Below are 61,496 nucleotides of genomic sequence, written 5' to 3'. Positions count from 1 at the left end.
TTTTTGAGTTCTCCATCACAAGTCTTGTCTCTCCTCCCTCTTGTAGCTTTTGCTTGATTTTTATTTGACTAATATTTTGTTATTTTGGAAGTGATAATTTGAATTTATATCAAAATGAAATCTTTGTTGTGTATTTAAATGTGCCTGTCAACTATTTGAGTAAAATAAAGTGTAATTTTGTGATGCATTTTGATAATATATTTGAAACTTAAAGAGTTTAGTTGTACTGGAAACATAATGAAAATATAACGCACCATAACATAATTTAGAAAAATATGGACCACCTCAAAAAGGAATAATATCAATTAAACACATCCAAAATAATAAAATACCATATTTGCAAAGAAAAATAGATGGAAAATAATTTTAGAATTTGTTTAAGTTTATGGAGAACAGATTATCTTCCACAAAATTTAAAGAACAAAACATATATTATATTTAAATTACAAAATAATTAACATAAATAATAATAAAACATAAACATAACCACCATAATAATAACGACAAAAACTCAACATTTTACTCTCTCATCACTCTATTTGCTTATACGAATGTTTTTTATTTTTTTATTTTTTATTTTTTGTATTGTAATTAAAAAAGTAAGGTCAAGTTTTTTTAACTCAATGGATGGTCTCTATTTTGAAACATACACATCCAATTACAACCCAATTTTCATTATATGATTATGAATATCATAATTTGTATAAGTAACTTCTGAACATGCTTTTAAAAAATTTGTAGCAAAGAGGTACTTGCATAATTGAGGTCTTAGTGTAAAAAAAATTTCATAAAAATCATTTAGCTTGTTCAAAGGATTAATTTTTTTTTATTTTTATAATTGATGTAGTGATCATCAGCCCATTAATTGTTTTAACTTTGTCATGGTTTTACATTTCTCTAACAAAGTAAGGATAGAGTTGTATGGTCTCTTTAGGGGATCAAGTAAGGAGATATTACATGACAAGAATGGAAATTTGGAAGGTATTTGGGGTATATTACATAACAAGACTGTATTTAACCAATAAGTATAAAATAACTTTATACTTTGCTAGTCCTAAAGAAAGCTTCAATGGACATTGAACAACTTTTTGAGAAAAGGACCTTGAACAACTTTATTCTTTGCTTGGGATTAGAATTATGTAAACCCCATTTAAAAAAGAGCAAGGTTGAATAAGCGATTTTCTAGGAAACATTATGGATTCTATCTCAAACAAAATACTAATATACAAAACACACTCAAAATTAGCACTCACTACTATCTTTATATCAATACTATCATTAATCAAGCCGTGCATGCTCAAGTTCAAACTCAGGCACAATCCAATACAAGTATATTATAAAGCCTATTTAATAATTGAATGACTTAGTAAGATATGAGTTTGTTTTTTAAGCTTACTAGTTGCTAACCGGTGCGATGCACGGGAAAACTATTGATTATGAAAAAAAAATCCAATAATGAATGAAGAATTTAAGCTATTACTTAAAAAAAAAAATTAAAAAAAAAAAAAACAATGAATGAAGAGTTTAAGCTATCACCTATGCAATTTTTTTTTTGTGCATTTCAATTAGACTTTAGACAATAATAATATGGTTATTACTTCTACTATTTTTGGGCTGAAATAAGTTTTTTTTTTTTTCTTGAATTGAAATAAAGTTATTTGTTTACTATTTTTTTTTTGTCGGAATTTATTTACTGTTATAGTTAAGCTAAAATATTTAAAAATGATTATCTGATTATTTATTTAAAAGAAATATTTTTATAAAATGATGTAATGGCAGTTTTGTGAATAAAAAGGCATGTGATGGCATTGTAAAGGAAGTACCTTCCTAGAAACTTCTTTTCTACCCCTCCCAAGTGTCATAAATGTCATCTCATTTTTTTTTTTTTTTTTAAACTCTTTTCATCCCTCTTCTCAAACTACTCAAGCATCTGCAAATCTATATAACACTCTTCCTTCATCTCATCTTCTTCACTCAACTTTTTTTTGTTTTTGTTTTTGTTGTTGTTGTTGTTTTTTTTTTTTTTAAAATCGGTTTTCTTTTCTAACATCCGCACCATCAAATCCAAAAGAAGCTACTCAGTGAAAACACATTCTTCATTTAGATCAAAAATTCATATTCTGTTTGGAATGACAAAATTTCAACTTGAATGCCGGTACAGGCCGAATTTTGGAACGTAATAGAATAGTGGGGTTACCTATACCATGGTTTTGAAACTCATACCGTTCAAAGAACTGGAGAAGGAAAAGGTTCAAGATTTTCGAGGTCAGACTGAGGTTGAACCATTATGATATCATAATTAATTTAATAGTTATTTAAAATATAGATAAATATAATAAATTAACATAAATAGAAAAACTAACCAAAATAATTTAAATAAATATAAAGACAATCATTCAAATGTATTTCCTATATCATAACTTTCATTATGATATATCAAAAATCAATGGATTATTATTATTAATTGTTAAAAAAATATAATAATAATAATAAAATTATTAGTTTACATTATACTATCATGATAAAATAGATTTATATTATAAACAAAATGAATGTCTATAACGTTATATATTGAACACTTTTGTTTATAAATTTATGTAATATTATACCGATTTAATCTATAATATAAATTATAATTTACAATAACAGTACATGAGTGGTTGTTGAGAAGACCACTACATGAACTTAATATGCGAATATGTGGGTTTGTAGTACCAATAAATAATGCAATTAAATATTTGAATGTCTTATATAAAATGCAATTAAATGAAAAAAAGTTTAAAAAAATTTAAAAGCAAATGAATGGTTGAAGCGTGGCCACATGCCCAACTTTTTCATGGGGAAGGGGTAGCATCTGCCATATTGGTAGACAACTTTATTGGAAAAGAAAAAATCTAAGACTTTTGATTTCTTTTTGGTTTTGGGCACCAGTGACAGAAGAAGAAAGGAAACGCCAAAGAAGCAAAAGAAGAATTAATGCAGAAGAACGGAGAAGAAGGAAAAATTGGAAAAGAGAAAGAGTTGATCGGGTTTTTATAAGGAAGGGGAGGGAGTATCGGGGAGAAATAATTATTAAAATCAGAATTTTTGTTTTATAATGTTAATGTTTTAAAAATAATGATGACGTGAAAAATTGTGGGAGTTTCAAAAGTTTTGGTTATATATATATATATATATATATATAGATTACTAAGCCCATAAACCAACCTAAGCCAGTTTGTTTTAGGCTTATATAAGGTCCATTAGGTTAGTCATTTTGGAAGCTTAAAAGTTAAAAGAGCATTTTTAAAACTCAAAATTCTGTTTTACAATTACAACTCATCATAATTTTTTTACAATCGCTTATTATAAATTCAAAATACCATTTTCTAACCGTTTATACAAACGCACCAATAGAGTTGCAATGCTCTCACATTAAAATTGAGTAATATCATCTTTTATAATTATCGGTAATAAGTATTTTACCTCTTGTTGTTAGAATTTCTATTAATGAAAAAATTCAAATTTTATTACATACCTGTTTTTAAAAACTTTGATATTTTTATCCCAAAAAAAAAAAAAGAAAAAAAAAGAAAAAGAAAAAAGAAAAGTGGTCTGTTTGGGAATATTTGTAAACAAACATTTGGGACACTTTAACAAAAGTTTGTGGCTGTCCCGCCCCACCTCCTTTTGGCAAATTACCAAAACTACCCCTGTTCTGTCCCTTGTCTCTCTCTCTCTCTCTCTCTCTCACACACACCGATAGACTCAAAAGAATCACACACTTGACTCTCACTCTCTCATTTGTGACTTGTGAGCGAGTCATGACTCGGTTGGCTTAAATGGCGAGTACATGGGAGACTCGGCTCGACTCGGCTTGACTCGCAGCGATGTCCACGGAGGTTAACTTGAGTAGTGGAACTCACCACCTTCCCTTGGTAAAACGCCGTCGTTCCCATATCTTTATATCTCAATGTAAATTTATCTTTCACTCTCTTCAATCTTTATTCATTTAACATTTTGCAATTACTTGTGAATCTTGGTTAAACTTATTGGGTTTTGTAAGTTATGTGTTGGGTTGGGTAGGAAGAATGCATTTCGGCTTCACAAATCAAAATTTTCAACCCTGCTCATCACAATTTTTACCCTATATGCCATTAATTTTACAGGGTTGGATTCTAATGATGGTTGTAATTGCATAAGTTTGGTCTTGATATTTCATTGAAATTCATGAAATTTTCACGTAAATCTCACCAATAGAAATAAAAAAGAAGTAAATAATTGGTTACACTTATTTAGGCTTGTTATTTATGTTTGGTTTCCTGCAAAATGTGAAATGTAAAGCCTTTGCATATTGCAGTACAATTAGAAAATAGATGATATTAAGAAATTTTGAATGAGGTTCATTAGTTGTTCAATACATAGACTGTCAAGCATGAAGTTGAATGTCCTGTGTACTATTCTGCCGTTTGCTGTGTGTGTTGAGCATGGGATATAGCTGTTTTAGTTACCATATAAACATTTACTTTGGAGTTAGCTGCTTTAGCTGTGTTTTGGCAACTTTGGGGGAGAACAATTATAGATATTGCTGATTCTGGTTTTTTACAACTTTTCAGAGTAAGCTGTTGACAAGTTTATTAATATGAAATATGTTCTTGAAATATGTGCTGGGTGTCTTGGTGACAAAAATGGACCAAGGCACTGGGTGAACTGCTGGAGGTAAGTTTGGAGATTAGATGTGAGCACGGATGGACTTACTAGTTAGGATTTTTTAAGGGATACAAAATCTTGTTAACTAAGTTTGACCTGGTAGGACAACATATATACATAAAATATACAGTGGATTCATTAAATATATATAATGTTTTATCCTTCAAAGTTCCAAGCATTTTTCTATTTCTTAGATCCTAATATGAGTGGATATCAGCTTCAAGACAGTTTTCCATTTCTAATTTAGATGCTTGTAATTGTCAGTGTATCTCTTGCATACTCCCCTTGTACATGGGTTGCACCTCTGCTCTTTAATGAATTATTTACTCATAAAGAAAAGGGTTTTGAAAGGGAAAGTCACAGGATGCCTAAACTTCTATATGCATCCTCCCATAATAAAGGAAAGGAAATTCCATGGACATTCACTTCTTATTGTGTCTTTTACATTTAACAGTATGTTTTCGTCCTATTGTAACCTATCCATATATTCTCTTGCTAGTTGAATGAACCATATATTTATAGAATATATCAAAGAAAAATAATTCTGTTTCTAAGTACTTGACATTTGTACAATTACAGGGAAAGGAACACTGGCATATGGGATGAGGTGTGTCTGTATCAATAACTGAGGTGAGCTATATTGCAGAACTTCCTTCCATGACAATAGATGTGTGATAAACTATCATGTTAATGATATTTGGAACTCCTAGAATGAAAACACTAGTAGTATCCTCATAAGCTGTAGATATGCATGGTTATGAAACATGTAGTGTAGATTTCTTCTGCTGTTCCTTATTAACTTTTATTTTTTTCTGAATTAGAATTTCAATATTTAAGGGGCATTTGTTCCGTCGGGAGAATTGTGCTTTTCTTATTGTAATCAGATAATTCAAATAGGATGCTTTATTATTTGATGCAGCCAGTGAGAATAATCGATCCCCACATGGTTTCATCATTTTTTTACAATTGCAAGACGGTATATATGCATGCTACAACACAGTTAGAAAATAGAAGTGCCTGGGTTGCTGAGTGTTCTTTGAATATCCAAGTAACAACGGGAGTTGTGGGAAACATTTGTTTAGTAGAGCATCTTCAGAGTCAACACTTGTCAATCCCTGCTGGATTGCAATATACACCCATTGGATTGCCCCTCATGGAACATCAAAAAACAAGGTTAGACAGGCTTGGAGTTAACATTTAGGAAGTAGGCTATGTGAGCTATCTACATCCTTCCTCCCAATTGAGGTGAAGAAGACTTGTCGACTTATATCTTATGCAACTAGCAATACTTATCATGGAAGTCTGTTTATTAAACAAAAGATTAGGTCCAACCACACTGAATCATTCTCCCTTTAAACACTATGATACAGACAATTAAAAACCCCAAACTCTTCTAGTACACGCAGTTGAGCCAAAAAGTTGCTGCTGGAGATGTCGTGCTGCGAAGCATCCAGTGATGCCACCAGTGACTGTAAAAGACGTCGGTGTCAAAACTCAAAAATGCCTCTACATCCACCTTGAAGTTGAAGATATTTCACAAGAACCTAAAGACATTTTGTGAAGGAAACTACTAGATATTTATTGCTGTAACCATTGCTAAACACCTTTTCTTTGGATTCCATCAATTTTATACCCATTAAAGGTGTCAACAAAGTGGAAAATATGAACTCAAATTAATAGAACATCTATATTAGCTGGAGTTTTGAACACCCATAGTGTTGATAGTAGTGGGGGCTGGAGTCACCATGTCTTCTTTGGCTTCTCTCTGTCACTGGCAGAATCTCCAGCAACTTCTTCATTTTAAATGGTTCTGGGTTTTGCATGGCTGGGTTTTAATTTTCTTATTAATCAGTATTTGTTTTAGTTCTTGAGAATGTTGAGGTAGTGATCGAGTGTGGTAGTACTTAACCTTTTATTTGCAAATGTCTGATGTGGCTTACTGTTGTTGGACTCAGAAGGTGTAAAACTAACCTTTTACACCACATTCTTATTGAATTCAGTCTCTTATTAATAACCCTGGCTCTTTTGGTGTTAATACATTTCTCCTCATACTTAACACTTGGGACACCCTCTCTTTTTTACTCTAGTTCCCGTTTTTCTTTTGTCAACTAAAGGATTGCTTTTATTTGTCTATTTGAGGTATAGAATTTACTGTAGTGATACTGGTTCACCTTGTTATATATATATATATATATATGTAGAATGTATGAGTATCAAAGACAGAGACATAGACTAACATGGAAAACTACAGAGGCCAACAATGGTTAAGCCGCACGATTCTTACTAGAGCACATCCTAAAGCTTAACCATTGTTGGCCTCTGCTGTTTTCCATGTTAGTCTGTGTGTTTGTCTTCGATACTCATACCTTCTGCTTATGATTTGGTAAAATGGAATTTGATTTTTCATCCTTTTATTTTTCTTGTCAATATCTTACAAAATCATAGCATGATTTTGTAAATTTAGGCAATGAACTTCCTTCTCGATTCATTTCATTGATATTGTACATTACCATTGAAGAGATGTGAAAGCATGAAAGAAACCCACCTCCTCCAAGTTAAAAAAATTGCATACTGTGGTTGAATAATGGAAGGGATATAGCCTTCATTACTTATCCTTGCCTTGAATTATTGTAATTTTTTTCGACTCTAAGCATTTGGACCATCCGATTATTATGGATTCAAATATGTTGCATTTTTATCTAGTTTAAGGCTCTTGATACTTTTGTTGTACGTTATAATGATATGCATTTGTAGCTTTTCTTCTACAAGACTGACTTACGGTGGCCGAACGGTATGGAAAAACAATCATTGTACAGTGTTTGTATTACTATTGATGTAAAGGATATGGAGAGTCTGATGCTTAGAGCCATATATTTTGGCTTCTGAAAAATTGAGAGCCATATTGATAACGCCACAGGGGGAAGGTATTGCTTTATATGCCTTCTAGGACATTTTACATAGGTTTTTCTTTCGAAATTAGGATATGTAGTCTATAAATTTTTGCTTTACAAGTTGTTCAAGGTCAATGGACAGCCTATTTTTATCCATGGTGGTGATTGGATATTGTGAGATGGATTACTATGTCTTTCAAAGTAATGTTATGAAAAAAACATTAAATTTCATGCTGATATGAATTTTAATGTGATCTGCTGTTGGGGTGGTGGACTGGTTGAGGCCAGAATTTTATGATTATTGTGATATTTATGGAATTCTGGTGATCTGTGTGTGTGTGTGTGTGTTATGTGTGTGATCCATTATGGAGGATGTATGCAAAATAGAAATAGAAAATTAAAAAAAAAAAAAAAAAAAAAACCCACATGAGGAACATCGAGATTTACATAGTTTAGCTTTAGACATACGTCCACTAGTGGCATTGAGAAGAAGATTTCACTAAAAAAGGTAACTACAATAGTGGCACAAAACATTCAGAAAACCCAATCCCAAATATACCCAAAGAGCTCTTTCAACAAAAAACACAGATTGCGGCTACAAAGTCGGTTTGGTGACTTCTTGTGGAGACTAGCCAACTCGAACACAACAAGAAGAGGGATACCAAACCAAATCAAAGTCAGCAACTGTTCTTAGTGCCTCTGTGAGGGTTGAGTGTTGAGTTCCACATTGAGAGAAAAAGTAAAGAAATAAAGAACTCCTTGCTAGTTAGCTTAGTGGTCTTTGCTTACATGTTTAAAAACTGTCTTAATCAAATTTTCTATATATTTTCCTCAAAGCTACATCTTGAATTTAGTGAATGCATTCATTCAGTATTCTATTTTTTATTGCCATTATCAATGATTTAACAGGGGAGTAGGGGACATTGACTCTAAATAGAGCTGAATGGAAATATTGGATCAATGTAGCCAACTAAGTTACTTTGGCTAATGGCTTTGTTAAGTTCTGTTGTATTTTCTAATTTCCATTTAGCCTATCTCAGCATCTTCTCTCAAAAAAGTTATTATTTGACATTGTCTGCTGTTTGGTATATTGCAATCGGATCCTTGGGTAGTTTTTATTTTAGGATACTTGGTTATTTAGTAATTGAAGCTTTAAAATGTTCCTACTGGAGTGAATTCTGCAGTGCCTTACTTTGAACAATTTATCCTCCTGAGACCCAAGACTGTCTACAGGGTTAACTAAGGCTCGATGCTAACCAAACCTAAGGATTACAATGTCCTGCTTTGGATTTGATATTCTAAGCTGTTGCACTATTAAATTACTCTAGTATAACTTGATCCATGTGGGTGATTTGATTTTTGTAGGTGTGGCAAGATTTTTGGATTACTAAAAATGTTGACGGGTGAGGTGAACTGGTATCAAATCCAAATGGTCCCCTGGATCATAATCCAAATCAGTAAGAGTAATTTCAAAAGTTAAATTTTGAGTAAATTCTAGCTCAAAAGTTATCATTGTTTTTTTTTTTTTTTGAGAAAGAAAATAGCAAATGCGAACTCTGCAAAGAATCTCGTTTTGAATACACTTATCTGTGTTACCGTTGCGACTTCAACCTTCACATCACATGCGCTTCTTTAGCACCTACCATGGATGCTGAATTCCACCACCACCCATTGACTCCCGTTTGGAAGTGGATCACCTTCACTTGTGACCTTTGCGGCAAAGAAGACAAAGGTACACCCTATCTATGTCATCTATGTGATTTCTGGATTCATGGAAGATGTTCTATTTACCTACAAAGAGTCAAAATTAGGCGTCACAAGCACCTCCTCCACCTCACCCATTCTTCTCTTGAATTCCATCAATCCAACTCCCAGTTTTGTCAAATCTGTGTTGAAAAATTGGACACACACTTTGGGCTTTATTATTGCTCCAGATGCGATTATGTTGCCCACCTCGATTGTAGTATGAGGTGGGACATAAATTTGCCGGAATTTAGAGATGAGGATGAAGTTCCAGAGCTTAATGAATCGATTGACTCAGCAGCTTACCAGGTCAAAAAATCCAAGGTGGGGGTGGACAAAACTCAAATAGACACAGAAATCAAACACTTCAGTCATAAGCATGACTTAAAGCTTACTAATGAGGTTTTAACTGACCAAAAATGCAATGGGTGCGCACGAGCCCTTCTTGGTCCATTTTATAGTTGTTTCCAGTGTGGCTTCTTTCTTCATAAATCTTGTGGCAAATATACCCAAAACAATGCAACTTCAATTACTTCTAGACTCACTCACCCTTATCCCAACGAAACCAGGTGAGACTTTTCAGTGTCTTTTCTGTGAACGGGGTTGCAGTGGCTTGTCCTATTATTATGAAGAAATCATGCTTAATCTCGATGTTCAATGTGCTTTGACTTTGGCATTAGACATCCTTACCCACAAAGGACATGAGCACCAACTTATCCTCTCCACTACAGAATGTGAACAAACTTGCACTAGTTGTAATTCTGAAACGAGAATAATATTTCGTTGCACCATTTGTGAATTTGCTCTAGACGTCAATTGCGCTACACTACCATATACCACAAGGTATAAATAACACGAGCATCCCTTCACTCTCTGTTATACTATTGAAGATGATTCTAATGAATTTTATTGTTACATCTGTGAAGAAGAGTGTGACCCAAAGCATTGGTTCTATTATTGTGAAAATTGCACTTATCTTGCTCATCCCAATTGTATTCTTGGGAAATACACAAATATTTGGTTTGGAGATACTTACACATTTGATTGTCATCCACACCCACATACTTTCATTGAGGAAACTAAGGATAGCCCTGAATGTCATGATTGTGGTGATCCTTGCAAAGAGTTTATCTTACAATGTGTCCAGTGTGATTTCTACATCCATGATAAATGTGTGTGGAGCGAGGAAGAGTGGTTTTAATTTTTGTATATGTATTTTTCTTTTGGATTAAACCTTTTTTTTTTATATTGTTAAATCTAATGTATTATTACAGCTCTAAAAAATGGGTCTTACCCACCTTTTATATCATTAAGTTGAGACTGTTAGTGAGTATATTTGTTTGCATTAAAACAAGTCATCTTTGCATCTTATTCTTGATATTACTTACCACAATAACTTTATTAAAAAAATAAAATTTACATCTTAGAGTCTTTTTAAAAACTGACTTTAAATTTACAACAATATCTCATCAAATCTAGAATTTGACTGATTGATCATATGTTTTTGCAAACACCTGTAGTCTACAGCTCTAGTGGTAAGAAAAATGCAGCATTTAAGCTATATAAAGTCATTCAATACTGCATTTTAAACCTCCCTATTATATTTGATCCTCTATATATTAATGTTTTATATTACACATGATTCTTTGAGTAGTGCCTCCTTGTCTGCTTTTATATTGTATCTCTTTAAAAGATCCTATATATATTCTAATGCTTCTCTTACGATGTATCTTTTTCATGTTTTATTGATAAAGGTCATAATTTGACTAAGTCTTGTTCCAAGTGATTTTTGATTTGGAGTTGTTTGTTGTTGCACCATTGAAGAGATTAGTTGGTTTTAGTAGCTGTACTTGTAAATTGAACCATTTCATTGTGTGGACAATATGTTAGGGTTGAGAACTATTTATTGGCGGCATTGGCATTTCTCCTCAAGATAATATGTATTTTTAATTTGATTCCATGTTATGGGAGTTTTTTGGCACGCACTTAGTATGTTGTGTTTGGTAATCCTCATCATGTATGGCTTGATATGGTACTAATAAAGGGGTCTTTTTAATTGGATGTCCTTTTAGAATTCTATGCCTCAGTCATTCCCTTGTGGCTCTAATATAATCTGAACTTAAATCTTTGACTAAAAATTACTTTCAAGTCCTGACCAACTCTAGTAGCCCTGGGCATATGCATTGAATGTTCTTTGGACATTTGGATTACCAATTTCTGTCATTAAGTTCCTAGACCCATGGATTCTACTGCACTAACATCCGTCTTGGCATGCCTTTGCTTGCCAACAGCTGTATACATAAAAGTGTATTGTTATCATATGGATATCTGCTTTCAAATAGCATGCTAAATCACTTGAATTATAGAAATAGTATTTATTTTTGTGATTTATTATATTGGTTGTCAAAATCATGCTTCATTTTTGTGTAACCATAATTATTAGTTATACCTAAATTAAAAATTCTTTGAAGGAATATGAAATTTATTAGAAGTAATTGTATGTAAAAATGTAAAGCTGGGCTTTTCTTCTAAAAGGTGTTTACTATTTTCCTTAATCCCAATATACCAAAAATGGAATATGAAGAAATCTTCTTGATTGAAGTGTAAACTTGTAATGACCAAAATAGCCAATGAGGGCAAGCATGCCATCTTAAAGAAGATAAGTTTCAAGAAAAGCAAGTTGTGAAACCACCAAAAATAGAAACTTTGGTTTTCCTTTGAATTGATCAATTCATTGACCTGCTTTAATTTTTTTCCCCAATGTGATTCATTTTAGAAAGAAGTGTGCATCTTTTGAGTTTGGTAGTGGACTCGTTGGAACATTGGAGATATAATGCCACCATCCAAGTAGAAATAGCTTCTTCACTCATCTGTTGAGTTGAGTAGCATTGTAAGAGTTTATAATCAAAGTAAAAGCATGTACTATATTAGTCATTTGAATTGCATATAGTTTTTATGACAAGAATGTGAAAGCAGCTATGTTCTTTAACCTGAGATGGGGGAAAAAAAGTTATGATCAATTCTGTAATGGTGAAATTTCTTCATTACTTTTAATAATGGTTTGTTATTTATCTTGCTTAGCATTTCTTTTATTGTTGCAAACGATGATAGCATGTATTTGTGTAATCTTCTAGTTCTCCCCTTCATAAGTGTTGAGCTCTGAAGATGCAAAAGCTGATTAAAGTTGAAATAATAGTACAGCTCAAGGATTCATTTTATGACTCTGTTATGTGTAACAATCAAGGTTGAATTTTGAGAGTTCTTCAATCAACAATTCTGGTTTTCAAGTTGGATGTTTGTGGATAAGGATAACAAATTTTGATAGTAACCCACAGCTATTTGTTTTACCTGTTGAGGATCCCATTCCAAGGAGACTGCAACATACACTTCTGCATAACATAAAATTTCAATTTACTATACTCAACTTTTTATGCCAAATTCCCCTATATTTTTATATTTTTACTCCTCAATACCGCTTCACAGCCTTTGGCTTAATACAACCTAAACATAGGGACCCCATAAAGATCCATACTCCAAGACTCTATGCTTTCTTAATCCAACTTAAGAATTCTTCAATCTTGAATTGCAGCATCAGCAGTTGGGCGGCAAAATTCATTGTACTATTCTCCTTGGGTCCACCTAGTGCTGAAGGCCATCCAATGTTAAGCCCTTTCTTGCCTGGTCTAAATAAGTACGCAACTCAATGAGAAATTTCTTTGCCTATTCAATTTCTATTGGATCAAGATAACCTTTTTATTTTTTTGGGCTAACAAAGAATATTTCTGAGCTTTCAGTTGCTTGATTGAAAATTATTTTGGGTATAAACATATTATATTCACTATTGATCTTAGAATGCGATTTCTTCTTCTATCAATTTAACATGCATCTCTATGGCTAAGAAAGAAAGATTTGAGGGCTAAAGAAGAATAAATAAGGACTGAACGGTTCGATTGGTGTTACAAAGGTTTCAGTTCCATAGTGAATGCATTTTCCCTTCTTACTCGCTGGTGCAAAGATAGAGTTAAACTAAACTTTGATTCTGTTGTTTCATTGAACTTGATTTGAAGGATAAGTTCTCTTTAAAATTTAAGAGTAGTGGAGATAGTATGCCATTTTAGGTTTCCGTACATTATGTTGTATTATTGTTGAAAGCTCAATAGTATAACGACTAGAGCTTGTTTAGACCCCCAATTTTAAAGTACGTCTTAATTGCTTTTAATCTACTCAACTAAGTGCAGAATAAGAGTAAACCAAAACACAATTAACTGGGATTACTACCTAGTGCATGGAGATATATAATTAAAAATTAAATGTAAAGCACAAGGAATAAGGGAAGGGAGATGTAACCTTATAATTCATCGGCCAAGGCAGAATTGCTTTATTCTCTTATAGTTAAAGCCATGTTTGAGAACATTTGGTATCAAAAGCCGAAGAAGCAACCTAGAACTTCAACCCAACATGTTGATTGGTCTAAACATTTGGATGGCTTCAAACTCATGTGGCCAATCACACCCAGATCATTGGAGAAAATGGAAGCTGATACTGCTTATATATGCCTCCAATCATCTATGTGAATACTGAATGTTGGTGATGTCAATTTAACTCATCATTGATCTGACTTGCTGCTTGGAGGTGCCTTCTTGTAAAGTGCATGTACATTGAAAAACAATCCTGGAAAATAATTAATCAACCCCCCCCCCCCCCCCATTGGAAGTTTACATTTCATTTTTGTTATTGTTACAGAATCTACCATAATTTTTGAAAGGAAGTTCAGTAAATACTAAAAATTGCTATGATATCAATTGATTATGCTCTTATGCTCCATGAAATAGTTCTTTGCTTGCTAAACCTACCTTAATTACAAGCTTCTAGTTGTTCAGCTCCTAATCTGCTACAAGAAGGGTAGCACTAATTTGTTTCTGAGTGAAATTCTTGTGGTTCCACCACCAAATTCAGCACCATGGCATGCCATTTAGTGAATAAAAGCAGATGAGAAAGATCATATGGTTCTCCACAATCCCCACTTTTTCTTCAGATGTGGTTACAGCATATGAGAGCCAAACAAACCTAGGAACTGTAATATGATGTCTAAAGCCATGATGCTAAGCCTTCTTGTAGATTAGTATCCAAGCAACTGAGACCATACCAAATGGTCGTGTATTGTGTGTCTGCAAGTGCAAGTTTGCATGTGTGGTGGTTCAACATCTGCTCAAACCAATAATTAAAGACAAAATATTTGTCCCAAGCCACATTTGATACATCGTTACTCAATGGAGAGTTGGGAGAAAATGTATATAAACATCATTACTCAATACAGGATTATAGGCTGAGGGAAAAAAATGAAGGGATGGGAGAGAGATATAGAGAAAGAGGAACACTGATTGTGGTTTAATTTTGTGCATCTTGCAGCATTTCCTGCTTTATCACTGAAGAACAGACACTATTTACACCCCACACCCCCCCCCCCCCCCCCCCCCAAAAAAAAAAAGAGACATTGAACAACAGACACTTGATTGAGATTGTGTAATTTGGACAGGGGAAGAAGTCCTGTCAAATAGATATTTTTTTTCTTTGGACCATCTTTGATTGTATTACAATATATAAGAACCACTACTATAAATAAGATTTATAGTACTCCACCCTTGATCGTGAAATTTTCTGTAACTCATTCTTTTGCACGATCAATGGAGGCTGACTCTTTGCAGGGAATGGAGAGGACAGGGTTCATGTTCTTTATTTAGATTCTCTTTTTGCCTACATGTATGCTTATCTAGGTTTGTCTGTCTAATTCATGTCTGAGTAGCTTATAGTTGGCGATGACATGATGTCTTGGTTTGGTTTGCTTGTATTCGAAGTTATGAGATTAATTCCTATTTATTTTATTTTTATTTTTCTTGCTATCCTAGACAAGTTTGGTATGGGCAGTTGTTCAGGAATGTGGTGCACATTTAATCGTTATCAGGTATGGGATCATCACTTATTTGTATGTTCTTTGCTTTAGATTTTGAAGACTCTGATCTTTGTGTGATGCTGAAGCCTTTGTTCCCTTAAAGGTTTATAGTTTCATGTCCTCCAGAATTTTTATTTGTTTCATCATTTTATGATAGATTTTATTCGTGGGTGTGTTCTGCAGTCCACACTCTGTTCATAGAGCACATGCTGGAGAAATTGAGAAAGTTTTGCAGGAAGCATTTTCAAAGGCATCATCCCATGCAATGTTGGGCAAGCCATCAGTTATCTTTATCGATGAAATAGATGCACTCTGTCCTCGTCATGATTTTAGGTATGTAGATGAGAACATTGATGTATTCGTTACCTCACCATTTGATGTATGGACTTTTGAACTGCACTTTCTATTAATATGCGTGGCAAAAAAAATAATAGTATAAGGAAATTGAATACTTGAAGGTGTTATAAGGAGAGGAGAGTGAGAGGAAAATTCTTTTTTTTTTCCTCTGTAAGTTGGGGCTTATGATGTAAGTGGGTTGAGGTAGGTATATGCTTATTGAAAAATATGGTATTAGGTAGTGTTGCAAATCGAGACTTTGTTAGGTTGGCTTTGTTTGAGTTTCTGGCCCTTTGGAATTGGAATTATTGTAGTTTCATTAGGCTTTAGTCAAGGGGGGTGGTATTGTGAGTATCATATCCTTGGTAATTGAACTGTGGATGATGTTGATCATGAGCAATGAGATAAAATTTCTATTGTCTTGTTGATTAAATTTCTAGTGGCCAAAAACTCAAACTTTTCTGATCTCTATCTGCTCTTGGACACCTATCTTTTTAACTGTTCTGTGCATGCACATGTGTGTTGACATTTGAGGCACACTGCAGATATAATGCCATTTGCTTTTTTCATTATTTGCCTATAAGATGATGTGGAACATGGCATATAACTGAACTGTGTCCCTGTGACACTGATTGGAATAGCTTCACTAAGTGATGTTTCATATGCAGAAGGGAGCAAGATGTTCGTGTAGCCTCTCAACTCTTTACACTAATGGACTCCAGTAAACCTTCCTCAAATTCTGCACCACAAGTTGTCATAGTTGCCTCCACTAACAGGTTATTGTCTCTCTCAGATCTATAGAGTTAGAGTTTCTGCTGCTCTATTTTCCTACAAACTTGATTATTGTACATCTATAAGAGTTTCTTAAGAAATTTGCTTTGTCAAAATATTTTTCATTACTGGTTATTGACTTATAGAATATATTTGGAGTTGCTACAAATATATGATTTCAGGTTGCCTTAGCGTATTTTTCTGTAGCTTTCCTGCTGTAATTTTGTGATTTTTTTATTGTATCTTGATTATAGCAATTTCTTAAATTGAATTGTGTGGAACTTTTATAATTGTTTATACCATTCGTTCTATGTCAAAGCTTTATTTCAATAGACTTATTGTGGGCAATGAGCTGTTGTTTCGTAGTGATTTAAACTTTCGAGTCTACCTGATCTTCTACAGAACTTAAGGCAATTGAATTATACTGTGAGTTCAATATCATATAATTTCCAGTTCCAGTTCCATTTCCTTTGTTTTGTATTTTGTACTGTTTGTATAAACCTTTAAATGTATTTTTAATATCTGATTTCTGTGTACGAAGAGTGGATGCAATTGATCCTGCACTAAGAAGATCAGGGCGCTTTGATGCTGAAGTTGAAGTTACTACACCTACTGAGGAGGAACGCCTTCAAATTCTCAAGGTTAGCATGAGTCTCTTAAATTTATGAGCCATCCTTGGGTCCATTATCCTATGACACTCATCAGTCTCCCAAAATGCTGCCAGTAGTGCTTCAAACTAATTTTAAATCTTTTAGCTAGTTTGATAGGAGGTTGGATAGTTAAGTACACTATTATTGGCTGAAGGTTGACATTAGTTGTGTTAATTAATTTTCAGCTCTACACAAAGAAGGTTCCTTTAGATCCCAATGTTGATTTAAGGACCATAGCTGCATCTTGCAATGGCTATGTTGGGGCTGACTTGGAAGCTTTATGTCGTGAGTCTACCATATTTGCGGTCAAAAGGTCTTCTGATGGAAATGCCAGTGTGCTCAGCGTAACAATTGAAGACTGGGAACATGCAAAAACCATAGTTGGGCCCAGCATTACAAGAGCTGTTACTGTGGAAATCCCAAAGGTGACTTGGGAAGATATTGGAGGACTAAAAGATTTGAAGGTTTGTAATATAAACTTCTCATTTTGCATTGAAAGCCTCGTGGAACTCCTGAGGACACCTTTTTTTTATTCTTGGACAGAAAAAGCTCCGGCAAGCTGTTGAGTGGCCTATTAAACATTCTGCTGCATTTTCAAGGCTGGGAATATCTCCTGTACAAGGAATTCTTCTTCATGGGCCTCCAGGATGCTGAAAAACGACTCTTGCTAAAGCTGCAGCTCATGCCGCCCAAGCTTCTTTTTTTTCCCTGAGGTTCGAACTTTTTGATTGTCCCAACAACTGATATGTAGCTCATGTTGCATTTGTTGGATGTTATTATATGCTTAGCGTTGAAATCCACCTGTTTTATGAATCACCTGCTATACGCACATCGAGATTACTCATCAGAAAATTAAAAAGAAGCATTTGAGACTGAAAGCTTCAAATTTAACCATCTGGTTTCTCAATCAAAGTGGTAGACATAATAAATGTTAACCATCACAAAACAATCTTGAGATTAGCAAATGGGCTAGTCAATGAGCTGTACCCTCTGGAGAGATTTCGGGTAGTAAACAGTGGCCAAGGAGACTGAACCAATAATGAACTAAGAGGTTAAAACAATCCATTAATCCCTCCAAATCAAGCGTAGCACTTAATATTAAAATCCATGCAGAATTAGCTAATCTAGTGACTTGCCATAAGAAGAGACCAACAAAGAAAAAAAATGAAGAATTTTCCTTATCTAATTTGAATAGTTCCTAAAGAACTAACAAGCTATTGGATGAGGTTTTTTTTCTCCCTCAATTTAACAAAATGATATTTCCAATGGCAAAATGTTCTCTTTGGCTCTCCCAAAATGGCTATCCCAAAATGGCTATTTTTGTTATCTTCAAAAGAGCCCTTCCTGACATTTGATCCCTTAACAGATTATGATTAGGTTTATGTCTGGCTTTGGCTTATGGTTATGAAAATCTTTATGTTCAACCTTTTAGATTTTTATGCCTTGGAAATTCATAAAGTATGAATCAGTGGTCCAGAATTGTATTCGATGAATGTTGGAGAGGGAGAAGCTTTATTGCGGAACACATTTCAGAGAGCTCGCCTTACAGCACCAAGCATAATATTCTTTGATGAGGTAGACGTTGCTGCTAAACGGTTAGTTTGCTTGTGTCGTGTTGTTAATACATGCTAACTATGACTACCCTCCATGTGTTTTGACATTAGCATAAAACTATGTGGTGCATGCAAAGATATGTTTAAGCACTAACCTCCACAAGCATGCGTAGATAAAACTTTGTGGTACGTGCAAAGATATGTTTGCACAACTTAAGAATACATAATGTGAACTCATGATTGTGGGGATGCGATACATGGAAGGATTGTGATGTAAGTGTTCACTTGCTGTTGGTTTCCACAGGATATCATGCTTGTCAATTTTTTTGTTTCAATTCTAGTCGTAAAAATTTATATTGGATAATTTGGATATTTTTACAAAGGAAGTGGAAAATGGAATAATTTTTCTTTGCTAATTTTTTTTTATAAATGAGTTCATTTTGTTTTTCATAATACTTAAAATAAGACCATCTATATTTCATCCTTTTATATGAGGTTTTTTTTATTTTTTATTTTATTTTTATTTTAATATTAATCACTTACAGTAGGAAATTTCTGTCAAATTTTCTAAAACCTTTTATTCTAAGGATTGATCTGTTCACTTTCAAATGATAACAGCATGAAATCACTTTGATTGTGTGTCTCCCTACAAACTCCTATGATTCAAGAAGTACAGCACATGTTAAATCCTTTCTAGTATGTATGTGTTTTGCTGTTCTGGAAACTCAAAATGGTTGCTTGGTGATACAAGCCTGAACAATTAGGTGGTTGAACTGTGTCAGTCCACAGAATTCCAACAACCAGATTTTCTATAGAGAACCATGAACTATTTATTGCCATGCAGGATTAAGTATGATATCAGCTAGTGATCGTGTGATATATAAGTTCTGTTAAGATTTTTAATTAATGACTTAACCCGGTTTTTGGTGGTTTTTGCACTGAGAGCTAGGTTATGTCCTGGCTTTCAATGGAAGGTGTTAGGATGGGATCCAAACACAATTAATAAACTTGTAGTTTTTTTTTTCTTCCTCTATATGATTATTATTACTATTATTTAAAATGGCAGAGGTGGAAGTTCAAGCAGCAACATTACAGTTGGAGAGTGGCTTCTATCTACTTTACTAACTGAAATGGATGGTTTAGAAGAGGCTAAAGTAAGCATTCGTTGGCAATAATTTTTGTATTTTTCAGTTTTCTTAAAATTTTCTGTAGGATAAAATGGAAAGAGCTTCTAGTTTCTTTTCCTCTAATTCATGTTTATGCTCATTTTCTTTTTAAGGGAATTCTTGTTTTGGCTGCTACAAATCGTCCTCATGCAATTGATGCTGCACTTATGCGCCCTGGACGCTTTGATCTGGTAAGAAAGTTTGTTCACTGTGTCCTTCATGTTCATAGTGAGTATTATACTTGTAAAGTAGGTCTCTCTCTAGTTAGTGCAAAGTTTGAGATTATGAACTTCAAAATAGCGAGTTAGTGAATCCATTTGCATCCCTGTCATCTTGCATGAGATAACACTATATTACTTCAGATTCCTGAACTTTTTGTGGTACTCTTTTATGTAAGATATACTGTTCCAATTAAAGTTATAGTCTAGTGTGGGAAACAAGTATTGGTCTTTTTGTGGTTTTCCCTTGTAATTTTTCTGGTTTGCTTTGTGCTCTTTTTGCTTAAGCAGTTTTTTTCAATATACATCTTTCTTACTTATCAAAAAAAAAAAAGGTATTGGCTTGTTAGTGTCCTGTTGTTAGTATTTAGTTTTTTGGGTCTTAGGCAAGTCTTTTTGGACTTGTCTTTGTTTTATTAATGAAATTGTAGGTTCTATATGTAGCACTACCCGATCTAGAAGGTTGGTACGAGATACTTCCTGAACATACACGTAGTATGAAAATAGGACTGGATGTTGATCTCAGAAGAATAGCAGGAGATACCGAACTTTTCACAGGAGCTGAACTGGAGGATCTGTGTAGCGAAGCTGGAATTGTTGCTTTGAGGGAAGACATTACTGCTACTGTTGTGTGTGATCAGCATTTCCAGATTGTTAAGGATTCTTTGAAACCCACATTAACAAGGGCAGAAATTGATTCCTATGCATTGTTTATGAAAAAGCCTTCTGTGAAACGCTCTGGCGAGTTTGTATCTAGTGTCAAGAATGATAGCAAGCACAAAAAAGAAACATTTGGTCCATTATTTACTCTAAAAGTCGGTGTTGTAAGCTTTATCTTACTTGCTGCTGCTGCTGCTGCCAAATATTTTCTCACTAGTACAGATCAAACCCTACTTGAACTAGCTACTACCTGAAGAATTTGCTGGAGACGTATGCTATTTTTTTGTTATAATTAGCCTTTTCCCCTCCACAATTCCATAGTTTAATGTCATTACAAATTTATAAATTTAAATGTATATCTCCAAAGATTTTAAAGAGGTCTTAACTAAAAGTGACCTTTTTATGTATTTTGGCTTCCCAGTGTGATGTTGAGGGTTATCTTAAAAATTAAATATACAAAAATTCATATGGCTTGTACAAAGTTTTAAATCTTTTTTTGGGGGGCTTAGATACTATACACCCTCGAAGTTTGAGATTGCATCTTCAACTATGAAAATTAATAATTTACACGTTCGAGTATTACAATAATATTAATGTGGTCTATCAACATTTGTTAGAATTTTGTTTTTAACTCATACACATGATGTTGCTTTGGACAAAAAAAGGCATTGTTTTAGTCAGGCTAGACTGTAACAAAAGTTGCACATTAAATTAACATCGTTGTAATAATTGGGGCATATTAGAGCAACTAGACTGATTTAGATTTGACTCCAAACTTGAAAACTGTAAAGTGTATTTTAAGCATTTAGCCATGTTTTTTTCATTTGCATTGGTTTACATTTTAAGTTCCAAAAGATGGTCATTCATTTTGATCTTCGGATGAGTGTTCTCATAGAAGCAGTTAGTATCAATGTTAGCAAAAAAAGAAGTTAATATCCGTGTTGTTTGTTAGCTCATCTACTAAGTTCAATAACCTACTGGTATATATTAATATACACGTAATTGGACAAATAACAATCTAGCTGACTTGGAGTTGAGTTGATTGATTTGCTAATTGCTATCCATGCCAATATTTTGTAGGTTTGGGCTATCCTCAGAGTCAAAACGTTTGCTGCTGGGAATACATATTAGTACATTGTATCTTTGACAAACCAGGATGGAATTGCCAACCCTTTTTTTTTTTTTTTTTTTAAGAAATTTTCAACCTATAACATCTGCTCCTGATAATAGCTCTTTATCATCATACCAAAATACCAATCGGTTTTTAGTGTAGGTGGAAATTGAACCATCAAATCTCTTATTGTAGGTGATGTCTCCTTTTCACCACATTTATAATTATATATATACATACACACATGCACACAAGAATTCTCATTTTTAGATTGGACTTTTATGTGATTTAAAAATATCCTTAAACCTTATGTTTAATTGGAAATAAACTTGAGGATAACCCAATAAAAATATATTTCAAACTCCACTTCAAATGCTTACAAAATAGGATACTCTCCTACTAATCCATGTTTTCAAAATAAACTTATCCAAAACTTGAAAGAAATAAATAAATAAATGAAAATTAGGACACTAGACCAAAAAAAAAAAAAAAAAAAACGTTTTACATGATGTAACCACCCTCTACCTCTAAGCCAGCCAACCAACCCCCCTTACTCTTAGGACAGACAAACAGCCACTCTCTACACACCAAACAACCAATCACTATTTCTGACCTCTTGGGGCAGCCAACTAGCCCCTTATTTTGACTTCTTAGATCTGCCATTTATCCTCATTAATTTTAGTTTTGACTTATGTTTTGATAGTCTGCCTAGATGTAACTATTAGCTAGCTTATTTTCTAGTAGTTAAAGATTATAAATAGGCTTTTTATGTAAGAGTAGAATCAGTTTTTTTATTTAACTTTAACTTATTTTAGACTTGGACAGAAACTTTGTTTCCAGTCTTTCTCTATAATTCCAACTTTGATTCTTATTTTAATGCAATTCTATTTTAGTTTTTCAATCATTTGATCTTGATTTCCATCATTACACCCTCTTTTACACCTTCCAATTTTAACATGTTACATCATTATATCACATATTAAAAAATTGACATAACCACGCATAATCAATTCTAATACCTATCTGAAAATCCAACCCAATCGAGAGTTTTTTTAGATGCTATTAGGTATGGTAGGATATATTGAATTTTGAGTAAAAAAATTGATGTGTCGATCTCTTATTGAATGGTGTAAAACATGAGTTTTACACCCCATTTTTACTAAATTCGAACACACGCACACACACAAAATTTGAAATATAATATTTATTATTGCTACACTTCTATTGAGATACATCTGCAGCCAGAGATGGAACTAGTAAGGGGCAGAGGGGGGCCGTTGCCCCCCACCCGCCTACGGTCCCCAAAATTATTTATTTATTTATTTTATTTTAAAAATAGTAATAGTATACACATTTAATGAATAGTTTAACAATTGAGCCCAAAATAATTATTTTTAGCCCCCCTCCTCCCAATAAGTTACAAATTGGCCCATGAAAATGATAAAACCCAACTAGCAAACAACTATACTACAACATTTGTGTTATTGTGTTGGTTGTTTCTTACTCTTTCTTCTTAAATCCAAGCTATTTTTTTTTATGAGTGTTAAGATTGACTATTTGAATTTTTGTGAAAAAGATATGACTATTTTTGCTGAAAAGAAAAAAAAAATGTGCAAAGAAAAAGAAGAAGAAAGATAGATGAATACAAATTGCAAACCAAGTTAATGTACTTGTAGTGAGTGAGAGTGGGGTGCGTGGGTGGCCATAAATCAATGTGTGGGGTGAGATGGCAGGTGTGTTTGGCTATTAATTTTTAACTTAAAATATTTATTTTTATTTTTTTTAACTTACTACTTACTAGTTGGTTGTTTATTAGTAAATTAGTTTAATTTTATGTGGGGTATTATAGAATTGAATAGTTGCGTTAATAACTTGGTGCTAATGTGTAGTGTACAGTCATTAGTATTACAAATTTTATTATATAAATTTTATAAATTCATGTATCATTAATCAAAAGAAATTAGGATTGAAAGGGAGATTGTTGCAAAGTTTAGTACAAAATCAAATATAGATGATTTTTGTTATTTAAAAAAATGTTGAATTCTATTTTTAAATTATTAATTTAAAATGTATTAATAAACGGTTATTTTGTTTCTCCTCTCTTTTGTTGATATTTTCTTAACATTAAATATATGCTAATTTGTATTTTAAAGAATTTTTTTTATTGAGGTTTTGGCCCCCCCTAAATTTTGATCCTAGTTCCGTCCCTGTCTGCAGCCACATCATCCACATATTCCAACCATTTCTCCCTTATTTTTTATTCTTCTTCTTTATTAATTTGTGCCTTACTATTGCATTTCCTCTAACCGTTTCCCCTCCTTTTCATTTCTTCACTACTCTCAACCTTAATGTCATTCGTCCTCAATCCCTTCCTCTTCCTTTTATTTTGGCTCCTCTTATCCCCAACCTCATACTATAAATTTGATAGTCTCACTTGCACTCTATACATATTTTCCCTACACAAAAAAGTTTATTACTCTCTTTCTCCTTTTTTTTTTTTTTTGGTGGATTTTTTTTTCTTTTTTTTGTATCTCTACTTTAAGTTGACAAATTTTTGTATTCTTTAGAAATCTACTTTGGATTGATGCAATTTGGTTTGTGTTTTTGTGTTGTTATCTTTTTTTTTTTTTTTCTTTTATTATTAAATATTATCCTATTGCATTATAAAGATTGTATAGGAATATAATGTTATTCAATTACATAGCATGACTTTGATAATTCAGTGTTTATGAGTCATGACTATATCTTTTATTTTGACTCTTCTTTTTCTCATATTATTTTCTATAAATTTGCTATTCCCTCTCATATTCTCTCCTGAAAAAATGTAATTACTCTCTCTCTCTCTCTCTCTCTCTCTCTCTTGCAACTCTACTTTAGATTGATGAATTATTGTATCTTTTATAACACTATTTTGGGTTAATACAATTGGTGGTGAGTTTTTTTGAGTTCTCCATCACAAGTCTTGTCTCTCCCTCTTGTAGCTTTTGTTTGATTTTTATTTGACTAATATTTAGTTATTTTGGAAGTGAGAATTTGAATTTATATCAAAATAAAATCTTTGTTGTGAATTTAAATGTGCTTATCAACTATTTGAGTAATATAAAGTGTAATTTTGTGATGCATTTTGATAATATATTTGAAACTTAAAGAGTTTAGTTGTACTGGAAACATAATGAAAATATAATGCACCATAACATAATTTAAAAAAACATGGACCACCTCAAAAAGGAATAATATCAATTAAACACATCCAACATAATAAAATACCATATTTGCAAAGACAAATAGATGGAAAATAATTTTAGAATTTGTTTAAGTTTATGGAGAACAAATTATCTTCCACAAAATTTAGAGAACAAAACATATATTATATTTAAATTACAAAATAATTAACATAAATAATAATAAAACATAAACATAACCACCACAATAATAAGGGCAAAAACTCAACATTTTTCTCTCTCATCACTCTATTTGCTTATACAAATGTTATTTATTTATTTTTGTATTGTAATTAAAAAAGTAAGGTCAAGTTTTTTTACTCAATGGATGGTCTCTATTTTGAGACATACACATCCAATTACAACCCAATTTTCATTATATGATTATGGATATCCATAATTTGTATAAGTAACTTCTGAACATGCTTTTAAAAAATTTGTATCAAAGAGGTACTTGCATAATTGAGGTCTTAGTGTAAAGAAAATTTCACAAAAATCATTTAGCCTGTTCAAAGGATTAATTTTTTTTCTTTTTTCTTTTTTTATAATTGATGTAGTGATCATCAGCCCATTAATTGTTTCAACTTTGTCATGGTTTTACATTTCTCTAACAAAGTAAGGATAGAGTTGTATGGTCTCTTCAAGGGATCAAGTAAGGAAATATTACATGACAAGAATGGAAATTTGGAAGGTATTTGGGGTATATTACATAACAAGACTGGATATAACCACTAAGTATAAAACAACTTTATACTTTGCTAGTCCTAAAGAAAGCTTCGATGGACATTGAACAACTTTTTCTTCTTCTTCTTCTTTTTTTTGGTGGCGAAAAGGACCTTGAACAACTTTATTCTTTGCTTGGGATTAGAATTATGTAAACCCCATTTGAAAAAGAGAAAGATTGGATAAGTGATTTTCTAGGAAACATTATGGATTCTATATCAAACAAAATACTAATATACAAAAAATACTCAAAATTAGCACTCACTACTATCTTTATGTCAATATTTCTCTAAAAATTGACACTGCTATTGCACATTAAGGGGAAAAAAAGTATAGGACTTTAGGCAATAAATAATCTATGCAATTCATCAAATTGATGCTATTCTTATGATGTAAATAAACGTGGAGAAATTGGTCGGAAATTTAGGATTGTAAACTAGCCGAGCCTAATTCAAACTCAACTCAACAACAAATATTAAATGTTCAAACTTGGCTTAAGCTTGAACTAAGCTTACAAACTATGTTTGAGTTTGAGCTCGTAAAAAAGTCAAAAAAACTTAAGCTTAGTTTGACTTGGCTTGATTCATTAATCAAGCCGTGCGTGCTCAAGTTCAAACTCAAGCACAATCCAATACAAGTATATTATAAAGTCCATTTAATAATTTGGGAGACTTTAACAGAATATTTTTTCCATTTAACTTTATTATTAGAAGAATTTTCTTAATTGATCAGCCGGGAAAGAAAGTGGAAAACTAGCATCTCAAGTTTTTAAAACTCGAGTACAATAGCAAATCGAGTGCAATTACTTGTGAATTTTGGTTAAACTTATTGGGTTTTGTAAGTTATGTGTTGGGTTGGGTTGGGTTAATGCATTTCGGCTTCACAAATCAAAATTTTCAACAATACATTTTGGTTTCTACCTTGCTCATCACAATTTTTACCATATATGCCATTAATTTTACAGGGTTGGATTCTAATGATGGTTGTAATTGCATAAGTTTGGTCTTGATATTTCATTGAAATTCATTAAATTTTCATGTAAATCTCGCCAATAGAAATAAAAAAGAAGTAAATAATTGGTTACAGTGTAATTTCTACATCCAAAATAAATGCGTGCGGGGCAAGGAAAACTGGTTTTAATTTTTGTATTTATATTTTTCTTTTGGGTTAAACCATTTTTTTTTTTTTTTTAATATTGTTGAATCTAATGTGTTATTACAGCTCTAAAAAAATGGGTCTTGCCCATCTTTTATAACATTAAGTTGAGACTGTTAGTGAGTATTTCTGTTTGCATTAAAACAAGTCATATTTGCATCTTATTCTTGATATTACTTACCACAATAACTTTATTAAGAAAATAAAACTTAGATCTTAGAGTCTTTTTAAAAAGTGAGTTTAAATTTACTACAATATCTCATCAAATCTAGAATTTGACTAATTGATCATATGTTTTTGCAAACACCTGTAGTCTGCAGCTCTAGTAGTAAGAAAAATGCAGCATTCAAGCTATATAAAGTCATTCAATACTGCATTTTAAACCTCCCTATTATATTTGATCCTCTATATATTAATGTTCTATATTACACATGATTCTTTGAGTGGTACCTCCTTGTCTACTTTGATATTGTATCTCTTTAAAAGATCCTATATATATTCTAAAGCTTCTCTTACTATGTATCTTTTTCATGTTTTATTGATAAAGGTCATAATTTGACTAAGTATTGTTCCAAGTGATTGTTTGATTTGGAGCTGTTTGTTGTTGCACCGTAGAAGAGATTAGTTGGTTTTAGTAGCTGTACTTGTAAATTGAACTCTTTCATTGTGTGGACAATATGTTAGGGTTGAGAACTATTTATTGGCGGCATTGGCATATCTCCTCAAGATAATATGTATTTTAATTTGATTCCATTTTATGGGAGTTTTCTGGCACGCACTTAGTATGTTGTGTTTGGTAATCCTCATCATGTATGGCCTGATATGGTACTAATAAAGGGGTCTTGTTAATTGGATGTCCTTTTAGAATGCTTGTGATGGCACAACTCTATATAGTATATTGTAAATGGCACAGCTCTTTCTTAATTCTATGCCTCAGTCATTCCCTTGTGGCTCTAATATAATCTGAACTTAAATCTTTGACTAAAAATTACTTCAAGTCTTGACCAACTCTAGTAGCCCTAGGCATATGCATTGAATGTTCTTTGGACATTTGGATTACCAATTTCTGTCATTAAGTTCCTAGACCCATGGATTCTGCTGCACCAACATCCGTCTTGGCATGCCTTTGCTTGCTAACAGCTGTATACATAAAAGTGTATTGTTATCATATGGATATCTACTTTCAAATAGCATGCTAAATCACCTGAATTATTGAAATAGTATTTATTTTTGTGATTTATTATATTGGTTGTCAAAATCATGCTTCATTTTTGTGTAACCATAATTATTAGTTATACCTAAATTAAAAATTCATTGAAGGAATATGAAATTTATTCGAAGTAATTGCATGTAAAAATGTAAAGCTGGACTTTTCTTCTAAAAGGTGTTTACTATTTTCCTTAATCCCAATATACCAAAAATGGAAACTTTGGTTGTGTTTGGTTCATATAAAATATTTTCCGGAAAATAAATATTTTTCGGAAATGCTATTTTCGGAAAAGGAAAATATTTTCAAGTGTTTGGTTGCATTTCAAAAAATGTTTTGAAAAATATTTTCTGGTGTTTGGTTGTGTTCTTGAAAATACCATAGAAAACACAAAAGAAACAAAACCCAGGAAAAAAAATTCATCAAATCCGGTTGGTTTTGTTGCTCACATATCATTCCTCAATACAGAAACACAAAAGAAACAAAACCTAGAAAAAAAATTCATCAAATTTGGTCAAATTGAGAGAAGAAGGAAGAGAGAGAGGCAACTGGGTTCAATCTAGAGGCGAGATCACACAGCAGAGGCGAAGGTGAGATCGTGAGGCGGAGGCGAGATTGAGCGGTGTTGGAGTCGATCTTTGCTTGATCGGCGCGGTGCGATCGGTGATTGGCGCTAGTGTGGGTCGTCAGACTTAAGAGTCGATCGGCGCTGTGCAATCGGCGTTGGAGTCGATCTTTGCTTGATCGGCGCTGGTGTGGCACGGCACTGGGCTCTCTCTTCTTCCTCTCTCTCTCTCTCTCTCTCTCTCTCTCTCTCTTTGCGCATGAGTCCGGAAATGATTTGAAGTGAAAATTTTGACTGAAACCAATTTTCAGGTCAAACCAACTAAAACACACGGTTAACTGAAAATAACTTCAAGAAAATTTATTTTCCATGCGTAACCAAACACCCGCATTTACGGAAAAGCATTTCTGGAAGTGATTTGAAGCCACATTTGATACATCATTACTCAATGGAGAGTTGGGAGAAAATGAATATAAACATCATTACTCAATACAGGATTATAGGCTGAGGGAAAAAATGAAGGGATGGGAGAGAGATATAGAGAAAGAGGAACACTGATTGCGCTTTAATTTTGTGCAACTTGCAGCATTTCCTGCTTTATCATTGAAGAACAGACACTATTGAAATATACTGGTTATGAAAAAATGCAAAGGGCCTTGCTCTATACAGAAGAAAGGAATATTTTGAAATGGTCTTCATGAAGCGATTTAATGAAGAGAAGTTACCCCCTGCACTATCAATGAAGGAGGGACCTTGCCCTGACTTCTCCTCTACATCTCCAAATATTATCTGCATTGATAAGAAAAAAATATTTTAACTTACATTTTTTTAACAATCCACTCACACAGGATTTAACAATTCAAATAATAATAATAATAATAATATGAATCCATTGCCATACATAGTGTTAATTAATGTAAAGGTACTTTTTTTTGTTTTTTTTGTTTTTTTTTTTGTTTAACACTTGTTAAACCTGTTCAAATGAAAATTTTCATAAATTTAGTTGCAACCTACTAGAAGTTCCTCAGCATCGGGACAACTTATGAGTTCTTTAGCAAGAAGGTATCTGTTTGGCCTATCCTTATCATCGTAGAACACCTTCCATAATCTTGTAAATGATCAGAAAATAGATTCAGAAGTTGAGTTATTAAACATACCCAGCAACATGGGAAATGGGACTAAAAATAAAACTCTTGAGAAGGCCAGCCAGATTGACTTTAGCCCCAGTTGAAGGTAGGACTAGAAAAATTAAGAACTTGGGCTCTGTTTAAAGACTTATTAATGCTTAATTTGGTCAACCATTTGACTTTAAATTTATTTTGTGGCCTTCATCTTCTATCATTTTATAATCACATGAATGAGTCACAGAGGAATACATGAATCACAGCATATGGTTATTTATAGAGGATCAGATAAAAAACACAATTTAAACTGTAATTCAGATCATATCAATTTTACCCTTTCTGAAATATCACCAAAATTTAAATTTTGGTAAATTTTGTTACAAGGATTTCTCATTTATCGAAATGGAAAATGTACAAGCTCTGCCTTTATAGTGTTAACCACCTTGACCAAGGAAAAAAGAATAACCAGTTGATGAATGACACCTGTACAAAGAAATTTAAATACAAACAGAACACTAAAACAAAACGCTGTCGTGCTATGCTTCCTCAGTTAATGAAACGCTGCGTTTTGTGTTGGGTTTTGTAGTAAGTGAAACGCTGCGTTTAGTCGCTCTGTTACAGATAGTCAGACACAGAGTAGCAATAGGAATACCGTAAATACATAGTATTTTACAAATACAGAGTAGTAATAAGAGTTGTAATTTATGAGTTTGGATTGAATTTTTAAATTCAATGAATATATTTTGGGTTTCTTAAACCAAACAATATTTCAGAAGGGAGAACATATGAAAGAGTACCAAAGGGTCCACTTAAAGTTTCTTTCTTTCTTTTTTTTTTTTTTTTTTTTTTTTTTTTTTTGGGTTAAAAAGCGATTCATTAAACGAAAACTAAGAAACAAGTTAAGGGTCCACTTAAAGTTTCTCCAATGAGAGAACCTTCCAAATTTCTGCCAATGTTATCTACTTCTTCTTAGGTGAAATACCTTCCAATTTATAATATATGGTGTTAAGTGTTAACTCCATGTGTAAATAATTTGCAGATATGGACCTTTTTATCATTTGCTTGCTTTTTATGTGTGTTTTCTCAATACATTATGTCATTATATGTCTTGATTAAGGGAGTGATGGAATGAAAGAAAGATATAGAGAGGAAGGGTGTTTATTCAATTGAAAGTCAAAACTATACAAATAAGAAGCTGCCTCGTTGCATTTCACGGATTAAATTGGATTGGCTTTGTACTGAGCTTCCCTGCCTGTATTGGCTTTCAGCTGGAGGTTTTGTTGGATTGAATTTGTTGTTTTGAGTTGCATTTGCTTACCAAGGTTAAGTGAGAAAAGTGCATTAAGAATTAAAACCAGCAAACACTAAAGCAAGCTTAGCTGCACTCTTTACTTGATATCAACTTGTGTTTTTATGTGTAAAATGAAACTTGAACTTCAATAGGAATCTCAGTTTCTTGTTTTATTAGTAAAATGATTGAATAGATTGTACACAAAGAAATAAAGAAGTGTACTTCTTTAAAGTATCTTTATCTTAATATTTTAATCTTATTTTCTTGGTTATTAGAAAAGAATCTAAAGGGACAGTAACAAATATTGATGTTGTGGCATATTTTCTTAGTTATTAGAAAAGAATTTCAAGGGATGGTAAGAATAATTTATGCTGTTTCTTATTTTCTCTTTTTTGGTTATTAGGAAAGAATCTAAAAGATGGTAAGAATTATTATAGACCTAGATTTCATTTTTTTTTTCTTTCCTTTATCTAATGTTTCTGAATAAAGGAATGATAGTCTTATTATAATTTTATGAAAGAGTATCATGATATTTAATCACATTCCTTTTCTTTTCTAAGTCAATCTAATACTTGTAATTTTGGAAAAGAAAGAAAATGGAAGAGGAAACAAAAGACAAAAAAGGGAAAACAAGCTTAAGTAGTATTTGTTCTGCCTTTAAAAACGAAGCCCAATTGGGTTAAAACTAAATTCTTAAATGTACTAATATGTTCAAGTGGCCAATTAACTATAGTTACCAATATACTTTCTAAAAGAAACTAGTGTTTTTTTTTTTTTTTTTTGAGAAAGTAAAAGAAACTAGTTAAATTAACTAATAATAAACATCTTTATCGACCTTTATAAATTAATATCATAAAAAGATGATAAAAGAAAGTCAAGCAATTATGAATATCTCTTAAGTAATCACAATAGAATCACACAAAATAATTTAATATAACCTTTTGAATATAAGATATAATTAGCATTTGACTGTCTTATTACAAGTTTTATGTTAAGATGTCATTGACTCATTGGTGTACTAAACTTATTGGGAGCAAAACAATTTCTTTAGAGGAAATGCAAGTTATCTTGCACAAAAGGCACAACATAATTAAAACCAACGAAAATTATGCTATGTTCTATTGCATCATATGCTAATACCAAAAAAAAAAAAAAAAGTTTAAAAATTAATATATTTTTGTCAAGATTTGGTGGCTTAATGCAAATGGGAGGTCGGCAAAACATGATAAAAAAATTAAAAATAAAAGTTTACAATAAATAACCTTTACAAGCTTGAATTTATGACTCACATAGAAAGAGAAAAAAATACTACAACAATAGGGATCTTTCTTGATGATGACTCCTAACTAATGAAAATGATCTTCCAACAATTTAGGTCAAATGTTTTGAGGATGGACCTTTTCAAGTCTAATGTAAAATAGTTAGGCAAATTCATATACGAACACAATTGTTAATAGATTCTATAATAGAAAATATTATATATATATATATATAATTTGAACTTGAAAGTTATTTTTTGTGTGACCCAATCCATTCAAGAATCATCTATATGCATACATTAAATAAGGTACTAGATTTTTTTTTTTTTTTTTAATGTATGCATATAGATGATTCTTGAATGGATTGGGTCACACGAAAAATAACTTTCAAGTTTAGAATATATATATATTAAGGAAAGATTGAAAAAAATTATTAATTCACTTAACTTCTTAATGTCATTTATTATTTTCTTCCAAATCAAGAAAGAATTACAAAATATGCAAAGAAATACTTTCAAAATATAAACAATAAGGTAATAAGAATAAAGAAAAAGAAAAGGTAATGGGATGAGTGAAAGATGCGCATATAAATTTAATTTGTTTAGCAAGCCAAAGCATAATTTGAAATCAAAAGTATAAAACTCTTCCCATAAAAAAAGTATAAAATTCTATAGAATTTTTAAATTGTCCTTTCTCGTTAAATTATGAATAAATTTCAGCTCAAAATTCATCATTTAAATGTAACACAAGAGATAAAATTTCATTTGTGTATGACCTAGATAGAGATGCATATATAAATCTTATAAATGAATGAGAAAATTAAATGTTAGTATGGACATGTTTGGAAACACAAAAGGAAAAGAAAAAAAAAAATGTTACTATGAAGTATTTAAGTCTAAGTTGGCAAGCAAGCATATGCCTTGCCTACTTGCCTACTTCTTCCTTTATTCTTTCTTTCTTTCTTTTGTTTTCTTTGTTTCCTTTATTCTTTGTTTCTTTTTCTTTTTCTTTTTTTGTTTTCTTTGTAGATAAAATTTCATTTGTGTATGACCTAGATAGAGATGCATATATAAATCTTATAAATGAATGAGAAAATTAAATGTTAGTATGGACATGTTTGGAAACACAAAAGGAAAAGAAAAAAAAAATGTTACTATGAAGTATTTAAGTCTAAGTTGGTAAGCAAGCATATGCCTTGCCTACTTGCCTACTTCTCCTTTATTCTTTCTTTCTTTCTTTTGTTTTCTTTGTTTCCTTTATTCTTTGTTTCTTTTTCTTTTTCTTTTTTTGTTTTCTTTGTTTTGGGGCAAATATTTATTCGACACAATGGCATGAAATCCTATATATAGTAGATGTTACATAGGGATTTCATATGAAGTTAGACTTAAAGAAAGTTGAAACTAAGGATAATTTGGAAGCTTTCTTAAGTGTATTTTGAAGCCAAAATTGGATTCTTCTTGATGTAAGTATTGATAGTTGCCTTTGTAAATTTGTTTACATGTATAAGTGTTTTTCTATTGGAATTTATAAACAATAGATTACTTTGCTTACTTAAAATTTGTCATATTGATGTTAAATGTAATAAGATTTTATTGCACTTGACACTATATTTTTGTGAGATTTATTTATTTTTTTATACAAGATAGAATTTCTACTCTAGCCTAATCTAAGTGTATATGTGTGTAAAGCTCCCTCTTGGAAACTTGAACCCTGACCCTTGCCCCCCAAACCCCATAAACACTTATACTTGTGGAGTGACCATCGCACCAAGGGTGTGCGGTGGTGTGAGATTTATTACTATTACATGGTTTGGTTTATGTTACATTTAATGCAATTTGGATAAATGGTATATCACTCAATTATAGGTTAATCACACGAAAATTTTCAAAATAATTAGTTGCCATTTATTCTTAAATTTATAAAGTTTTTCATTTATTGTATTTAAGTATACAAAAAAATAAAATATAATCACTCTTCATAGATTAGTGACTTTTTGATATTCGGAAAGAATAATAGATCGCCTTAATATTTAATTAGCATGATAGTTGGAGGGAAGAAATTTAGTTCAATACTAGGATTACAAACTATTATTATGAAAGAATGGTAATGAGGAATATAACTTCTATAGAAGTTAATTATCCCAAAAAAAAAAATAAATAAATAATTAAGAGTAAGATAGTTTACATTCATTCTCAAACATTACCAAATCTTCGTTTTTTTTTCTTCTTTTTTATCACATGTGGGGAAGAGAGAATTTCAACCTAAATAAATAAAAAATTTAAGGGATCGATAGACTCAACATTAAAAAATAAAATGTTTTTATTAATAAAAAAAATTTCCTTATTGCATTTCACATTGTAAAAATGGATTAAAATTGAACTGAGTTTGCTTGAGTTTATGTGAAACTCTAAAAGACTTTGCTCATTCATTTTTGAATTTCCAAACTATAATTACTACTAAACTTTCTTATAATGGTGTTGTTGGATTAGTTTTGTTGTTTTGACTTTTGAGTTGTATTGGCTAAATTGGGGTAAGGAAAAACTTACATAAAGAATTAATTATATCAATATGAAGGCATACTTAGTTGCTCTCTTTACTTATGTATTGAATAAAGGTAAACTTAGATCTATGTTAAATGATTTTAAATAAATGATAACGCTTGGCATAAACAAAAGAAAAAAAAAAAGCTAAAAAAAAATTATAATTTTCTATTAACAAGAATGGAGTATCAATTAAAACCATAGTTTGAATTTTTGTTGTGCAAGCATTCTTATTATTTATTCCTAACTTTGTAGATGCATTCTGTTTTTTTTTTTTTTTAAATCACTTTTATTTTTAATGAAATCAAGTAAAATAATTCCTATATATACAATAAATTTATGCTTTCCCCCAAAAGAAAATCATTTTTATTTTTAATGAAAATCAATTAAAAGAATTCCAATCTATTCAATGATTATTACTTTTTATGCCTTTCACTGTTCGCATTAAAAAATTAAAAATACCTACAGGCCACACCCAAGCCCAAGCCCAAGCCCAAGCCCTTTAAACATTCACGATCTAGGAATAGGAGATTCTGGCCCTTTAACCTTAATTTTTAAAAAAATTGGCAATATACCTCTGTTTGCAAACTATATAGGAGCGTGCCCCTGTTTTGATACTCGATTATCCTAAAATCGAGTTCAATTAAATACTCGATTTGTAGAAAATCGAGTTATGACCAATCAAACTTAAAAAAAAAAAAAAAAAAAAAAAAAAAAAAAAAATTGTATGGAACTCGAGTTTCAGGAAATCGAGTTCCATGCGAAAAAAAATTTTATAAGTGTAATCACCCCATATTCAGGGAGCCCTATAGTCGCGTTTTTAATCCCTATAGTGATGTTTTAAAGTCCTATAGCAGCGTTTTCCTGCAAATTTTTTTAAGTGTGATTGGCCCATATTCAGGGTGCCCTATAGTGGCGTTTTTAAGCCCTGTAGTGACGTTTTAAAGTCCTATAGCGGCGTTTTCCTGCGAAAAATTTTGTAAGTGTAATCGCTCTGTTCTGGGAGCCCTATAGTGGCGTTTTTTTAAGCCCTATAGTGACGTTTTAGGGCCCTATAGCGGCGTTTTCCTGCAAAATTTTTTTATAAGTCCCCACACCAGGTTCAAGGGGCCCTATAGTAGCATTTTTAAGCCCTATAGTGACGTTTTGGAACTCGACTTCCCTAAAATCGAGTTCCATGCTTTTTTTTTTTTAATCGAGTATCGAAACAGGGACATATCCCTATATAGTTTCGAAACAAGGGCATATTGCTAAATTTTTTAAAAATTAAAGGCAAAAGGCTAGAATCTCCTCTAAGAATATTCTCATTCAACTCCAACCTCAATCTCAGTCCCTACCAAAACCACGCTTCCAAATCACTCTTTTTACTTTTACAATCAAATTCACCGATAAAACATAGTTGCTATTCAACTCAAAACCACCAATTTCTCTTACGCTCTCTCTTTCTCCGTTTCTTTTGCATTTTGTATTTGGATTCACCCAGCCCTTTGTACGTATTCTGTTTATGCCCTTTTTCTTTTTTCTCTAAACAAATTAGATGATGTCTGTGACTGTCACTGTGAATGTGCATGTGTTAGAAGAAGATGGAGCAGCAGCAGCAGCTTCAACATTTTTCCCATCCGGCGCATCCCTTGGTCTTCAATCAAGATGACAGAAGCGGTGATACTTGTCGGGGGTGCCGAGAAAGAGTTTATGGTCCTAGCTACAGTTGTGAAGAATGCGGGCATTGGGAGACCGTGCATCATAAATCATGTGCGGAACTACCCCTTGGGTTGCACCATCCCTTGCACCCAATCCATCCTCTTATTCTCTTTTCTCCACGGAGATGGGCAGATTTCGGCGGCGACGAACAATTTTACAAATGCGAACTCTGCAAAGATTATAAAGATGTATACACTTATCGGTGTTCCCGTTGTGACTTCAACCTTGCGCTTCTTTAGTGCCTACCATGGATGCTGGTTTCCACCCCCACCCATTGACCCTCTTTTGGAAGTGGATCACCTTCACTTGTGACCTTTGCGGCAAAGAAGACAAAGGTACACCCTATCTGTGTCATCTATGTGATTTCTGGATTCATGGAAGATGTTCTATTTACCCACAAAGAGTCAAAATTACGCATCACGAGCACATCCTCCACCTCACCCATTCTTCTCTTAAATTCCATCAATCCAACTCCCGGTTTTGTCAAATCTGTGTTGAAAAATTGGACACACACTTTGGGCTTTATTATTGCTCCAGATGCGATTATGTTGCCCACCTCGATTGTGGTATGACGTTGATTGACTCAGCAGCAGCTTACGAAGTCAAAAATATCGAGGTGGGGGTGGACGGAACCGAAATAGCCACAGAAATCAAACACTTCAGTCATGAGCATGACTTAAAGCTTACTGATGAGGTTCTAAATGACCAAAAATGCAATGGGTGCGCACGACCCCTTCTTGTTCCATTTTACAGTTGTTCCCAGTGTGCCTTCTTTCTTCATAAATCTTGTGCAAATTTACCCAAAACAATGCGAAATCGATTAATTCTAGACCCACTCATCCTTATCCCAACAAAACCAGGTGAGATTTTTCAGTGTGCTGCCTGTAAACGGGGTTGCAATGGCTTCTCCTATCATTGGGAAGAATTGGACCTTAATCTCGATGTTCAATGTACTTTGACTTTGGCATCAGACATCCTTAACCACAAAGGACATGAGCACCGACTTATCCTCTCCACTACAGGATATGAACAAACTTGCACTAGTTGTAATTCTGAATCGCTATTCATGTTTCGTTGCACCATTTGTGAATTTGCTCTAGACGTCAAATGCGCTACACTACCATATACCACAAGATACAAACAACACGAGCATCCCTTCACTCTCTGTTATACTGTTGAAGATGATTCTAATGAATATTACTGTGACATCTGTGAAGAAGAACGTGACCCAAAGCATTGGTTCTATTACTGTAAAAATTGCACTTATCCTGCTCATCCCAATTGTATTCTTGGGAAATACACAAATATTTGGTTTGGAGATACTTACAAATTTGACTGTCATCCACACAAACTTACTTTCATTGAGGAAACTAAGGACAGCCCTAAATGTCACGATTGTGGTGATCCTTGCAAAGAGTTTATCTTACAATGTGTCCAGTGTGATTTCTACATCCATGATAAATGTGTGCGGAGCAAGGAAGAGTGGTTTTAATTTTTGTATATGTATTTTTCTTTTGGATTAAACCTTTTTTTTATAATTGTTAAATCAAATGTGTAATTTCAGCTCTAAAAAATGCGTCTTGCCCATCTTTTATATCATTAAGTTGAGACTGTTAGTGAGTATATTTGTTTGCATTAAAATAAGTCATCTTTGCCATCTTATTCTTGATATTACTTACCACAATAACTTTATTAAGAAAATAAAATTTACATCTTAAAGTCTTGTTAAAAACTGAGTTTAATTTTACTAGAATATCTCATCAAATCTAGAATTTGACTGATTGATCATATGTTTTTGCAAACACCTGTAGTCTGCATCTCTAGTAGTAAGAAAAATGCAGCATTTAAGCTATATAAAGTCATTCAATACTGCATTACTCGATACAGGATTATAGGCTGAGGGAAAAAAATGAAGGGATGGGAGAGAGCTGCTTTATCATTGAAGAATAGACACTATTTACACCACCCCCCCCCCCCCCCGGGCGGCAAAAAAAAGAGACATTGAACAACAGACACTTGATTGAGATTGTGTAATTTTAACAGGGGAAGAAGTCCCGTCAAATAGAGATTTTTTTGTTTGGACCATCTTTGATTGTATTACAATATATAAGAACCACTACTATAAATAATATTTATAGTACTCCACCCTTGAACGTGAAATATTCAAATCCGAATCATGAAGTTGTTCAGGAATGTGGTGCACATTTAATCATTATCAGGTATGGGATCATCACTTATTTGTATGTTCTTTGCTTTAGATTTTGAAGACTCTGATCTTTGTGTGGTGCTGAAGCCTTTGTTCCCTTAAAGGTTTATAGTTTCATGTCCTCCAGAATTTTTATTTGTTTCATCATTTTATGATTGATTTTATTCATGGGTCTGTTCTGCAGTCCACACTCTGTTCATAGAGCACATGCTGGAGAAAGTGAGAAAGTTGTGCGTGAAGCATTTTCAGAGGCATCGTCCCATGCAATGTTGGGCAAGCCATCAGTTATATTTATCGATGAAATAGATGCACTCTGTCCTCGTCGTGATTTTAGGTATGTAGATGAGAACATTGATGTATTCGTTACCTCACCATTTGATGTATGGACTTTTGAACTACACTTTCTATTAATATGCATGGCAAAAAAATTAATAGTATAAGGAAATTGAGTACTTGAAGGTGTTATAAGGAGAGGAGAGGAGAGGAATATTCTTTTTTTTTCCCCTGTAAGTTGGGGCTTATGATGTAAGTGGGTTGAGGTAGGTATATGCTTATTGAAAAATATGGTATTAGGTAGTGTTGCAAATCAAGATTTTGTTAGGTTGGCTTTGTTTGAGTTTCTGGCCCTTTGGAATTGGAATTATTGTAGTTTCATTAGGCTTTAGTCAAGGGGGGTGGTATTGTGAGTATCATATCCTTGGTAATTGAACTGTGGATGATGTTGATCATGAGCAATGAGATAAAATTTCTATTGGCCAAAAACTCAAACTTTTCTGATCTCTATCTGCTCTTCGACACCTATCTTTTTAACTATTCTGTGCGTGCACATGTGTGTTGACATTTGAGGCACACTGCAGATATAATGCCATTTGCTTTTTTCATTATTTGCCTATAAGATGATGTGGAACATGGCATATAACTGAACTGTGTCCCTGTGACACTGATTGTAATAGCTGCACTAAGTGATGTTTCATATGCAGAAGGGAGCAAGATGTTCGTTTAGCCTCTCAAATCTTTACGCTAATGGACTCCAGTAAACCTTCCTCAAATTCTGCACCACAAGTTGTCGTAGTTGCCTCCACTAACAGGTTATTGTCTCTCTCAGATCTATAGAGTTAGAGTTTCTGCTGCTCTATTTTCCTACAAACTTGATTATTGTACATCTATAAGAGTTTCTTAAGAAATTTACCTTGTCAAAATATTTTTCATTACTGGTTATTGACTTATAGAATATATTTGGAGTTGCTACAAACATATGATTTCAGGTTGCCTTAGCGCATTTTTCTGTAGCTTTCCTGCTGTAATTTTGTGATTTTTTTATTGTATCTTGATTATAGCAATTTCTTAAATTGAATTGTGTGAAAATTTTATAATTGGTTATTACCATTTGTTCTATGTCAAAGCTTTATTTCAAAAGGCTTATTGTGGGCAATGAGCTGTTGTTTCGTAGTGATTTAAACTTTCGAGTCTACCTGATCTTCTACAGAACTTAAGGCAATTGAATAATACTACGAGTTCAATATCATATAATTTCCAGTTCCAGTTCCATTTCCTTTGTTTTGTATTTTGTACTGTTTGTATAAACCTTTAAATGTATTTTTAATATCTGATTTCTGTGTACGAAGAGTGGATGCAATGGATCCCGCACTAAGAAGATCCGGGCGCTTTGATGCTGAAGTTGAAGTTACTACACCTACGGAGGAGGAACGCCTTCAAATTCTCAAGGTTAGCATGAGTCTCTTAAATATATGAGCCATCCTTGGGTCCATTATCCTATGACACTCATCAGTCTCCCAAAATGCTGCCAGTAGTGCTTCAAACTAATTTTAAATCTTTTAGCTAGTTTGATAGGAGGTTGGATAGTTAAGTACACTATTATTGGCTGAAGGTTGACATTATTTGTGTTAATTCATTTTCAGCTCTACACAAAGAAGGTTCCTTTAGATCCCAATGTTGATTTAAGGACCATAGCTGCATCTTGCAATGGCTATGTTGGGGCTGACTTGGAAGCTTTATGTCGTGAGGCTACCATATTTGCGGTCAAAAGGTCATCTGATGCAAATGAAGATGCCAGTGTGCTCAGCTTAACAATTGAAGACTGGGAACATGCAAAAACCATAGCTGGGCCCAGCATAACAAGAGGTGTTACTGTGGAAATCCCAAAGGTGACTTGGGAAGATATTGGAGGACTAAAAGATTTGAAGGTTTGTAATATAAACTTCTCATTTTGCATTGAAAGCCTCGTGGAACTCCTGAGGACACCTTTTTTTTATTCTTGGACAGAAAAAGCTCCGGCAAGCTGTTGAGTGGCCTATTAAACATTCTGCTGCATTTTCAAGGCTGGGAATATCTCCTATACGAGGAATTCTTCTCCATGGGCCTCCAGGATGCTCAAAAACAACCCTTGCTAAAGCTGCAGCTGATGCCGCCCAAGCTTCTTTTTTTTCCCTGAGGTTCGAACTTTTTGCTTGTCCCAACAACTGATATGTAGCTCATGCTGCATTTGTTGGATGTTATTATATGCTTAGCGTTGAAATCCACCTGTTTTATGAATCACCTGCTATACGCACATCGAGATTGCTCATCAGAAAATTAAAAAGAAGCATTTGAGACTGAAAGCTTCAAATTTAACTATCTGGTTTCTCAATCAAAGTGGTAGACATAATAAATGTTAACCATCACAAAACAATCTTGAGATTAGCAAATGGGCTAGTCAATGAGCTGTACCCTCTGGAGAGATTTCGGTTAGTAAACAGTGGCCAAGGAGACTGAACCAATAATGAACTAAGAGGTTAAAACAATCCCTTAATCCCTCCAAATCAAGCGTAGCACTTAATAGTAAAATCCGTGCAGAATTAGCTAATCTAGGGACTTGCCATAAGAAGAGACCAACAAAGAAAAAAAATGAAGGATTTTCCTTATCTAATTTGAATAGTTCCTAAAGAACTAACAAGCTATTGGATGAGTTTTTTTTTTCTCCCTCAATTTAACAAAATGATATTTCCAATGGCAAAATGTTCTCTTTGGCTCTCCCAAAATGGCTATTTTTGTTATCTTCAAAAGAGCCCTTCCTGACATTTGATCCCTTAACAGATTATGATTAGGTTTATGTCTGGCTTTGGCTTATGGTTATGAAAATCTTTATGTTCAACTTTTTAGATTTGTACGCCTTGGAAATTCATAAAGTATGAATCAGTGGTGCAGAATTGTATTTGATGTATGTTGGAGAGGGAGAAGCTTTGTTGCGGAACACATTTCAGAGAGCTCGCCTTGCAGCACCAAGCATAATATTCTTTGATGAGGCAGACGTTGTTGCTGCTAAACGGTTAGTTTGCTTGTGTCGTGTTGTTAATACATGCTAAATATGACTACCCTTCACGTGTTATGAGATTATCATAAAACTATGTGGTGCATGTAAAGATATGTTTAAACACTAACCTCCACAAGCATGCCTAGATAAAACTTTGTGGTACATGCAAAGATATGTTTGCACAACTTAAGAATACATAATGTGAACTCATGATTGTGGGGATGCGATACATGGAAGGATTGTGATGTAAGTGTTCACTTTCTGTTGGTTTCCACAGGATATCATGCTTTTCAATTTTTTTGTTTCAATTCTAGTTGTAAAAACTTATATTGGATAATTTGGATATTTTTACAAAGGACATGGAAAATGGAATAATTTTTCTTTGCTAATTTTTTATTATAAATGAGTTCATTTTGTTTTTCATAATAATTAAAATAAGACCATCTGTATTTCATCCTTTTACATGAGGTTTTTTTTTATTTTTTATTTTAATACTAATCACTTACAGGAGGAAATTTCTGTCAAACTTTCTAAAACCTTTTATTCTAAGGATTGATCTATTCACTTTCAAATGATGACAGCATGAAATCACTTTGATTGTGCGTCTCCCTAAAACTCCTATGATTCAAGAAGTACAGCACATGTTAAATCCTTTCTAGTATGTATGTGTTTTGCTGTTCTGGAAACTCAAAATGGTTGCTTGGTGATACAAGCCTGAACAATTAGGTGGTTGAACTGTGTCAGTCCACAGAATTCCAACAACCAGATTTTCTATAGAGAACCATGAACTATTTATTGCCATGCAGGATTAAGTATGATATCAGCTAACATATGAAAAAAAAAAAAAAAAAAGTATGATATCAGCTAGCCTGGTTTACTTGCTAACCAACTTGCCTTATAGAACATGTAATCTGGCTTAACCCCCCCCCCCAAACCACAACACCCCCCCAAAAACCTTATTAGTGTTCAATGTTGCAAAACTATGATTGTGTGATGTATACGTTCTGTTAAGATTTTTAATTAATGACTTAATCCGGGTTTTGGTGGTTTTTGCACTGAGAGATAGGTTATGTCCTGGCTTTCAATGGAAGGTGTTAGGATGGGATCCAAACACAATTAATAAACTTGTGGTTTTTTTTTCTTCCTCTATACGATTATTATTATTATTTAAAATGGCAGAGGTGGAAGTTCAAGCAGCAACATTACAGTTGGAGAGAGGCTTCTCTCTACTTTACTAACTGAAATGGATGGTTTAGAAGAGGCTAAAGTAAGCATTTGTTCGCAATAATTATTTTATTTTCCAGTTATCTTAAAATTCTCTGTAGGATAAAATGGAAAGAGCTTCTAGTTTCTTTTCCTCTAATTCATGTTTATGCTCATTTTCTTTTTAAGGGAATTCTTGTTTTGGCTGCTACAAATCGTCCTCACGCAATTGATGCTGCACTTATGCGCCCTGGACGCTTTGATCTGGTAAGAAAGTTTGTTCACCGTGTCCTTCATGTTCATAGTGAGTATTATACTCGTAAAGTTGGTCTCTCTCTAGTTAGTGCAAAGTTTGAGATTATGAACTTCAAAATAGCGAGTCAGTGAATCCGTATGCATCCCTGTCATCTAGCATGAGATAGCACTATATTACTTCAGATTCCTGAACTTTTTGTGGTACTCTTTTATGTAAGATATACTGTTCCAATTAAAGTTATAGTCTAGTGTGGGAAACAAGTATTGGTCTTTTTGTGGTTTTCCCTTGTAATTTTTCTGGTTTGCTTTGTGCTCTTTTTCCTTAAGCAGTTTTTTTCAATATACATCTTTCTTACTTATCAAAAAAAAAAAAAGGTATTGGCTTGTTAGTGTCCTGTTGTTAAATATTTAGTTTTTTGGGTCTTAGGCAAGTCTTTTTTGACTTGTCTTTGTTTTATTAATGAAATTGTAGGTTCTATATGTACCACTACCCGATCTAGAAGGTCGGTACGAGATACTTCATGTACATACACGTAGTATGAAAATAGGACCGGATGTTGATCTCAAAAGAATAGCAGGAGATACCGAACTTTTCACAAGAGCTGAACTGGAGGGTCTGTGTAGGGAAGCTGGAATTGTTGCTTTGAGGGAAGACATTACTGCTACTGTTGTGTGTGATCAGCATTTCCAGATTGTTAAGGATTCTTTGAAACCCGCATTAACAAGGGCAGAAATTGATTCCTATGCATTGTTTTTGAAAAACTCTTATGTGAAACGCTCTGGCGAGTTTGTATCTAGTGTCAAGAATGATAGCAAGCACAAAAAAGAAACATTGGGTCCATTATTTACTCTAAAAGTTGGTGTTGTAAGCTTTATCTTACTTGGTGCTGCTGCTGCTAAATATTTTCTCACTAGAACAGATCAAACCCTACTTGAACTAGCTACTACCTGAAGAATTTGCTGGAGATGTATGCTATTTTTTTGTTATAATTAGCCTTTTCCCCTCCACAATTCCTATGCATTGTACAAAGTTTTAAATCTTTTTTTGGGGGCTCAAATACTATACACCCTCGAAGTTTGAGATTGCATCTTCAACTATGAAAACTAATAATTTACACGTTTGAGTATTACAATAATATTAATGTGGTCTGTCAACATTAGTTAGAATTTTGTTTTTAACTCATACACATGATGTTGCTTTGGACCAAAAAAGGCATTGTTTTAGTCAGGCTAGACTGTAACAAAAGTTGCACATTAAATTAACACCGTTGTAATAATTGGGGCATATTAGAGCGACTAGACTGATTTAGATTTGACTCCGAACTTGAAGATTGTAAAGTGTATTTTAAGCATTTAGCCATGTTTTTTTCATTTGCATTGGTTTACATTTTAAGTTCCAAAAGATGGTCATTCATATTGATCTTCGGATGAGTGTAAGCAGTTAGTATCAATGTTAGCAAAAAAAGAAGTTAATATCGGTGTGGTTTGTTAGCTCATCTACTAAGTTCAATAACCTACTGGTATATATTAATATACACGTAATTGGACAAATAACAATCTAGCTGACTTGGAGTTGAGTTGATTGATTTGCTAATTGTTATCCACGCCAATATTTTGTGGTTTTGGGCTATCCTCAAAGTCAAAACGTATGCTGCTGGAAATACATATTAGTACATTGTATCTTTGATAAACTAGAATGGAATTGCCAACCTTTTTCTCTCTTTTTTTTCTTTAAAAAAAAAAGAATTTCAACCTATAACGTCCACTCCTAATAATAACTCTTATCATCATACCAAAACACCAATCGGTTTTTAATGTAAGCAGGAATTGAACCATCAAATCTCTTATTGTAGGTGATGTCTCCTTTTCACCACATTTATAATTATATATATATATATATATATATATATATATATAGACACACAAGAATTCTCCTTTTTAGACTGGACTTTTATTTGATTTAGAAATATCCCTAAATCTTACGTTTAATTGAAAAAAAAAAATTTTGAGGACAACCTAGTAAAAATATATCTCAAACTCCACTTCAAATGCCTACAAAATAGGATATTCTCCTACTAATCCATGTTTTCAAAACAAATTTATCCAAAACTTGAAATTAAAAAAAAAAAATGAAAATTATGACACTAGACCAACAAAAAAAAGAAACGTTTTACATTATGTAACCACCCTCTACCTTTAAGCCAGCCAACCAACCCCCCTTACTCTTAAGACAGACAAACAGCCACTCTCTACACACCAAACAACCAACCACTATTTCTGACCTCTTAGGACAGCTAACTAACCCCTTATTTTGACTTCTTAGATCTATCATTTATCCTCATTAATTTTAGTTTTGGCTTATGTTGTGATAGTCTGCCAAGATGTAACTATTAGCTAGCTTATTCTCTAGTAGTTAAAGATTATAAATACGCTTTTTATGTAAGAGTAGAATCAGTTTTTTTTAATGTAACTTTAACTTATTTTAGACCTAGACAGAAACTTTGTTTCCAGTCTTTCTCTATAATTCCAACTTTGATTCCTATTTTAATGCAATTCTATTTTAGTTTTTCAATCATTTGATCTTGATTTCCATCATTACACCCTCTTTTACACCTTCCAATTTTAACATGTCACATCATTATATCACATATTAAAGAATTAACATAACCACATTTAATCAATTCTAATCTTCAATTACTTCTAGACACACTCACCCTTATCCCAACGAAACCAAGTGAGATTTTTCAGTGTCTTTTCTTTGAGCGGGGTTGCAATGGCTCTCCTATCATGGGGAAAAATTCAACCTTAATCTCGATGTTCAATGTACTTTGACTTTGGCATCAGACATCCTTACCCACAAAGGACATGAGCACCAACTTATCCTCTCCACTACAGGATATGAACTAACTTGCACTAGTTATAATTCTAAAACGGAATTTATATTTCGTTGCACCATTTGTGAATTTGCTCTAAATGTCAAATGCGCTACACTACCATATACCACAAGGTACAAACAACATGAGCATCCCTTCACCCTCTGTTATACTGTTGAAGATGATTCTAATGAATATTATTGTGACATCTATGAAGAAGAGCGTAACCCAAAGCATTGGTTCTATTACTGTGAAAATTGCACTTATACTTCTCATCCCAATTGTATCCTTGGGAAATACACAAATATTTGGTTTGGAGATACTTACACATTTGACTGTCATCCACACCCACTTACTTTCATTGAGGAAACTAAGGATAGCCCTGAATGTCACAATTGTGGTGATCCTTGCAAAGAGTTTATCTTACAATATGTCCAGTGTAATTTCTACATCCACGATAAATGTGTGTAGGGCAAGAAAAGGTGGTTTTAATTTTTGTATTTATATTTTCTTTGCGTTAAACCTTTTTTTTATTTATTGTTGAATCTAATGTGTTATTACAGCTCTAAAAAATGGGTCTTGCCCATCTTTTATAACATTAAGTTGAGACTGTTAGTGAGTATATCTGTTTGCATTAAAACAAGTCATCTTTGCATCTTATTCTTGATATTACTTACCACAATAACTATATCAAGAAAATAAAACTTAGATCTTAGAGTCTTGTTAAAAATTGAGTTTAAATTTACTACAATATCTCGTCAAATCTAGAATTTGACTGATTGATCATATGTTTTCGCAAACACCTGTAGTCTGTAGCTCTAGTAGTAAGAAAAATGCAGCATTTAAGCTATATAAGGTCATTCAATCCTGCATTTTAAACCTCCCTATTATATTTGATCCTCTATATATTAATGTTTTATATTACACATGATTCTTTGAGTAGTGCCTCCTTGTTTGCTCTTATATTGTATCTCTTTAAAAGATCCTATATATATCCGAAAGCTTCTCTTACGATGTATCTTTTTCATGTTTTATTGATAAAGGTCATAATTTGACTAAGTACTGTTTCAAGTGATTGTTTGATTTGAAGCTGTTTGTTGTTGCACCATAAAAGAGATTAGTTGGTTTTAGTAGCAATATTTGTAAATTGAACCCTTTAATTGTGTGGACAATATGTTAGGGTCAAGAACTATTTATTGGCGGCATTGGCATTTCTCCTCAAGATAATATGTATTTTTAATTTGATTCCATGTTATGAGAGTTTTCTGGCACGCACTTAGTATGTTGTGTTTGGTAATCCTCATCATGTATAGCCTGATATGGTACTAATAAAGGGGTCTTGTTAATTGGATGTCCTTATAGAATGCTTGTGATGTTTGAGGACTATTTCTTTATCTGAGTTGGGAAAATTGTATCAGTTAAGTTTGATCCATGTTAGAATTGGATGAGGTTAACACTGTAGCTCTTAAGTAACTGGATGAGACTGATTGTGGCTAATTTGCTTTGAATGGTGCGTTTGGGTATTTTGAACAACATTGGCTAGTTGTTGGCGCACAAGTGTTTGGTTGTTGGGCATTGGGCAGTTGCCAATGATGTGACCATTTTGGGTCGCGTATGGGGTGTATCCTACCCAAACCAGTTTGACACATGGTTTTAGAAACATTGTCTTTAATTGCATAAATTTAAAAATTGCTACTATATTTTTCTAGTAAATATGCTTATTATTTTGTTGCAACCATAATTATTAGTTATACCTAAATTAAAAATTCTTTGAAGGAATATAAAATTTATTTGAAGTAATTGTATGTAAAAATGTAAAGCTGGACTTTTCTTATAAAATGTGTAGGGGCCTTTTTTTTGTGTATGGTGTATTGGGCTGCCTCCTGCGGTGATGAGCCCGAGTATTTCTGAGTAAGGGAGCTAGGGCCGGTCCAATTGTAACTCAACTTGGGTCGGTTTGTGCACAAACTTATGCCTTATCTGCCAGGTGTAAACTTACGGCAAGCAAAATTGTTACAGACGAGTTACAGCAAGCAAATATAATAATAACTAAAACAGAGTATTCTGACTATTTAAATAAATGGCTACGTATTCCCTACTAATAAAGCATGATTACAGTCATAATAATGCCAATCACAGAAAAAAAAAGTAAAGAAAACAATACGAACTAATCAAATGGGCATAAATCAAGTTTTTTAGTTTAGTCTGCCGAAGCAAAACCAAAGAGGAGGGAACGCCTCTTCTCAATGCAAATAATCTCCTAGGAAAAAGATCCTATCGTGGGGATTAATGACTTTGAGGGAGTCGGACCTAAATGGTTATTGCCCAAAAAGGAAAAGTCCTTGTTTACATCTTGGAAGAAAGCAAGATTTGAAGGGGGAGAGAGGGAAACCGATCTATTGGTGCATGCCCATTGAACTAACTCTCCTTTTTCCTTAGTTTCCTTTCTTTTTTTCTCTTTTTTTTTTCTTATCTTTTTTCTTTTCTTCTTCCTCTATTTTTCTTCTCACTCCATAAAATACTCTATTTTTTTTTCGGTCCTTTTTTCAAGGCACGGCAAGGGCCCTTTTATAGTGCTTGCCGTGACCAATGTTTTACTGTTTTGCCCCTTAACCACCTTTGTCTGGTCTAGGCGTACTTGCCAACCACCAGGTCTGTGCGACATCCATCCTTGCCAGACAGAGGCATGTTTGTTTTGTTTCTCTATATACCGTAACATTTCTTCCTTCCACGGTATTAATGCTTTCTCTCTTTACTCTCAAGGCATGCACCCAACGGTTCGCTCTCAAACTTGCCTCTTTTGGGTGATCTATCATCCCAGCAGGACATACCTCCCAAAAAGTTTTATGCAGGAACCGCAAAATAGACTTTTCCCCTCCCCCCACCACCAAACCATACCCCCTTTACCTCTTACCTCTGGCCCATGGCCCCACCACGTCCTATATTGGCTGGATACAGGCTCATGGTGCCTGGGTCTTGCGCATGCTTCCCTTTCAGATATGTCCAAGAGTCTGCCTACTGCTCATGCGTCTGCCGTGATCTGGAGACTCTCCGTCTGCGTTTTCTGGCCTTTTACGTGGGCTTCTCTTTGGTTTCTCACTCCATTCAGGAGCTGGGCTTTGTATGATAATGGGCCTTGCATTTCTTTGGCCCACTCTTGACTTTCTTTATTACCTGCAACGTTGGACTGTTATTCTTGCTGTAATAATTTAATCCTGCTGTACCTCTTTTTGGGACAGCCGTATATCCCTCTTCTCAGTGGCCTGTTGTAGGCACTGTTTTGCTTTTACTCATGGACTCCTATTTCCCTTTGGGCTTTCCTTTGGACATCCACGGCCCGATTGCTTTTTTTGGGCTTCCTCGGCCCATTTGCTAATTTCACACTCCCATGGGCCTTTTACTAACTTCTTTGGGCTTTCCCGGCCCAATAACCTTATTCTTATCTTTGGGGTTCATGGGCCTGCCATAAACTCCTTACTCTCTTAATTTGCATTGTCTTGGACCTGCAGTGGCTCTTTCTCACTTTTCTACCTCATACACTGCCCATGAGATGCTATTTCTTTCTTTCCTGGCTTCTTTGAACTCACTTGCCTCTTCAAGACCTATTTATTTATTTATTGGGCCTGTGATCCATTATTCCTGTCACTTGGGCCTAATGGGTTTCTTGCCATTTATTTTGTCAATTCTTTGTAGCCCTCATTATTGGACTTTTCTGTCTGTCTGGGCCTCTACAAATGGCCCTCAACAAAAAGTATTTACTATTTTCCTTAGTCCCAATATACCAAAAATGGAAACTTTGTTGCATTCAAAGTATGACGAAATCTTCTTGATTGAAGGGTAAACTTGTGATGACTAAAATAGCCAATGAGGGCAACCATGAAATCTTAAAGAAGATAAGTTTTAAGAAAAGCAGGCTGTGAAACCACCAAAAACAGAAACTTTGGTTTTCCTTTGAATTGATCAATTCATTGACTTGCTTTAATTTTTTTCCCCAATGTGATTCATTTTAGAAAGAAGCGTGCATTTTTTGAGTTTGGTAGTGGACCCATTGGAACATTGGAGATACAATGCCACCATCCAGGTAGAAATAGCTCCTTCACCCATCTGTTGAGCTGAGTAGCATTGTAAAAGTTTATAATCAAAGTAAAAGCATGTACTATATTAGTCATTTGAATTGCATATAGTTTTTATGACAAGAATGTGAAAGCAGCTATGTTCTTAACTTGAGATGGGGGAAAAATTTGTGATCAATTCTGTAATGGTGAAATTTCTTCATTACCTTTAATAATGGTTTGTTATTTATCTTGCTCAGCATTTCTTTTATTGTTGCAAATGATGATAGCATGTATTTGTGTAATCTTCTAGTTCTCCCCTTCATAACTGGTGAGCTCTGAAGATGCGAAAGCTGATTAAAGTTGAAATAATAGTACAGCTCAAGGATTCATTTTATAACTCTGTTATGTGTAACAATCAAGATTGAATTTTGAGAGTTCTTCAATCAACAATTCTGGTTTTCAAGTTGGATGTTTGTGGATAAGGATAACAGATTCTGATAGTAACCCACAACTATTTGTTTTACCTGTTAAGGATCCTATTCCAAGGAGACTGCAACATACACTTTTGCATAACATAAAATTTCAATTTACCATACTCCATTTTTTATGCCAAATTCCCATATATTTTTATATTTTTACTCCTCATGGTTCAACTTTATACATATGTCCAAGGGTGGCATCGAGGATAAAGTTTCACTAACAAAGGTGATTATAATAATGGCACAAAACATTCTCAAAACCCAACCCCAAATACGCCCAACGTGCTCTTTGTTACAAATAACAAAGATTACAGCTTCAAAGTCAGTTTGGTGACTTTTTGTGGAGACTACCCAACCAAATAGCACTAGGCATTACTATTGGCTTTCTCATACACAACAAGAAGAGGAAAGACAAACCATACCAAAGTCAGCAGGTGTTCTTAGTGCATGTTTGTGGGTTGAGTTCCACATCGTGAGAAAATAGTAATGAAAGTGAGCAGTTGATGGACATAATTGGGACTAATTCCTTCAGCCTAACCTTTTGGGTTGGAGTGGTACCCCAATATATATCAATAGTACCTCAAAATTGAGACAAATCCTGGAACATCAAGGTTTTCAGATTTACCAAAATTTGTATGCTTTATACTTAGGGCATTGTCACAGGATGCTTGCAATGTCAGATGCTAGGAATGCCAAAAATATAGTGATGCATCAGTTTTGTAGAGAAAGTTTTATAGCTGAAATAATCTAACAACTATAATCTGCAGTACTTTCCCAAGAATGATAGTGTTATTGTAACTTTATAAGTTGATGGTACGTTAGTCACTGAAGTTAGTCCCATGATAATGAAAATTACCACAAATTGTGGCTTTGTTGATTTTTAAAATTATTTTCAAAATTGTTAGGGTATTTATTTTCTCTGACCTAAATTGTCCACAAGGTTTTTACCTTAAACTGTAGAGTACTAACAAAGCAATCTTTGTTTGCATTATTAAATACTGTCTTAATCAAATTACCTATATCTTGTCCTCAAAGTTATGTCTAGATTTTAGTGAATGCATTCATTCTATATTCTATCTTTGATTGCCATTATCAATGATTTAACTAAATTATTCAGGATAATGGCTTTGTTGAGTTCAGTTTTAATTTTTAATTGCAATTAACCTATTTTGGCATTTTTAAAGAATGATTTTTACTGCTATGGATTCAATCCTGAGGTTGGTTTTGTTGGGATGCCTATTGGAGATACTAGCAGAGCAACAACGCCTCAAGAAGGCTGGCATATTCCATTGTTTAAGAAGCTTCCTAGTGGGTTGATCAGATAGGAATACCATAAATTCATACCCTATTCAAAGCCAAAATAATGTGCTGATCAGATTGAACTTTATAGAATCTCAAAGGATCTTGATGATTTTTGTTTAAATGTGAATCAAAATTTTTCTCTATCAATTCTAGATGACTTTGGTTTTTTGTTTTTTTTTTCTTTCCCTTTTTTTTTTTTTTTTTTTTTGGTGGCCTATCTTGAAATGATCATCAATCTCAACTGGCTAAGTACATTCAATATAGAGTACTGCCGGAGGGCTGGACTCCCCATATGTGGAGTAAAAACACTGGTGTCCTGATTTGGAATGCACAGAACCCTTGGACTGGTCTTAGGGGTCAATTTTATGATCATCTCCTAGACCAAACTGTAGGTTTCTATGGCTGTTGCTGTGCTGCAGAACCAATGCATGTCCAGCTGAATCTGGCTACATATTTTATAGAGGTAATTTCTACACTAATAAGCGTTATAATTTATGAGTTTGGATTGGATTTTGAAATTCAATGAATATCTAATGCATTTTATTAGAAGACATTCTTTGTACTTAATACTATTTAAAATGATACCATCCACAGATGGTATGTAACTTTGCAATTGTTTTCTGATCCTGCCATTAGTAGGTTGTCAATACTACATTTGGGGAGGGGAATTATCAACATAGCTGTTGAAGCCTTGGTCTGGGATCTAGAGGGTACATGTCCATACTACAAAGTTTTTGAAAATCTTTCTGCTCCAGCCAAAAAAACAATACCCATAGTTGAGATGAAGTATCCAAAGTCTAAAAACCCAAAGGCGGTCTACTTCGTTCTCCTCAAACTCTACCACACATCAGACTAGCATTTTTTCTAGGATCTTTTACTGGTTGCATCTGTCTGGAGGAGATAACAAGCTTCTGGAGCCATAGAGCCATACAGAAGTAAAAAAAAAAAAAAATACCTCAAGATTACATCCAAGGTTTTCATCAAAATGTCTAATTATGAAATTGAAATGGATGTTGAAAACATGACTAAGAAAGCTGACCCTAGAAGTTTAACATATATGAACAATTTCATGGCCAAGCAAGGTAATGGTGATTTTGATATGGCCTCAATGGAACCTGCAACTAGTAGGACAGATGAAAAACATGAGGTTGGTTTGTTCCTGAGGATTTGCAGATGTTTCACAAAGGAAGATGGTAGTTTGAAGGTTACCGAAGTAAATGGGGCCGATGTAGGAGTTGCTTTCTTCCTTGATTTTCCTTTTCATGCTTTGAAGACCGACCACAAGGAAGGAGAGGACACAATAATTCGTCTTGTTCATTACTCGGACAACTATTTCTCTCTGGAATTACCATGGTGCGCATAATGTTCATTGAGCTAGGTAAAGAATACTCTTTTAATGTTGTTTGCAATTATGTGGAACTATAAAATCTACTGAGGTCAAGTCTTACAGAGGAGATGATAACCACAAATTCTAGGAATGCTGGAATGAAATTCCAACTTTACATGCTTATTTGTCTTTTTTTTTGCTTTGAGAAACATTTATTACTTAAAAGTTTCACCAGTGTTTCCTGGAATAAAGCAGCTAAACAAATTGACAGTAGCTTCAAATTTTCTGCCAATGTTACCTAGTTTTCTTGAAGAAAAGATGCTTTAATATTTTCCTTTGGTATATTTAAGAACAGATCTTTAGATTTGTCTTTTAACTTCCCAACAAATTGGATGGGAAGAAGTGCCAGAGTCAACCATTTGTCTGATAAGTTTATAAGGATATGAGGCACAATTATGGTTGGATATATTGTTGACCAATGGCTTAATTGTAGATTCAAATAAATGGGCTTTTGCTCTTGCAATAATCGAATACAGCTTTAGTCACTAGATGTAAGAATTAAGCTGTAATGCTTGTTTCTTGATCCTCTATTTCGTCTTGCTCTTGTAATTCTTACAACCTATTGTGGTTGGAAAACGAGGTGTAACAGCAGCCAAAGATGTAAGAATCAAGCCATAATCCTTCACATTGATCCTACTATCACTTTTTATTGATTACTCTCCCCACATCCCCCTTTTTTACCCGGATCCCCAAGACAAAATGATCTTACTACTATTAACTTATTATTATTATTTGGTTCCACAAGCAAGATACAGTATTTGTTCAATATCTGTGAGGTATTAGATTTAGTAGGTTTTGTGATAAGCTGATATCCTTTGTTTTTTTCATTAGCCATCTATCCAGCTTCTTACTTCTAAGTCCTCTATTAAACATAAGTGCAATGCAGGATCTCCGATGGAACAAGAGACACTGCATAAGAACTTGGCATTGGAAAGTGAACAATTGCTAAAGGGGTGCAACTGAGATAGTAGTGAGTTCCTACTTGTATATAGCCTTATGTATTTTAAGTATGTGAATTCTTTTTAGATTTGGTCCCTTACCTTATCTTTTTCCTCTTTTCTTATTTTAGTTCGCAGTGGGTTTTGTACTCTTCGTTAGAGTTTCTCACCTCAATTTTGTTGCACTATACAGTTCTGTTTATTCAGAGACGCATACAGCAAAAAGGGGTTGCAGTTGATTATCATTTCTAATGTTTGTGGGAGAATGTTGGCAACTTTATGATAGTAAATAAGTATAACTAACAAGACAGAGATTGAGGTTGTGGAGAACTAAGTATTCATGCTTATCAAATAGAACTTTAGTGATTATACTTTTGTCAGGAATGGAATTATAAACATTTGCTCCAAGTGCAGGGATTTGGAGGATTCGATCAAAGTCTTCAGTTGGTTGTCTCAAAGGAACTCAGTCTAATGGAACTCCTTAATTGCATCTTTTGTCCTTGTGGGCTGGCTCCAAGGCACTAAAAATGTATGAAGAGGTGAGGTTGAAACGCATACAGCCAATCGATGTTACATTTCTTTCCTTGCTCCATGCTTGCTGCCATGTCGGCTTAGTTGAAAGGGGCATGGAGTTGTTGGAATCCATGGCTAAAGATCATGGGTTCAGTCCAAGATAGGAACACTATGCTTGTGTTGTTGACTTGTTGGGCTGGGCAAGACTTCTTACTAAAGCAAAACATTTTATTAATGGATTACTTGAGAATTCACAAGCATTGCTTGGTTCTTGTAGCATTCATGGTGATTCAGAGATGGGAATATATGCTGCAAATCAGTTTTTTCAGCAGCATCTATATTCTTCCGAAGGGAGATGGAAAGAGAGAGCAAGGACTTCTAAGAGAATGAGAGAAATAGGGTGGCAAAAGAAACAGGTAAGAGTTGGATTGAGATTGAAAAGAAATTCCAAATCTTTGTTGTTGTGGACAGAATGCATGCACAATATGGAAACGTATATGGGGTTTTGGCTGAGTTGTTTAGACACATGACAGATGAGGGATAAGCTCCACATAAGAGGCTCATTCTCTATAACTTGGATGAAAGAATAATAGTAACATATTAGAATATAACTCTCTCGAAATCAACCAATTTGCAAACTCTAATGCATAAATCAGATTAACATTAACTTTATATATTTAAAAGCACTTAGTCATTTTTTTCTCTCCTTTGATGCTCTTGGTGTAGTTTACTTGTGATGATTGTGAAGCATTTGGCTATTTTCTTATTTTCTTTTAGAACAACAGATGTTATGGGAGAAGTTAACCTCATCAATCATCCATTTTCCCATCATTGTTGATTAATTCAAAGGCATTCAACGTGTTTGTGAACGAAAAGAGTCATTCAGAATGTTTCCATTTATAAAATTCCTCTTCTTTTTCTTTTTCTTTTTTATAAATTTAAAATACTTGGTTTATTAAAAATAATGATAACCTTATATTTAACCCTAAGTCTTTTATCTCTCTCAGGTTAATGTATGCACACTTTTATTGGATTGCACTGAGGAGGCATTAGAATGGAATATTAGATAAGTTCTGGTGAGAGACTTTACAAGAATTATAGTATGATTCAAACCTCACATGAAGTAGTTGTTATCTAAGAAATTGTTGTAAAAAAAATTCTTTTGTAATTGAAACTATATTTATCATTTGTATAATTCTATATGAGATTCAATTTACAATTTTTTTTTTAATTATTAATTTACTACTCCATAAAAAATGTTGCCTACATTTTCTTGGTTTTAAAGGTAGTTGCTAAATTTTAAATTTAAGTTTTTTTTTTAACTTTTGTTATGGATGTATAATAAGTGGCTAACTTTTAGGATTAAAAAACTAAATTTTAGGATTATACAAAAATTGATAACTTCCATAAATAAATAAAATAAAATAAAAACAACAACAAAAAAAATTAGAAACCATGGATCCTGGAGCCTAATAATAATAATAATAATAAATCAAAAAAAGGTAGTTGCTAAATTTTAAATTTAAGCTCTTTTTAACTTTGTTTTGGATGTATAGAAAGTGGCTAAATTTTAGGATTAAAAAACTACATATTAGGAATAAACAAAAGTTGATAACTGCCATAATAAAATTTTTATAAAAAAAAAAAAAATACAACACCACCAAAAAATAAATCTAAGTGGATCCTAGAGCCTTTCCTTTAACCAAAAATAATAATAATAATAAAACAAAAAAAATTGTGAGACTTTGTTATGGATGTGGAGTAAGTGGCTAAAAATTTTAGCATTAAAGATAAGTTACTCTCATCAATTAATAAGGATTTGCTCTTAAAAAAGTATAAGAAACTATAGGGCTAGAGAGTTTATGACCCTAGCCCATTTCATGTTAAGACCCAAGGCTTGCGCCGAGGAGAGACAGGGCCGAGGACGCACCATGGGAGTCAAGGACGGCCTAAGGAAATGGCCGAGGACGAGCTCCTGCTCGGTTGGCCATAAATGCCCCTGAAAAGAAGAGTGATCACAGTGCGGAAACAACACAAGTAAAAGGCTGCCAATACTGCAATAAAGCATTCTGCACCTGACAGGACCATACCCTTCAACTTTAGCAACCACCCCCCAACCACTCTAGGTATGAGCTGATAAGACAAGTCTTAAGTCCTAGAAAGTTGAGCATTACACGTGGGCGCTGGTAAGAGGGTAAATGCCCGTATAAAAGGATAAGAGAGGCAGTGTGAGAAGGGGGGGGGGGAGGGGAGACGACCAGTCCTCCCAGCCATGGTGTCCTAGAGATAAGGAGAATAACAAGAGCTCAAAGTTCCCTAGACTCCTCAGACGAGATTCATTGACCGGAGCCAACCCAAACCACCGTCCGGTGACCAAGGCCTAGCCTTTCAAACCCACACTCTACAAATGATATTGTTTGGACCCTCTTTACGTAGGAGCCTAATATTATCTTGGGATCGTCACGAATCGAGTCCCTACAATTGGTGCTGTCTGTGGGAAGGCTTGTGCGTTGGCTCAGGCGGTGGAGCAAGAAGTCCTCCTATTATTTCCAACAGCCCGCTAGCATGTCCCCAACGCAGAGTTCCACTAGGGGCTGCGCTTAGAAGCGTTGGTAACGCGGACGGTCCTAGGGCTTTCCACGGCGGATCAACGTCACACATCTTGGTAGAGGGGCTAATCCCTCAAAGGGCTAATCCCTCCCATACTTAACAAATCTAAGTTTTGGACAGAACCAAGGTATTACATAGTCCTCGGACTCAAACCTATAGGGAAACCAACTACTTAAAAAATCTAAATTTTGGACAGAACCAAGGTATTGCATGGTCCTCAGACTCAAACTTATGGGGAAACCAACTACTTACAAAATCTAAGTTTTGGACAGAACCAAGGTATTGCATGGTCCTTGGACTCAAACCTATGGGAAAACCAACTACTTAGCAAATCTAAGTTTTGGACAAAACTAAGGTATTGCATGGTCCTCGGACTCAAACTTATGGGGAAACCAACTACTTAAAAAATCTAAGTTTTGAACAGAACCAAGATATTGCATGGTCCTCGGACTCAAACCTATGGGGAAACCAACTACTTAAAAAATCTAAGTTTTGGACAGAACCAAGGTATTACATGGTCCTCGAACTCAAACCTATGGAGAAACCAACTACTTAAAAAATCTAAGTTTTGGACAGAACCAAGGTATTGCATGGTCCTCAGACTTAAACCTATGGGGAAACCAATTACTTAACAAATCTAAGTTTTGGACAGAACCAAGGTATTGCATGGTCCTCGGACTCAAACCTATGGAGAAACCAACTACTTAAAAAATCTAAGTTTTGGACAGAACCAAGGTATTGCATGGTCCTCGGACTCAAACCTATGGGAAACCAACTACTTAAGGAGAATTTTAGGTTACTCAGACTTACAGGAAGATCATTTGCTAAAAGTCGGATTAAGTCCTAGGCATAATGAAGATCCCGATCTGTCCTCAGAGCCTCAACTCTAAGGGAATTGACGCAAATGAGCGTTTGAGCTCGGCATGATCGTACCTCGGTCCTCGGACTGGATACCAAAAAAGGACCAAGGCTACAAAAGCCATCAGGAAGGCGGCGAAACATTCTAAGAACTTGGCGGCCCACATGGACGATTCGTTTTTGAACCACCCATCCTCGGATGGTTACCTCCTACATCGCAACGAGCATTCAGCTGTCATCTCGGCTGGTTTGAGGTATGTACCGCTTTTTCAGGTCTGCATTATTGTGCCGAACAGCTCTATCAAGTTCATAATAACATCTTTTTCTTAACATCTTTTCCTTAGCAAGGGTTTCAGCCCTAAGTATTGTTTTTTTTAGGACTTCATTATCAAGCCGAATAGCCCAATAAGTACAGAATTAGATCTTTCTCTCAAATAAAGGTTTTTGCCCTAAATAGCATTTGTTCAAGTCGGCATTATTGTGCCGGATTGTTTCAATAAACGCAGAGCAAGGTCTTTTTATTAACTGGGATTTCGGCCCTAAACATCGTTCAAAAAAAATAATAATAAATAAATAAAAAAAGGAAGTCATATGGTAGTACGTCTATTTACGGCATAACCATTTCAGAAAGAAGAGATAGAATATACAAAATAAAGCAATGTTAATTTTTATTAATATAAAGAGGAAGTACATCGTACAATGAAAGAGCTTGAATAAGCTTATACTAAAAATTAACTACATAAAAAAAAAAAAAAAAAAAAAAAAAAAAAAAATATAAGGAAGTGAAGAAGGGGTACAGAGAAGAGAGATGCAGCAATTCCAAAGTTGTTGTCTGAGGAAACCATTTCTCGATACTTTTACATGCCCATAACTCAGGCAGCAAAAGAAATTAACGTGGGGCTAGCACCTTTGAAGAAAATGTGCAGGGAGCGGGGTATTCGTAGGTGGCTACATAGGAAGTTGATGAACCTCCATATTAGTTGTGCTCGCGATAGAGCAGATGGTGCTGATGACGAAAAGCCTCACTGCTGCCGCACCAAAAATCTGACGCAGCCAGTACCTGCTTCGGATTTTGACTGAAAGAAATGGAGATATCGCCCCCACCTTGTAAAAACAGAGGAATATCTTGAGCCTGTGCCTCCCCCGTCCAGACCGCACCACCTTGAGCCTCGGAAGGATCCAGTGCCTCTGGACTGGGTGTGGTTCCTTCATTCCCGTTCGTGCCTCAAACATATTGCTCTAAGGGTTGATTGCACTGGAGACGAAGACTGTGAATATGGTTGAAGGATCAGGAATTTGAAGGGGCCGAAGGGTTTATACATAAAGGGAGTAACCTCTTATCCTACTTATATAGAGGGAAAATTACTGGCATTTAATCTATGCAGGTTTCCAAGAAATGCTATAGACAAGACGGCTTTGGTTCAATTTCCCACACCGTCTGCAACCATAAAGATTTGAATGACCTCGTGAAGGGGACATATTAAAAGCGCGCCTCGAGCATTGAAACGTCGAGGACGCCGCGTGAGTAGACCTAGAGGGATGTCTTATAATCCGGCGCACCTCCCATGCAAATGGAGAAACCCCGCCACTAATAAAGTACAGAGCTGGGCGAGCCATGGTTTGAGCCCGACATCACTAAAACCCTCCTCTTCGACCAAAAGGTCGGACAACAGGATTTTGAGGGGCTATTGTGGGGCTAGAAAGTTTATGACCCCAGCCCATTTCATGTTAAGACCCAAGGCTTGCGCCGAGGAGAGACAGGGCCAAGGACGCACCATGAGAGTCAAGGACGGCCTAAGGAAATGGCCGAGGACGAGCTCCTGCTCGGCAGGCCATAAATGCCCCTGAAAGGAAGAGTGATCACAGTGCGGAAACAGTACAAGTAAAAGGCTGCCAATACTGCAATAAAACATTCTGCACCTGACAAGACCATACCCTTCAGCTTTAGCAACCACCCCCCAACCACTCTAGGTATGGGCTGATAAGACAAGTCTTAAGTCCTAGAAAGTTGAGCATTACATGTGGACTCTGGTAGGAGGGTAAATGCCCGTATAAAAGGATAAGAGAGGCAGTGTAAGAAGGGGTGGGGGGGGGGGGACGACCAGTCCTCCCAGCCATGGTGTCCTAGAGATAAGGGGAATAACAAGAGCTCAAAGCTCCCTAGACTCCTCGGACGAGATTCATTGACCGGAGCCAACCCAAACCACCGTCCAGTGACCAAGGCCTAGCCTTTCAAACCCACGCTCTACAAATGATATTGTTTGGGCCCTCTTTATGTACGAGCCCAATATTATCTTGGGATCATCACGAATCGAGTCCCTACAGAAACAATTGAGGAAAGAGGTGTAAATAAAAGTTTGGATAAATGAATCATTTAAAAATAAAGTAATTTTTTTTTCTATACTTCACTAAAAACAAAAACAAAAACCCACCAAAAAAAAAAAGTTTAGATATGCCCATAAATATGGGACTGAATTTAGTATTGATGATAAAAAGGAATAGATATAGATTTTAACAATTTTAACTTAGTAATACTATTATTTAAGTATATTTTATATTTTAGATGGTAGACTTGATCCAATTAGATGGTAGACTTGATCCAATTAGATATTTACACTCTAGCTAACTACAACTTGAACTTGGCCTTACAAAAAAGGCATGATTTTGTTTTAAAGTGTGTCAAATGAGTCAGACAAATTTAATTTAATTTAATGTAGAAATAAGGAAAATAAAATTTAGACATTTTCTAAATTATATTTTCGTCACATTGATTTAACAAACATAGCCTAAATCTATATATATTCTTAAAACTTCTACCTAAAATAATTGTTTAATAATTTTAGGAAGTGTAAATTATTTCTTCTATTATACAAACTCTTACTCGACTAAACTTAGCACATGCTTCCATTTTTACTAAAATTTTATTACAATTGCACATATTATTACAATTCTTTCATGTGGTTTGTTCAAAACTAGTTCAAAT

At 34.0% G+C, this 61,496-nt stretch overlaps 3 protein-coding genes and 1 pseudogene across 3 annotated transcripts; all 4 read left to right on the top strand.

The window, feature by feature from the left end:
* Window positions 1–3,832: 3,832 nt before the first annotated feature.
* Window positions 3,833–20,979, top strand: LOC115981449 (annotated as a pseudogene).
* Window positions 20,980–36,406: 15,427 nt separating this feature from the next.
* Window positions 36,407–36,763, top strand: LOC115981448. Its single transcript, XM_031103597.1, has one exon. The coding sequence runs from the start codon at window positions 36,407–36,409 to the stop codon at window positions 36,761–36,763; it is 357 nt and encodes a 118-aa protein (XP_030959457.1).
* A 2-nt stretch (window positions 36,764–36,765) lies between these two features.
* LOC115979070 lies at window positions 36,766–38,050 on the top strand. The gene has a single exon (XM_031101030.1). The coding sequence runs from the start codon at window positions 36,772–36,774 to the stop codon at window positions 38,014–38,016; it is 1,245 nt and encodes a 414-aa protein (XP_030956890.1). The 5' UTR covers window positions 36,766–36,771; the 3' UTR covers window positions 38,017–38,050.
* Window positions 38,051–38,313: 263 nt separating this feature from the next.
* Window positions 38,314–44,488, top strand: LOC115981447 (cell division control protein 48 homolog B-like). Its single transcript, XM_031103596.1, has 11 exons — window positions 38,314–38,382; window positions 38,568–38,743; window positions 38,915–39,064; window positions 39,711–39,818; window positions 40,356–40,455; window positions 40,650–40,934; window positions 41,014–41,183; window positions 41,927–42,055; window positions 43,220–43,307; window positions 43,433–43,510; window positions 43,971–44,488. The coding sequence occupies exons 1-11, from the start codon at window positions 38,314–38,316 to the stop codon at window positions 44,448–44,450; spliced, it is 1,833 nt and encodes a 610-aa protein (XP_030959456.1). The 3' UTR covers window positions 44,451–44,488.
* The last annotated feature ends 17,008 nt before the right edge of the window (window positions 44,489–61,496 follow it).

This window comes from Quercus lobata, chromosome 3 (assembly GCF_001633185.2).
Source record: "Quercus lobata isolate SW786 chromosome 3, ValleyOak3.0 Primary Assembly, whole genome shotgun sequence".
In the NCBI taxonomy this organism is placed as follows: Eukaryota; Viridiplantae; Streptophyta; class Magnoliopsida; order Fagales; family Fagaceae; genus Quercus; species Quercus lobata.
Note: the sequence above shows the minus strand (reverse complement) of the source record. Positions and strands in the feature narration are given on the sequence as shown.

Coding starts and splice junctions, on each gene's coding strand:
- LOC115981448 (XM_031103597.1), top strand. CDS start 36,407: ATGGAGCAGCAGCAGCAGCTTCAACATTTTTCCCATCCGGCGCATCCC.
- LOC115979070 (XM_031101030.1), top strand. CDS start 36,772: ATGGATGCTGGTTTCCACCCCCACCCATTGACCCTCTTTTGGAAGTGG.
- LOC115981447 (XM_031103596.1), top strand. CDS start 38,314: ATGTTTTTGCAAACACCTGTAGTCTGCATCTCTAGTAGTAAGAAAAAT. Junction 40,935..41,013: donor GAGGACTAAAAGATTTGAAG/GTTTGTAATATA, acceptor ATTCTTGGACAG/AAAAAGCTCCGGCAAGCTGT. Junction 43,308..43,432: donor ATGGTTTAGAAGAGGCTAAA/GTAAGCATTTGT, acceptor TTTCTTTTTAAG/GGAATTCTTGTTTTGGCTGC.